This window comes from Cornus florida, unplaced genomic scaffold, assembly GCF_030987335.1.
Source record: "Cornus florida cultivar Cherokee Brave unplaced genomic scaffold, ASM3098733v1 CherokeeBrave_3.0.0_Hap2_Chr05, whole genome shotgun sequence".
NCBI lineage: Eukaryota > Viridiplantae > Streptophyta > Magnoliopsida > Cornales > Cornaceae > Cornus > Cornus florida.
The window spans coordinates 79,554,978-79,627,066 of NW_026775575.1; the positions used below are offsets into that span (position 1 = coordinate 79,554,978).

Sequence of the window (72,089 nt, forward strand, 5' to 3'; positions counted from 1 at the left end):
AGTTGTAAATTCTTGTTTGTTTATGTGCTTCATGTAATTAGTTATTTTAATTTCTGTATTTAATTAATTATCTTATTTATTTAAATTAATTAGATTGGGCTTAAGGAAAGTTGGACCAAAAGATGTGGTCTTGGGCTTGTATGAAACCTTATTGGGTTAATTAATGAAGGTCCGTGGTTATTTAATTATTTAAATGATCACTTTTGTATCAATTATATTTATATATATATATATATATATATATATATATATATATATATATATAATTAATTAATAATTGTTATGGAAAGATATATATATAGATATATATTTATTGATATTTATAAGTATATATGATTTAATTAACTAATGAGTTAATTATGGAAGGAATATATATTTATATATATATATGTTTATAGATATAAATTATTTAAAGATTATTATTTTAATTCATAATACTAGTTGGAATAGGATTTGGAATTTAAGGTGTATAAAAATACACATAAGGCTTTAGGGTTAAAGGTTTTACACGTTAGAAAAATAAAACAGACAGAGAGAGAGGAAGAAGAAGGGCTGACAAGGAGGAGGTCGGATCTGAAAAGGAGGACGTCGGAATTGGAAGAGATAATTAAAGCTTAAAGCGTCAGTTTCGTTTCGAAACCTTCAGGCGAGTTTTCTCTAACTTTCCTCTTAGAACTCATAAGGATTTCACCTTGAGTATCAAGGCTTTAATTAAATTTATTTGTTTAAAAATTATGGTTAGATCGGAATAATTAAAAAGTATAAACTATTATATTTGATTTTTAGATTATTGGATTTTAATTGATATATATAGGTGTTATGTATATTTTAAAATCAATCTATAGGTGGATTTGTGACCCAAGAGAGTTAATTATAGTTTCTTTATTTTCTAGAATTGTTCTGTAATTTTCTGGAATTTTTCTGATATTTTTAGGAATTTATTAGGATTTATTTTCCTATTATTTGTTAGGAAAATAATTATATATATATATATATATATATATATATATATATATATATATATATACTAGGTAACTGGCGCATGTGGAGCGGCGGCACAATAAAGAATTGATCCAGTGCGGCGCGGTGTAGGATAATAGGGTGTATACGCCAATTAGGGCCATTTGATTAATTAAACTTATGTGAATTGATATGGTGCATCGCGGCGCATAAAACTTTGGTGCGCATGTGTATCTGGACCATAGAAGTGGTCTGGTCAACTATGGGATTATTTGGTGTATTGCAGACCATGAGAAGATGGTACACTCGCTGATCTGGACCTTAGATCTATTATAGTTAATAGAAAATAATCTAGTGTGAGCGTGTTCATTTGCGCACTCATTTATGACCATTGGATGCGGCATAAAGGAAGTGATGGATTCAGTGTGGTGAGCTCACGGTAGCTGAAAGGGCTTAGCCAATACCAGCACACAAGGAGGCTTGAATCCAGCGCGTGCAAGTGCATAGTAAGCATGTGGGCGCGCGTGGGAAACTATGTTGGCCTAATTCGACACTTAGTCATTTTAAATCGAAATTGGGTCATTCTTGAGCTCAAATTCAAGGATTTTTCGTCTTCTTTCCAATGGTACCAATTTCATTATCAGATTCCCATCCTACTAGGAGATATTTATGTTTTAGTGAGAAAGTGTCGGAAAACTATTTAAACCAATATGGAGTATTTAAAGGAAACTATTTCTGACATATTTAGTTGCACTAATTTGTGTAAATATAATAAATTAATAATTTGTTATGGAAGGAAGTGTATATATATATATATATATATATATATATATGTATGTATGTATATTGATTTTAAATAATCAAGGATTATTAAAGAAGGTGTTAAACACATATATACATTAAATAATATATGTGTAGGTATATATATATATAAATCATTTAAGATGATTAATATTATCATTCTTATTTGGCATATCTTAATAGGCTGGTTGTTAAATTAATGATATGCGTATAATATGCATGTGATGGCTATGTATGATTTAGCGTATTGTTAATTTTAAAGTTAATTCATGGTTAAAGTGTGGGCATGGATGAATTGTCAAGTGATTAAATATATTACCTAAATATTTGTATGAATAGAATACATATATGGAAAGCATGGATGAATTGCTAATTAAATGTATGAATAAATATACCTGTGGAGGCATGGTTGAATTGCCAATGTATAAATATACATACACGGAGGCATGGTTGAATTGCCAATGTATAAATAAATATACTTATGGATGCATGGTTGAATTGCCAATATATAAATAAAAATATTTACAATGGCATGGTTGATTTGCCAAAGCATAATTACGTTGTTATGTGTTAGATGATTAAAATATCATCTATGGTTGTTGTATGTATAGATTGGATTAGGGTTAGATAGTCTTAAATGAGAATAGTTTAGTACTTACTGGTTATTGTATTATTTTACATTAATAAAATAATATTGGGGAAGACGTGGATGATTTGTCAAAACTTGGATTTTGGATATGTGATTTAAACAATTAAAATCATTATCGGGTTGGGATTAAATAGAGTATTTCTTTTATTATAATTTGTTGTTTAAATGATTAAACAACTGACTAGGATGGGATTAAGGTCAAAGGAGTTTTTATAAAATGAAATGGTAGATTGGTCTAGGTATGAATATTATTTTAATAATTATTTAATGGGTATGGAAATTTAATAAACCTATTAATGGATGTGATTAGTATAGTATATATAATTATATATAGACATGTATATCGTGCTTTATTAAAGTTAAAAACTTTATTAGGTTTGGTTTTGATCAGAGATGATCTGCTTATTGGTTTTCAGAGGCCTGGTAGAGTGAACTTGCTCGTAGGGTTTAACCCACCATTTATTTTTCAGGTTATTAGAGGTTCCAGTCTCGAGGTTGAGGATCCGCAGCTGGGAGACTGTCATTCGTCTATTCATCTTGTGCACTTTTAAATAGTATTGGATTATTGGATAATGTTTCAAGGGGTCTTTGAGTTATGGGATTTCCGAATTGTAATTGTTGGAGAATCATTAAGTAATATTTATTTATTAGTTTTCTTCAGCGGTTTATTTATTCTTTATTATTCATCTTTGTATTCTGTGCTTGTTAAATACTTAAATTGTTTTGATATCCCTTGATTTTGTGCGCGGACTTGATCAATCCGTGTTCCAAAATTAGGGGGTATTACACTCATCATCATACCTCTCAAATGTATGAGCCTTGTATGACATGTTCAAGTGTTTTGCACACTATTTTTTATTGTCCCCACGGACATGCTTATAATGAACACTATGAACAAGTCAATGCTACATTTGCTCATCCCTATTCCAATGCTTATGTTCCAAGGTGGAATGAACATCCAAATTCTTTTCAAGCTCAGAATTTTCAAATCAAGTACATTCCACCTCACAAGAGAAATGAAAGTTTTCAAGGGTTCACTCCTTCATATCATCAAAGAATGAATAATTCTTCACATCCTCAAATGTATGAATTCCAAACGGAGCATCATCCTCCTCATGCACTTCATAATAATTCTACATTTGAAGATAAGGTTTTAATGGCTTTGGATAGCCTAGAGAAGAACACAAATTTGTTGCATTCACACTCTCAATCTATATCAAAGCTAGAGTCCCAAATCGGGATCATAGATAATGCATTGAATGCAAGGGAAGTGGGTAAGTTACCTAGTCAACCCGAGAGGAACCCAAAAGCTTAATTTTGTGTGGAGGCAAACTCTACATCGGAGAATGCCTCACAAGTTCAAACACAAGCAATCACTACTTTGAGAAGTGGTAAGCAAGTTGACAATAAGGTTGAGTTGCCAAAGGAGGATAGTGAATCGGTGCAACCAAATGTTGTCACTCATCAAAATTCCAATTCCATACCTATCTCTTTGGATGAGAATGTTCCAAATTGGAATACTCAATCTTCATCATCTTCTCAAGTGCCAAAATGTCATGAGCCAAAAGCTCCTTTCCCTTATGCTTTGAGAGAAACCTCACCTCAAGAGAGGCAAGATGGGAAAATACTTGACATGATGGATGTTTTCAAGCAAGTGAACATAAATCTTCCCCTCTTAGATGCAATTAGGCAAATGCCGCCTTATGCCAAATTCTTGAAGGATCTTTGCACACAAAAGAGGAGGAACAAAGGACAAGGTCCTAAGAAAGTGTTCATCACGGAGCAAGTGAGCTCCATTCTTCAACAAAATACTCCACTCAAATGCAAAGACCCCGGTGCTCCAACCATTTCATGTGTAATTGGAAATCACGAGATCCGTAGAGCTCTTCTTGACTTAGGTTCAAGTGTTAACTTGATTCCTTATTCTGTGTATGTCCAATTAGGGTTAAATGAGTTAAAGCCAACCTCGGTGGTGCTTCAAATGGACGATAGATCCGTCAAAACACCTAGGGGTATGGTTGAGGACATCCTTGTCAAAGTAGATAAATTCTACTTTCCGGTTGATTTTGTAGTGTTAGACACCGAACCGGTTGCTAATCCCACTACCCAAATCCCAATCATCTTGGGAAGACCATTCCTTGCCACCACCAATGCCACTATCAATTGTAGGTCCGAAATCATGGATTTTTCTTTTGGCAACATGTTGGTCAAACTCAATGTTTTCAATGCAAGTCGACATCCCATAGATGAAGATGAGTGTTATGTTATTGATGTGTTAGATGAGGTTGTTGAGGAATCAATTCCCACAATAATCATGAAACAACCGCTTGAGAATGATCTCTCATCTCTTTTATCTGATGGTCCTCTTGCCTCATGTCTTCTTGAAATGTATGAGAGTTGTGGGTTTGATAATGAAAATTCAATCAATTAAGTAAACAATATAATGGAATCCGTAGCAAGTTTGAATTGTCCACCATGGAAAACTCCAATTGAGCCTCTTCCTTCACTTTCTAGTACTCCTCCAGTTCCATCTTTGGTATCTCCACCAACTCTTGAGCTAAAAACTTTGCCTTCTAATCTTAAGTATGCATTTCTAGGTCCTCACGACACTCTTCCAGTTATCATCTCTTCAAGCCTAGATGAGGACTAAGAAAATGCTCTTCTTAATGTACTTAAAGAAAACAAAGAAGCTATAGGGTGGAGTGTGGCGGACCTTAAGGGAATTGATCCTTCCATTTGTATGCATCATATACTCATGGAAGAGGATACAAAACCCTTTAGGGATGCCCAAAGGAGATTGAATCCTAACATGAAAGAGGTAGTTAAGAAAGAAGTAGTGAAGCTTTTGGATGCCGGAATCATCTACCCAATCTCCGATAGCAAATGGGTGAGTCCTACACAAGTAGTTCCCAAGAAGTCGGGAATTACCGTGGCTGAAAATGCTAAAGGTGAGGAAATCTCTAAGCGCACCGCCAACTCATGGCGTGTGTGCATTGATTACCGAAAATTGAATGCCGCCACTAGAAAGGATCATTTCCCTTTGCCCTTCATTGATCAAATCTTAGAGAGATTGGCGGGCAACAATACTATTGCTTCCTAGATGGATATTCCGGTTACAACCAAGTGGCCCTTGACCCATTAGACCAAGAGAAAACCACTTTTACATGTCCATTTGGCACATTTGCTTATAGACGAATGCCTTTTGGTTTGTGCAATGCTCCTGCTACATTCCAAAGGTGTATGATGTCTATCTTTTCGGATATGGTGGAAGAGTATCTTAAGGTCTTTATGGATGATTTTTCTGTTTTTGGGTCTTCCTTTGATGCTTGCCTCAAAAATTTGGACTTAGTGCTTAAAAGATGCCGTGAAACAAACCTTGTTCTTAGTTGGGAAAAGAGCCATTTCATGGTTCAAGAGGGAATTGTTTTGGGTCACGTCATATCTAGAAGAGGAATTGAGGTAGATAAGGCGAAAGTTGAACTCATCTCTGAACTACCCCCACCTTCAACGGTGAGGGAAGTTCGCTCTTTTCTAGGTCATGCCGGCTTCTATCGCCGCTTCATCAAGGACTTTAGCAAAATTGCTAGACCTTTGTGCAATCTTCTTGCCAAGGATACTCCTTTCGTCTTTGATCAAGCATGCCTAGACGCCTTTCATAAATTGCGCACTTCATTGTCATCTGCTCCTATCATGCAACCTCCTAATTGGTCTTTGCCCTTTGAAATTATGTGTGATGCTTCTGACTATGCCATGGGGGCAGTTTTGGGCCAACGAGTAGGTAAGCTCCTTTGTGCCATATACTATGCAAGCAAAACCTTCTCAGGAGCTCAATTGAATTACTCCACTACCGAGAAGGAATTATTTGCTGTAGTATATGCTCTTGATAAGTTCCGCTCTTATTTGCTAGGATCTAAGGTTGTTGTTTACTCTGATCATGCTGCATTGAGACATCTTTTAACAAAGAGGGAAACAAAACCTAGATTGATTAGATGGATTTTACTCCTCCAGGAATTCGATTTTGAAATCAAGGACAAAAAGGGCACCGAAAATGTGGTTGCTGATCATCTTTCTAGATTACAAATAGAGCATTTCTCTAGTCCTCCAATTCATGATTCCTTCCCGGATGAACAACTTTTTCAAGTTTCAAATGGAATAATGCCTTGGTTTGCTGATATTGTGAATTATTTGGCAATAGGCAAGCTTCCAACCTCTTGCTCAAAGAACGACAAAAATCGTTTCTTTGCCAAAATCTGGAATTACTATTGGGAAGACCCTGTTTTATACCGCTATTGTCCAGATCAAATTGTGAGAAGATGCATTCCGGAGAGTGAAATCCTAAGTGTCCTAGTGTTTTGCCACACACTTGCATGTGGTGGGCATTTTAGTGCAAAGAAGACCGCCCTAAAGGTTCTTCAAAGTGGGCTCTTTTGGCCCACTATTCATAGAGATGCCTACAACTTTTGTAAGTCGTGTGAGAGGTGTCAAAAGATGGGAACAATGTCTAAAAAAGATATGATGTCATTAACCAATATATTGGTTGTTGAAATTTTTGATATTTGGGGCATTGATTTCATGGGTCCATTTCCCATGTCATATGGTTATCAATACATTCTTCTTGCCGTTGATTATGTTTCTAAGTGGGTTGAGGCTTGTGCTACCAAAACGAATGATCACTCCGTGGTCATTCAATTCATTAAATCCAATATCTTTACTCGTTTTGGTATGCCAAGGGCTATGATAAGTGATGGAGGAAAGCATTTTTGTAATCAATTCTTAAGGCTTATTTCTTAAGTACTCCGTCACTCACAAAGTAGCCACTCCCTACCATCCTCAAACAAGTGGACAAGTTGAAGTGTCTAACCAGGAAATTAACCATATCCTTGAGAAAACGGTTAACACCACCCGGAAAGATTGGTCAAGAAAGCTAAATGATGCTTTGTGGGCTTACCGGATGGCATATAAGACTCCCATTGGCATGTCCCCTTATAGAATTGTTTATGGGAAGCCTTGCCATCTTCCGGTTGAGCTAGAACACAAAGCCTTTTGGGCAGTTAAAAAGCTCAATTTTTACCTAGCCAAAGCCGGAAAGAATAGGCTACTTCAATTGAGTGAATTGGAAGAGCTAAGGCACAATGCTTATGATAATGCCAAGCTCTACAAAGAAAGAACTAAAGCCTTCCATGATAAGCATATTGTGAAGAAGTCCTTAGAACCCGGTCAAAAAGCTTGGCTTTTCAACTCTAGGTTAAAACTCTTTCCCGGCAAATTGAGAACCAAGTGGGAAGGTCCCTATGAAATTATCTCGGTTGCACCGCATGGAGCGGTAGAGATACAAGACTTGAAGAAGGGGAACATCTTCAAGGTGAATGGGCAAAGATTGAAACCATACATAGAGGGTCAAGTCTTTCAAAGACATTTGGAGGCTACAAATCTTATTGACCCGGTGTATGAACATATTGATGAAGATTTTGATAAGAACTTAAAAACATCTTTTGAGTTAAATCCAACAAGTTCTTCCAAGAACCATTTGTTGGGTGGAACTCAAAACATTTCTCAACCCAAAAAGGAGGGGATGCATCACAAAATCTTTGATCCGGGCTGAAAGAGCCCAAGGTCTTGCTAGAGACGTTAAAGACTAGCACCGAAACTCGTAGGATGTCAAAACCCTATTCCTCCCTCATTTCAATCTTGCATTTTGATTCTTGCGAAGTTTAGATACTGTTTTTGTGGTTCATATACATTGGAAGGAACTGAGTAAGGGATTGCATGAGCATTCAAGTCATTTTGAGCATTTAGGCATAATTTCGATCGATCCAAGTTTTGGTTCGATCGATCGAACATTGGTTCGATCGATCCAACTATGCACTCGATCGATCCAGCTCTGATTTTGCACCCAACACTTAGAAAAAAATTTGACCTGCATCCAAATTCCAAAATGCATGCTCTCGGGATCTCCAAATTTTCAAAAGTTCGATCGATCGTAAACCATTTCAATCGATCGAACTACCTTTCGATCGATCCAACATGTGGTTCGATCGATCATGAGTCCCAACACTTAGAAAAAATTTCAGGCCTCATCCATTTTTCAAAAATGTATGCTCTCGGGACTTTTCAAAATTTTTCATGTTCGATCGATCGAATTCCAAGTTCAATCGATCCAAGGTTCCAACACGTGTCAACTCTTGAGCCCTTAAACTTGTACATTCTTTATCCTCTTCGAACGATCGAAATCTTTCTTCGATCGATCGAAATATTGCATCTCATTAATTTAATTTCCTTTGATTTTTCAAAATTCGAAATTCAAATTCAAAATAAAAAAAAAAAATTTAGAGTGGAGACCTAGGTTCGATCGATCGAACTTAATGTTTGATCGATTGAACTCTGCATATCGTGTTTTTAAAATAAAACCGAGTTGGATCGATACACTTGGATCGATCCAACCTCGAAACAAACCCTAACCCTAAGTCTCCCTTTCTCTCAATCTTAAGCTCAATCCGGCCAACCTCCATCCCAATCATCTTCCCCATCTCTGATCGACGGTCGAAATCAATTATAAATCAACCCTCTTCGCAATAGCACAAATCATTGTAAAATAGGGCTATTGGTCGGGTAAGTCGAACCACTGGGACTGCGCTAGTCTATGGCAACCTAAGAGTCTAGATTACTTTTAGAATGATGAGGGGGTATATAGAGTTTTGTTGGTTTGTCACTTAGTCACTAGAACTGAAATGTGCTTAAAGAAATAAATGCAAGGAATTTAAAAGGAAGAAGTCTAGAAAAGGAGGTCTAGGGAAGTGAATTCACCACCAATCCTATAAACATACTAAATTTCTATTAACTTGGGAAACAATTTCACTACATGGCAATGATGTGTAGCAATACTAGATTGCTACATTATCCTCAAGAAAATCATAGGATCAATATTTAAGTATAATCCCTCAAAGAGCCACATGCTAGAACTACCTAGATTAGGGTGTAGCCATAACATGCTCACTAAGCTAGGGACTATCAAACCCCTCAATCACTATGGTAATAGCACATGAAGTCAAGATACAAGATTAATCCATCAAAAGGAAGTCTTAAGCTATGGATTAACAAATTTCTCATACAACATGCCTTTAAACCCATTTCACAATTTCATTTCCATTCTCACTATGAAGATGCAAGTTATATAATCATGAGAGGATAAAATCTAAGACAAGATAATGAACTCAACATGATCATTTATAGGCATTGAAATCCATTACAACAAGTGTAAGTGCTCTAAATCATGAAACTACCATGTACATGAATCATTCCCCAAATTAGATGAAATTAAAGCATGCTTACAAAAGAGTGCTTCATCACCTCCCTAGATGGAGGTTTAGTTATCCATGGATACAAAAATGGAAGAAGGAAGCTTGGAAGAATAAGCCATTTTCGTGCTCCCTTCCTTTGGCTTCAAGAACACACCCTCCTTGCTCTCTTCTCTCTCTCTATCTTCTAAAAAAATGAAGCTTAATCTCAATGTGTGGCCTCCTTCCCTTTATTAGATATCTTATCCACTCCAAGAGGCCACCAACCAACATCTCCAACCACTTCATTAAAGAGGAAAACAAAAGGAAGAAACCAAGGTGCAAGTGGGCTGAAATGAGCCATTTCCGAAGGGCATTCTGCCCAAAATTCGAGCACTCGAAGCAAGGCCTCGAGCACTCGAATTTAGTGTAAAAAGCTCCATGCTTCACTTACTCCGCCCAGACCTACTTTGATGAAATGGCCATAACTTTGCACTCCGAACTCCGAATGACAAACCGTTTGAAGATTTGGAGAGTTAATTCAGAGCTTTAAATACTTCATGTTTTGGTGGAGATCCAATTCTCAAGGATGGTTGGTCAAAAATGAAGATCAAGGCAGAATTTCATTGCTGCCAGGCAGTTCTGCGTACCTCTGGTAACAAGGTTATAACTCTCTGCTCCAAGCTCCGAATGACAAACCGTTTGAAGATTTAGAAAGCTAATTCAGAGCTCTAAATCTTTCATGTTATGATAAAAGTCCAGTTCTTGAGTTTGCTAGGTCGAAAATGGCGACAAAAGTCAGGTTCCACTGCTGCCAAGCTTCAGCATTGTGCCTTTGCATTCAAAATTTCAACAAAACATCATTCTTGCTTCTTTTTGGCCAATGAACCTGAAAATATGCAAAAACGTGCATATGAAGGTAATCTACGTAATTAAACAAACAATGGACTTAAATAATGCAATTAAGGGCGCTTGAATATGCAATATTCGGCGCTTATCACACCCCCAAACTTACATTTTGCTAGTCCCTTAGCAAAACCAAAATGAATACTTCAATGAAAATACAACCATGGGCATGCTACTACAAAAATATCATCCATGGTGAAATGAAGTGCAAACATAGCTCAAATACAATTTGAAACAACAAAGAACTGGAGATGGGGTTATTGGGAAGACTACCTTGCATATATGAAGCATTGATACTAAACACATTTCAACCTGTATGTATCAACATCATAGACTATAGAAATAACTCAATTGTCATCTCTTAAATGGAAATCAACTCTAACTTCAGTGAAAGTGGATTGGATTCTCAACATGCGGCTTTTACTTTTTTTTCCAATTCCAAAGCACAAGTTTTCAAATCATTGAATTCCCCTTTAAATGAGGTCCCTAAGGCATGATTTTATTTACAAGACAACTTTTGTTGCTTGTTGACAATTTATTGTAACTCATAAGCGAAACATAGAATGGTTGTGCAATGCTGAAGTCCCTTAAGCTTTCTAACCAACCTATGTAGCAAGCGTTAGGCCAACAACTTCCAAACCAGATGGCTTTAGGGTGTTAAGTGTAGAGACACTCCATAGGACTTAATAGCTTAAGTTGGAAAGGCTACGAACTCTAGCGAACCATGTTTATTACAATTTTTTTGAATGACCGTGCAATGTTTAAGTCCTTTAAGCTTTCTAACCAACGCTTGTAGCAAGCGTTAGGCCAACAACTCCCAAACCAGACGGCTTTAGGGTGCTAAGTGTAGAGACACTCCTAGGGCTTAATAGCTCGAGTTGGAAAGGCTATGAACGTCAACTGGTCATTTTTTTCTTTCTTTCTCAGTTTTTTTTTTTTTTTTTTTTTTTTAGACAACTTAAATCATGCCAAAGATATTCATCTATCAAGTTCATCAAATCAAATTAACTAGGCCAAGGTCAAGGTCAATCAAGTTGCATGCCTCACAGTTAAGTTTCCAACGTGCATCTGTGCATTGTGAAGCTTAAAAGAGTGTCAAATCCAGCGAGAATCTAATTGAGACATTAATATAGACTGATTTGAATCCACATGATCATTTCAACTCAAATTTTTCTTTATTTTCAAAAATGTCAATTGCTTCTATACACAAGGTATTAAACATATGCTTCATCCCCGACAAGTTCAAATCATACTATCATTGCTTAGCAAAAATGTGAAACCAAAAATGTCCTATTGCACCCCCAAACTTGAATGTCACATTGTCCTCAATGTGTGAAGACAAGTGAAACAAAATAAGAGCAAAGAAGGTAAAAGAACAATATTACCAAGTAGAGTGACGAATGCAAAAATATCCATCGATGTAAATGCGCAAACGCGTCCCCCAAACTTGGACAGGAAGACCTGTCAAAACATAACTACTATACACAAGTAAAAGCATAGGCTTTTAAAAAAAATCAAAACAGAAATAAAAACAGTCACATGAATTATATGGCAAGATAAAAATCTAAACAAAACCCAAAAATTTATGTATTTATTTATTTATTTAGTATTATTATTATTATGTGTATATATATATATAGGAATATTATTATTATTATTATTATTATATATATAGATAGTATTTTTTTTTTTTTTTTTTGTAAATAGTATGCATGAGAGGTTGGTTTGGGGTGGGATGTTGGTTGAAGGAGAAGGGTGAGGGTTGGTTTGGTGAGATGCCGAGAGGGATGAGGTTGGTTGTGTGGGGTTGAGGTGCATGGTGTTGTGAGTTGTGATGGCCAAGAGTGGAGGGATAGTGGTTGGGTTGGGTAGAGAGAGAGTTGCCGGGAGGTGGTGGGCATGGTGGTCGTAGGTTGCTTGGTTTGTTGCAGGAGGTTGGTTTGCATGATGGGAGGCTGATGTGCCGAGAGTAGGAGGCATGGATTGCCGAGGGGTTGGTTGAGATGGTGGAGTGTGGATTGGTTGTGGTGTGAAGTAGTTGATGGAAATGGGTTTGCTGAGAGGAGTTGTATGGGTTGTAGGTTGAGTTGAGCAAGGAGGAATGTGAGTTAGAGAGGGGTTGATGCATGCTAGGGTTGGTCTGTAGATGCCGAGAGGGTGGCATGGGAGAGTGAGGTTGGGTTGATGTGGTGTGTGAGGAGTGGGTTGGAGAGGTGGTTGGAGGTTGGGATTGGGTTGCATGCATGAGGAGGGTTAAAGTGTGTATGAGTGTGGCTCGGGTTTATGAGGTTGTGGGTGCATGGTACAGTTGAGAGTTGGGTTGAGAGAGTGCTTGGTGTGCATGTTAATGTTGGAGAAGGTTTAGAAGTTGGTTGTAAGTTGGTTGATTATTGGAAGTGCCGAGAGGGTTGGTTAGGTGGTGCCAAGAGGATGTGAGTGAGTGAATGCAGGTCGTGGGGTTATGTTGAGTGGAGTGCTGAGAGGTGGGAGGTGATTGGAGTTAGTTTGCATGGTGCATGGGAGGTTGATGTGCCAAGAGAGAGAGGAGGTGGACCTTGGTTCGAGCACTCGAAGTGGGTCTTCGAGTGCTCGAAAATCCGGCAGTGGGCTCGGCTGTTGTGGTTGGGGTTGCTTGAGAGTGCTCGAGCACTCGGCAGGTGGCTGCATGGGAAGGGTTGTGGTGGAAACCGAAAGGTGGTAGTGTTGCATGGTGTTGGATGGTGGGTTTGTGGAGGCATGCATGGTTGAGGAAGTGGGTTGTTATTGCGTTGCAAGAGGTGGTGATGTTTGGTTTGTAGAAGCCAAGAAAGAGAGAAGGTTGGAAGGTTGGTTGGGTGTGTTGGGTTGAGGAGAAAGATAGGAGTTGAGGTTTGAGTTGATGCATGCATGGTTGCATGGTTCTATGTGTGCGAGGTGGTGAGGTGGTGCAAGCATGGGTGAGTTGAGAAGTGGGTTACAGAGAGTTGGGATGGTGTTGGGGTGTAGAAGGATGCATGGTTGCTGGAGATGATGAGATTGGTTAGGATTTCGAGCACTCGAAATGTGGCTTCGAGTGCTCCAAAAACAAGCAGAAGCCTCGGAAATTTGCTGTGGAAGTTTCGAGCATGCTGAATTTTTGGGTTGGAGGCTCGAGCACTCGAAATGGGAATTCAGGTGCTCGAGATGAGGACAGTAGCCACGGGATGTTGGGTTGAAATTGGATGGCAGCAGCGAGCACTTGAAGCTTGGTAATAGAGTGCGCGAAATGAAGATAGTGAGCAACATTAGGCAACATGGAAATTAAATTTGCAATGTGAGCAACATTATGCAAACTAGATGGAATTCTCAAAAATGAAATTTTCAAGCTTAAAACATTGCAACCTTAAGCAAACTGGATGGAATTTGCAAAAATGAAATTTTCAAGCTTCAAAACATTGCAACCTTATACAAACTGGATGGAATTTGCAAAAATGAAATTTTTATGCATAGAGAATTTTTGAAAATATGCATGTCAGTCCTAAATTCAAGCCATGCATGGAAAATTTGAAACTTTGCACATTATTCCAATACAATGCATGGATGATTTTGAGAAAAAGTTGGAAAACTTTTCAACTTCTTTCGAATGCATGGATCAAATTGGAAAAATTTTCAAAATGTAACACCTTTCCAATGCATGGATGATTTTGAGAAAATTTTCAAGCCTTGGAACATCTCTTCAATGCATGGATGGGATTTGGTCTCTTCAAATGCATGGATGAATGTAGGAGAAAATTTTTAAACCTTGTAAATTCATTCCATTCCAAAGCATGAAAAATTTTGGGGAACCATGATCCAACAATGCATTGAAAATGAGAGGTTGTACACATGAGTTGCACGCCAAAGATCCTATGAAATTGCTAGAAAGCGATGGAAATTTCCGGGAATGAAAATCAGAGCTGAGAAGGTCTAAGAGGCCAGTCTAAAATTGCGGAACACAACTGAAGACCATTTCAGAAAAATCAAATTTTTAGCTTTTCTAAACCATTTCCCAGAAAATTTCAAGGCACGAGCAATTTGAGAAGGTAGGGAAGCTTGGAACATCGAAAGAATTTCTTCCCTTGCTTTGCTAAATTTAATGTCGATAGCTAGACGAACCAGGATCGGGATCCATTGGAGAGATGGATCCTTAACGCTCCGTATGCAACTTGCCTTCTTCATATGGTCTCAAACTTGGATCAATGAATGGTGAGGGATATTGATCTTTCCGAAGAGAAACAAGTTGGGCCTTAGAGGAATTGAGCATCGCTTTTAATCTCATTTCTTTTATTTTCAGATTTAAGCAAAGGTGTTGCTTGTTCGAGATTATAGAGGCTCGTTGAATGTCACTGTCTTGACTAACAATGGGACGATCATGACCTTTCATATTTGCAATCTCCAAGTCATATACCTCATTGTACTCAAATGGTTTGTTCATAGGTTGAGTATCATGGACAATGATTCTAGATTGGGCCGGAATGATTGGAAGAATTTCCAGCAACTTGCCAACATTCTCCTTACCCTTGTCCGGTGGTTCACCTTCAAAATGTTGAGGTAACTCCGGTGAAGAAATGGAAGGAGATGGACAATCCCAAGATAGAGATGGATTTGGTGCTTCCCATAAAGGAGACAAAAATGGTGATGGAATATCAAGTAAGGAGTTGACTTCCCGAATTGATTTGTCCACACCAAAATCCTCAAAATCAAAAGGGACCAAGCAAACATGTAGGGGATCCTCCGTTGAAGGAGGTGGGATTAGATTTTGAATGTGTTCATCAGCAATAGTGATTGCAAAACACTCATTGTCATCTGAAGGAAGTTGCACAGCATTGAAGATATTGAGCTTAACATTCATATTCCCAAAAGAGATATCCATCAATCTGGATCTACAGTTAATGGAAGCATTAGCTGTAGCTAGAAAAGGACGTCCGAGAATTATAATAATGTGTTTTCTTAGATCATGGACTGGTTCCGTATAAAGAACCACGAAGTCTACCGGGAAGTAGAATTTGTCCACTTTTATGATCACATCTTCAATAATTCCCCATGGTTGCTTAATAGATCGATCAGCAAATTGCAACACTATCAGAGTTGGCTTTAGATCTCCCAACCCAAGTTGTAAGTAAACCGAGTATGGGATCAAATTCACACTAGTTCCTAAGTCAAAGAGGGCCCTCTCGATTTTGTTGTCACCAATGACACAAGAGATTGTGGGGGCACCCGGATCCTTATACTTCGGAGGAGTGCTGTGCTGAATGAGGCACTAACATTTTCGGTTAACCTCACTTTCTTTGGTAAATGACTTCTGGAAGTGCGCTTTTGAGTGCACAAATCCTTAAGGAATTTTGCATAGGGAGGAATTTGCTTGATAGCATCCAAGAGAGGAAGATTGATCTTTACTTGCTTGAAAACTTCCCACATGTCTTGAATTTTGCAATTCTTATTCCCAAAATGTGTCGACTCTTGGAGACGTTGAGGAAACGGAGCTTTTGGCTTATAAGAAGTTTCCACATTTGGGGTGACATGAGTGGGCTTTCCGTGAATGGTATTTGGACAAGAAGAGCTTGAATTTGGACTTGAGGAGCTTGAATTTGGATTTTTCAAAGGAGGGTTTTTCTCACTTGTGTCTCCATCAACCTTGTTGTCAACCACTCTACCACTCCGAATGGTGGTGATAGCTTGAACTTGTTCATGAGTCGGCCCACTCAGAGGAGGGGTTTCATCAATCACATGCATTCCTCTAGGATTTTCAAATGGTTGAGCGGGAAGCTTATCCTTGTCTTTTTGAAGAAGTTGGTTCACTTGGTTAGCTATTTGTCCCATTTAATTTTCGAGCCTAGCTATGGATTGAGTATGGGAGTGAACCATTTGGAGAGTAGCTTGCAAGGATGTCAAGAGATGCTTGTTAGAATCCATGATTTGCTTGTTTAATGATTCCATCATTTGCACATTTAATGATTTCATCATTTGCTTGTTTGCAGCCACTATCTCATCAATTGGATTCACAGGAGGTTGATTGGAAACATTTGGATTGTAAGGAGGACGATAGCTTGAAGAGGCTTGAAATGGTCTACCTTGATATTGAGAAGAGGGCTGATTTTGCTGCCCTTGGTTTTGGAATTGGGAATTTTGTAGGGCTTGTTGCCGCCACGAGAAATTTGGATGATCTCGCCAACCCGGATTGTAGGTGTTGGAATATGGATTGTTCCCGGGCCGTGAGAACATGGCATTAGCTTTCTCTTGGTTGGGATTGGGAAATTGTTCCGGTGTGGGGCAATCTTCCGAGAGATGAAATGGACTATTACATGAGGCACAAACCGAACTTGCCGAATTTTGAGACAATGAAGGAAGAAGATGTGGTGCCATCAATTGGTAGAATTTATGAGCTATGGCATCCACTTGAGATGATTCCTCCCTTATAGATTTTGGTTGAGAAAGGTTGGTGTTCTTTGCATTGGTTGAGGCCGGAGCCCTACGAGAATTATGTTGAAGTGAATTTTCGCTTAAATTCTCAAGTAGGGTCCAAGCCTCATCCGCATTCTTGGACATGAACATCCCACCACAAGAAGAATCAACCATGAATCTATGGGTTTCGGTCAAGCCGGCATAGAAAGCTTGCACTAATTGCCATTTTGGGATCAAATGATGAGGACATTTCCGAAGAAGATCTTGTAGCCTTTCCCAAGTCTCATGGAGTTGTTCTCCATCAATTTGAGAAAAGCTTAGAATGGAACGCTTCATTTGGTTGGTTTTACTCACCGGATAATACTTCTTAAGGAATTCTTGTTGCAATTGAGCCCTAGAAGTAATGGAATTGGGAGCGAGGGAGTTCAACCAATATTTTGCCCTATCTTTTAGGGAGAATGGGAAAAGATGGAGATGGAGTGCATTGTCCGAAAAACCTCTCAATCGGATGGTCGAACAGATTTCAAGGAACTCATCAAGATGCTTATATGGATCTTCATTATCAAAGCCATGAAATGATGGAAGCATTTGGATGGTGCTTGATTTGATCTCATATTGAGCTGCATTGATGTTTGGCATTACTATGCAAGAAGGAGAAGCATAGGTGGTAGGGATGAAATGATCTCTAAGAGTCATTGGCTCGATATTAGGAATTTCAGCCCTTTCATTCCCCGAATTTCCTATATTATCTCCCATTGTATTAAATTCAGTTTCAAGATCCCTTGTAAGAGTAGATTCCCTAAGGTTTCTTCTAAGAGTTCTTTCAAGAGAATTGATATCAATGGGCGAATCGATTATGAGTAGAGAGAGTGACCTACGACCGAACATCAACAGCACAGCATATAATCAACAAAGCAATTCATTATCCACAACTCCACATACGATGTTCCCTTTCTCCTCAATTATTAAGACAGAAAATAAATGGCCACGACAAGGACCGATGCTTATACACAGAATTAAAACAATAATATAGCCTCAACAAGGGCTTGCAAATAAATTAACTACTTCTAAACTTAACACATGCACTATATCTTACAATGTGAAACTAAAAGGTCAAGAAACTTACCTGGGGTCCTCTAGACTTACGCTTTGCTAGCGTTCCCATGGCGAGATTCGAGTCCCTAGAATCTTACAACACGAAAATGGTCAAAAATACACAAGGAGTATTCACAAGACACAATATTCACAATCAAACTAAAATTAACCCTAGAACTTTGGTCGCTAAACTGTTTGCAGTCCCCGGCAACGGCGCCAAAAACTGATCGACGGTCGAAATCAATTATAAATCAACCCTCTTTGCAATAGCACGAATCATTGTAAAATAGGCTATTGGTCGGGTAAGTCGACCACTGGGACTGCGCTAGTCTATGGCAACCTAAGAGTCTAGATTACTTCTAGAATAATGAGGGGGTATATAGAGTTTTGTTGGTTTGTCACTTAGTCACTAGAAATGAAATGTGCTTAAAGAAATAAATGCAAGGAATTTAAAAGGAAGAAGTCTAGAAAAGGAGGTCTAGGGAAGTGAATTCACCACCAATCCTATAAACATACTAAATTTCTATTAACTTGGGAAACAATTTCACTACATGGCAATGATATGTAGCAATACTAGATTGCTACATTATCCTCAAGAAAATCATAGGATCAAGATTTAAGTATAATCCCTCAAAGAGCCACATGCTAGAACTACCTAGATTAGGGTGTAGCCATAACATGCTCACTAAGCTAGGGACCATCAAACCCCTCAATCACTATGGTAATAGCACATGAAGTCAAGATACAAGATTAATCCATCAAAAGGAAGTCTTAAGCTATGGATTAACAAATTTCTCATACAACATGCCTTTAAACCCATTTCACAATTTCATTTCCATTCTCACTATGAAGATGCAAGTTATATAATCATGAGAGGATAAAATCTAAGACAAGATAATGAACTCAACATGATCATTTATAGGCATTGAAATCCATTACAACAAGTGTAAGTGCTCTAAATCATGAAACTACCATGTACATGAATCATTCCCCAAATTAGATGAAATTAAAGCATGCTTACAGGAGAGAGCTTCATCACCTCCCTAGATGGAGGTTTAGTTATCCATGGATACAAAAATGGAAGAAGGAAGCTTGGAAGAATAAGCCATTTTCGAGCTCCCTTCCTTTGGCTTCAAGAACACACCCTCCTTGCTCTCTTCTCTCTCTCTATCTTCTAAAAAAATGAAGCTTAATCTCAATGTGTGGCCTCCTTCCCTTTATTAGATATCTTATCCACTCCAAGAGGCCACCAACCAACATCTCCAACCACTTCATTAAAGAGGAAAACAAAATGAAGAAACCAAGGTACAAGTGGGCTGAAATGAGCCATTTCCGAAGGGCATTCTACCCAAAATTCGAGCACTCGAAGCAAGGCCTCGAGCACTCGAATTTAGTGTAAAAAGCTCCATGCTTCACTTACTCCGCCCAGACCTACTTTGATGAAATGGCCATAACTTTGCGCTCCAAACTCCGAATGATGAACTGTTTGAAGATTTGGAGAGCTAATTTAGAGCTTTAAATACTTCATGTTTTGGTGGAGATCCAATTCTCAAGGATGGTTGGTCAAAAATGAAGATCAAGGCAGAATTTCATTGCTGCCAGGCAGTTCTATGCACCTCTGGTAACAAGGCTATAACTCTCTGCTCCGAGCTCCGAATGACAAACCGTTTAAAGATTTAGAAAGCTAATTCAGAGTTCTAAATCTTTTGTGTTATGATAGAAGTCCAGTTCTTGATTTTGCTAGGTCGAAAATGGTGACAAAAGTCAGGTTCCACTGCTGCCCAGCTTCAGCATTGTGCCTTTGCATTCAAAATTTCAACAAAACATCATTCTTGCTTCTTTTTGGTCAATGAACCTGAAAATATGCAAAAACGTGCATATGAAGGTAATCTACATAATTAAACAAACAATGGACTTAAATAATGCAATTAAGGGTGCTTGAATATGCAATATTCGGCGCTTATCAATCTCCGGCGAGCCAATTCCGCCAAGGATAAGCTCCATTTTCATTACGGCTTTGCCCCTTCTCTCTCATCTCATCTCTCTCGATTTAGAGGTAAACCGAATGCAATTTTCTTGATTCCAAGCTTAAATTGATGCATGTTATTGATTGTTTATGTTAAATCCTGTTCAATATGTATGAATCATTCATTGTTGAAGCTTCAATTTCATGATTACATGCTATATATACACGCATGCATTCGGCCGAACCAAAATTGGGGGTTTTTTATTTGATTTAAAGTTGGGGAGTGTTTGGGTGTTGTTGATTGTATGAATGGTGTGTAGATGGGCCCACAAACACGTTTGTGTGGGTCCCGTACTCTAGATCTCATAGATCTGCGACTTTTCAAATTCGGCATTCGCACAGTTCGATCGATCGAACTTGTGCTTCGATCGATTGAAGTAGTGAACTTCATTTCACTACCTTCGATCGATCCAATCTTGTGTCATCTTCATGCTATCTTTATATGCACAATGCCTGTGATATTCCACATTGGATGCATTTCATACCTACATTGCTTAGCATGATTCACATTTCATCACTGTCATAGATTCATGTCATCCGTATTTTGTCTATCTTATTTGACATGAATATTTCTATATTATGCTTCAAATTATTTATTCTGGTACTGATTTCCATTGCAAGTTTTTCTGTTTGCAGACCATAGATACAAATGCTACTTCTTCTGCTTCTGCCATTTCTGAGCCTCATAATCCGATGCCTCGCTTTGAAGAGCGATTTCAGATTCTTGAGGATATGCTAGTTGCCCTTAGAGCTAACTTTGCTACCCTTCGTCTGACTCTAGTGGCTGCCCTCAGGAATGAAATTGCTTGCCTGCGCGGAGAGATATTGACTGCTATTAAGGGCCTCACCAGCGAAATCCGCACAGTCCACCCTACGCATCCCGCTCCCTCTATCTGATATCTTTCTATGCTCTATATCTCTTATATGCCTCTGCCACATTTGTGATACTTTTATTTTTGCAGCCAGACCTGTCGGCTTTGACTCTGGATGTATTGCACTTTATTATCATTTCTTATCTATTATGGATGTTTTATGATTTTATCTTGATCTATCACTGTTTGATCCATCAGGTGCATCCCAATCGCTTCAGTGAGAGAGTACCACCCGATTTTTCAGGACCACCTTACACCTCTCTCTATTCTCTATCTTTCATCCCATTTACACTTGCATGTCCACTGTGCACTGATTATCCTATCTTGTTATCTAATGAGTTTATCCGAGTGCAAACTTTTCAGGACCACAGTTTATCCCAAGTTTGGGGGGGCCATGCCACCCACTTTGGATACTTTAATCCCGATCATTCATGTCTAAAGCACTGGTATACTCTTTCCTTTGTTCTCTTCACACATTGAGGACAATGTGCAGTTTAAGTTTGGGGGTATTGGTGTATGTTTCAGTGTTGCTTTAAAATTCAAATTTTGAGCATATCTTGTGTATTTGAGGGATATTTCTATACTTGGTCCATTTCTAGCTATGATTTTGATCTTTTGAGGACTATATTGCTTAAAATTTAAAAATTGCTTGACTTGAGAGTCCAATACTCCTTGTATGCCTTTTGAATGCCATTTAGGAGTAAATTTTTCAAAAAAAAAAAAAAAAATTTAATATCATGTTTGCACTTGTGGTCCACATCATCTTGATTCTGTGATTGTTTTGAGATTCATTCTAGGATTCTACACTAGCACCGGCGCACGCTAGCATTCAATTGTGGGGTACATGCTTTGTTGATTATTGAATTGGTTATATCCCAATTGGGCTAGTAGTGCATTGAAAGCTTTCATTCTTGATAAAGGTGGATAACAACCCCTTTTCATTGAGTAGCCGGGATTCTTGCCTCATTAAGCAGTGAACTTCTCGCGCCGAAAGGTGGAGGGCCCAAACTCTAGGTTAATAATTGATTAAAAAAAAAAATAGTTGCAAAAGCAATAAAAGTGAGGACTTCTCCCAAAAGGCGAGAAGTGGGAAATGATTAGATGGTTGTTGTCTTGATTTGTAGCCTAGTTGATTTGAGTTTGTAAGTTCGTTGGGGTGTTTTAACACCTAATGCCCTAAAGCCATCTGGTTTGGGAGTCATTGACCTAAAGCTCGCTACATGAATCTTTTAGAAAGCTTAAGAGATCAACACATTGCACAATATTTCCATCTTTGATCCTCAATAAAAAATAAAAAATAAAGAAAAAAGAAGAAGAAAATGAGTGAAAAGAATAAGCGCACCTAGAACAATAAAGCTTTAATAAAAGGTCCACTCTCTTATCTTGATGATCGGTACTAGATTTGTGTGCTAGTTTGAGGGTAAGGATGTGATTACTTCTCTAGTTGGCTAAGATAGCAACACACTTGATGCCGGACCTCTCACATGGATTCTAGACTTGTTTCGATTTTCATGATCATTTTCTTGATATGTGGAGGACCATACTTGCTTGCTTGATATTGAAATTTTGGGAGATTGCTTAGAAATGGTTGAAAAATTGCATACTTGAGGTAGTTTTCTCCCAATACTTGTTTGCAATATTGGTGCCTCTTTTGAAAGAATGAGCTTAATGTTTATGGGTACCATTTTTGGAAACCCTCACGAGACTTTACTCGTCCACTAGGGGTAACCTAGGGGTTTAAAAGGCTTGTTACATATGCTAAATGCAATCGTGTTCCCTACGAAAATGGTGTTATCATTTTACTTGCTTTCCAGTTTATACTTGTATAGTTGTTTATTGCATTCCTTTACTTCTTAGTTCATTGATGAGCACTGAAAAGTGCGTATTTAAACCCGTTAAGCTTAAGTATTCTAGTACCTTTATCTATCTTACTTTGCCGTTTTAGACTTATTACGTGTTATTTATATTTTCAGGCACTAATCCCAAAATTTAGCTAACTCAGCCAAATAAGAGCTTAATTGAAGCAATCCTGAGATAAACCAAAGAAGGGAGCAAAGTGGAGAAAGCAAGGAGCAAAAAGGAATCAAAGTTGTGCAGCTGAAAAGTTCGATCGATCCAACTTAGAGTTCGATCGATCGAACATCTGTGATCGATCACAGTACTTCTCGATAGATCTAACCTTGGCCTTTGCTAAAATTCCAAGTTCGATCGATCCAACATCACCTTCGATCGATCGAACCCTATTTTGTCCTATTCAAATGATTGATCTTATCCACAGCTGTACGCCTACCAACCACTTTTGTCCTTTTCCCCATAAATATCTTCGAAATGTCTCAGCCTTGTCCTTATCCGGAGGAGTCAGACCACTTCGATCGATCCAAGATACAGTTCGATCGATCGAACCCATCTTCGATCGATCCAAGTTAAGGTTCGATCGATCGAACTTCCTCCAGCGAGAAAAAGTTAAAGTCCAGCTCATTTATTCCGTCCTTCACCCAATCATTGGAGAATATGCCTTGCACGACCACAGCTCATCATAGGGTGTATTTGACCTACCTATATAAGGAATATGATACACTTTTTGGAGAGGAGTCTAGAGTCTCTTGTCACACATTGAAAATCATCTTGGAGGCTCTTCTTGGAGAGGAGGAAGGAGGGAAGCTAGAGCACCATTGGAGGAGATCTTCACCAACAAGGAGCAGCCATGGAGTTAGCCCTTGAGGGTTGGATCATCACTACCATGAGTGTCTAGACATCCTCTTGGGGCTAGAGTTAGCCCCAAGCATGCTTTCTATACTCTAATCTTGTGTATTATTGAGGGATTAGTGTTGTATGATACATCTTGATATTCATGTATATATAAATCTTGATTATTTCATGGTTTGTATGGTTTAATGCTTCCAATTGACTATTATATTCTACCCATATGTCTATGTATGCTAGAGTAGGATATTCATGTGCTTATCTCTAGATTTAGTGTTTTTGATGCATGTCTATGTGTATTGATGCTATAGATCTAGAGATTATCAAGATGATATGCTTAATGAATGCTATTTTGGTTCATTTGATGGTTTATGCCTATTCTTGATGGCTTGTGCCTCTCCCCTAGTCTAGATAGCTTTATTTTCATACTAGTAGTGTAGATTTAGTGTAGTGGTAGTATAATGTTAGATGGGAGGACAATCTACTCTTGATATTTGATATTCCATGCTTGTGAGTCCAAATGGCATATTCCTCTAATATTGTGTTGTATGTGGATTGTGAGCTTAATGAAGGATTAATGACTAGTTATGATATGTTGTATCTTTCACATGTGTTTAGACAATTTATTCCTCTCCCAATAGATAAATTGTGGCCTCTCACATGATGTTTAGATAATGCATGTTTAACTAAGTCATCCTTACGGATTGCTTGGACTATGATGAAAGGTTCAATGACTTGATTTGATATTTTGTTCTCTTCACATGATGTCTAGACAATATATTCCTCTACCAATAGATGTATTGTGGCCTCACACATGTTGATTGAGACAATTTGCACTTGTTGAGTCACCCTTACCAATTGAATGTCTTTTATACACACAACATTGTTGCAACACATTCATTTCCCTCATTAGTCACTTGATTATGGTTTGGAATAGTATTGTTTGGTGGTGATCTCTACACCCCAAGACCTTTCCTTCTTACTTACTCTTTATCTTATTGCATTTTAATTAATTCTTTTCTAGAAGTAATCAACCAACCCAATTCTCTTTTGCAATCATTTGGTACGCTAGAGTCGAAGTTGAAATTCCAACACGTATAATCCCTTGGGACGATCCCTACTCACTCTTACTACGTTAGTAGTAGTGTTGGTAGTGGTTTTTATAAATTTAAATTTGACATAAAAGGTTTTTCTTGAACCACACATTCACTACATTCAGTTTGGCGTATTGGAACGGCCGTCATCATTCATTGCTAGGGACTAGCAATATTTAAGTTTGGGGGTGTGATGAGCACTGAAAAGTGCGCATTTAAACCCGTTAAGCTTAAGCATTCTAGTACCTTTATCTATCTTACTTTGTCGTTTTAGACTTATTACGTGTTATTTATATTTTCAGGCACTAATCCCAAAATTTAGCTAACTCAGCCAAATAAGAGCTTAATTGAAGCAATCCTGAGATAAACCAAAGGAGGGAGCAAAGTGGAGAAAAAAAGGAGCAAAAAGGAATCAAGTTGTGCAGCTGAAAAGTTCGATCGATCCAACTTAGAATTCGATCGATCGAACACCTATGATCGATCACAGTACTTCTCGATAGATCCAACCTTGGCCTTTGCTGAAATTCCAAGTTCGATCGATCGAACCCTATTTTGTCATATTCAAATGATTGATCTTATCCACAGCTGTACGCCTACCAGCCACTTTTGTCTTTTTCCCCATAAATATCTTGAAAATATCCCAGCCTTGTCTTATCCGGAGGAGTCAGACCACTTCGATCAATCCAAGATGCAGTTCGATCGATCGAACCCATTTTCGATCGATCCAAGTTAAGGTTCGATCGATCGAACTTCCTCCAGCGAGAAAAAGTTAAAGTCCAGCTCATTTATTCCGTCCTTCATCCAATCATTGGAGAATATGCCTTGCACGACCACAGCTCATCATGGGGTGTATTTGACCTACCTATATAAGGAATATGATACACTTTTTGAGGGAGTCTCTTGTCACACATTGAAAATTGATCTTAGAGGCTCTTCTTGGAGAGGAAGAAGGGAGGAAGCTAGAGCACCATTGGAGGAGATCTTCACCAACAAGGAGCAGCCATGGAGTTAGCCCTTGAGGGTTGGATCATCACTACCATGAGTGGCTAGACATCCTCTTGGGGCTAAAGTTAGCCCCAAGCATGCTTTCTATACTCTAATCTTGTGTATTATTGAGGGATTAGTGTTGTATGATACATCTTGATATTCATGTATATATAAATCTTGATTATTTCATGGTTTGTATGGTTTAATGCTTCCAATTGACTATTCTATTCTATCCATATGTCTATGTATGCTAGAGTGGGATATTCATGTGCTTATCCCTAGATTTAGTGTTTTTGATGCATGTCTATGTGTATTGATGCTATAGATCTAGAGTTTATCAAGATGATATGCTTAATGAATGCTATTTTGGTTCATTTGATGGTTTATGCCTATTCTTGATGGTTTGTGCCTCTCCCCTAGTCTAGATATCTTTATTTTCATGCTAGTAGTGTAGATTTAGTGTAGTGGTAGTGTAATGTTAGATGGGAGGACAATCTACTCTTGATGTTGATGTTCCATGCTTGTGAGTCCAAATGGCATATTCCTCTAATATTGTGTTGTATGTGGATTGTGAGCTTAATGAAGGATTAATGACTTGTTTTGATCTATTGTGCTATTCCCATGTTGTCTAGACAATATATGCTCTATTGTTTAGATATATTGTGCTCTTCACATGATGTTTAGACAATACTTGCTTGATTTGTCATCCTTACCAATTGAATCAACCTAATGCACACACACCCTTATCATATTGCAACACATCCATTACCCTCAATTGATCACTTGTTAGTAGTATAGAAAAGTATTCTTGGTGGTGATCTCTACACCCCAAGACCTCTCTCTCTCTTGTTTACTTCATATTATTTTATTTAGTTGAATTCAATTTAGCTTAATCAACCAACCAATCAATTATGTGATCACTCGACCTACTAACCCTAATTACCATAGTTTCACAATTCGATACATCATCAAATCCCTTGGGACTATCCCTACTCGACCTATCTATATTTTATATAGAGAAAGGTAGTAGTGGCTTTCTATAAATGTAAAACTTGGCCACCTCCTAAATTCACAACTCTTCAAGCTTGACTTGGTATCGCGACCCTTGTAAAGGACCGGTCACCCTTTACGAAAAAGTAAGCAATTAGCATGCTTTTCTACAAAAGTAAAAATACACATATCATGAAAATTAAATATCATGGATGCATGCAAAGCCGGAACCAAATCTGAATGCAAAAAGTGAGGTTACGCGAAGGAAAATGAAACCGGGAAAAAGACGAAAAAAAAAAAAAAAATGCCGAAAAAAGAAAGTGTGAAAATGATGCAGTCCTCTCAAGGACGTTGTCAATTCAAAAGAAAGAGTTTCGAAAAGTATTTCTGAGTACTCAAACAATACAATGACAAAAACCCAAACTCGGAAAGGAAAAATCAAACGAAAAAGAAAATCCGTAAAATTTGAGAAAATGGAAAGGAAGGAAAATGACCGGGTCATTACATGCATGGACTGGTCTTGAAGGTCAATAGCGTGCACCTTATTGCGATATAACATTCGATGATAATTATTTATTTTTTGCATTATTCGAGTGTGATTCGGTTGAAGTTTGGGGCTTCCATGCTTCCTTACCTCTGAAAATAACCACTATTAATCCTTCTTTTCCTATAAAAGAAGTGGAAGAACCTTGGCAAAAAGATCTTTATACTACACGGTACTACTTGGTAGAAACATCAGGTGATCTTTTGCTTGTTGAGAGTTATATTGGAGAGTATGTTTATGATGGTGTACCAGTTTTTAAGGAAGACCTTCTCAATGGTGAAACAAACCACCCTTTGGTTTATACAAAACATTGCAATTCAGAGTTTATAAGTAGGAATTTGGTCAAAAGAAGTGGGTAAAGGTAAATTCTTTAAGCAATTGCATGTTATTTTTGGGTGAGAATCACTCGATGTCACTCTCTGCTCATGATTTTCCAGAATATAAGGCAAATTCAATTTACTTCACCGACGATTATTGGGATCAATTGGATTAGGATTACTTGTACGGGAGCCATGATATGGGTATATTCAACTTGGATGATAGAAGTTTTGAACTGTTCTATCGATGTAATATGCAGAAAATTCAACCACCGCCCTTTTGGGTTGTTCCTAACCCATTGTAACTACATGATACAGGGCAGACGCCAAGCAAAGTTTTTTCTTCAGATTTTGTTTTATTTCTTTGGTATGCTGACTTTTATGCATTCAGAATTGTTGTATACATTTTAAAAGTATACTAAGTTTGTTCTTTGCTACTGCAGCCATAGTGGCAAGTAATCTTGGGTTCCCTACAAATATATATAATATTTATCTTAAGAGTTCTCATTTCTTTACTTGAGACCACAGGCTTACAATCCCTATCCGATTCAAAAATAGTTATTTTATCAATTTCCATGTGCCATCGCAGAAAGAGAACCTCTTACTCTTGGAATCTTTGTGTTCTCATCATGACAAAAATGCAAGTTCAACAAAACAAAACTCAAGGTACGGAGCCAGTTTTGAGTTACTCCTGAAGTCCTACCCAATTTTTGTTTTTTGTTTTTTTTTTTCGGAAGGTTAAGTCCTACACAACTTGCAAAGTACGTAATGCATCCTAAACATATTTTAATATCCACTAAGATACCAACCCTCACCAAATACAACCCCAAAGATTCCAGAAACCTGTTACCCATCAGTAAGTGTACTAGAGAGAGCATATTGCAAGCATGTAATAATCCATCATAACAAGCTGGGCTCTACAAACAACAACAAAAAATGAGAGGAGGGTTGAGGTGGTGCGGGAAAGAGAGGACCAAAAAGCGAAGTTGTACCCTTGAAGAAGAAAAAAAATAGCTGAACTCATTTTATCCGATCTCATTCGGATAGGATCCAATTTATTTTATTTTTCTAACCTGTTTAATAAAAGGTGACAAATTTTCTTTTCATTGGAGTACATAATCTGTAAGGATAGTGTAGATTCTCACTAGTGAGGACCTAAGTAATGTCTTATCCACTTTATCACAAGGCAATTAAGGCATATTCTAAGGCCGAGAAGAGGCACCATAACTTTTTATATTAGTTAAATATTTTTTTAATGAATTAAATTATGCTTCATGTATATTAATTACTAAATAAAACAAGTTTTTTTTTTTATATTAGTTACAACTATATTAATGAATTATTTATGCCTCCTATATTATAGTAATTACCAAATAAATACATCTGTTTTTCTATTAATTAATTTCACACTTTTGAAGTTAGATCTTCTCATTTTTATGTTCTCTTGCATGGCAATAGTAACCAATTTTTCACTTTTGAACTTAGGCTTTGTTTGGTATGCATGAATGAAATGAAGTTGGTAATGGAATGGAATGATTATTTTCATTTTCTTGTTTGGTCGTAAATATAAAATGATGTTAGAATGAATTGCTAATTACAATTCTAAGTGGCGATGGTGGAAGGCAATGCTGGCGGCGGTGGTGGTGGTGGCAGAAGGTGATGGTGGCAATGGAAGGCGATGGCAGAAGGTGGTGGTGGTGGAAGGCGGTGGAGGGTGGTGGTGGAAGGTGGTGGTGGTGGAAGGCGGTGGAGGGTGGTGGTGGAAGGCGGTGGTGGCGGTGGAGGAAGACAATGACGGTGATGGCGAAAGTGATGGGGGAAGGCGATGGTGGTGGCCATTGGAATGAATTTTCATTCCATCGGTTTAGATGTATAATGTATTTTTATTCCAAGGGAATGTACATTCTTTCAATTCTAAATGTCATGCTAAATAAGGGAAATGTTGGAATGGAATGCCCATTCCAATCCATTCTTACATAACAAACTAGGCTTTAGATCTTATTTTTATATTCTCTTGCATGGCAATAGTGGTTCAAAATTTTGTGCTTCGTAATTTAATGACTCTTTCACGTAGATTCCGTGCACAATTAAATCACTATCTATTAAGTTAATTAAAAAACGTAAATAGTGTTTTTGTATTTTCCTTGAGCTTATTGCAAGTTAAGTAGAGAAATAATTTTTAAATAAAAATTATTAAGATTGTATCAATATAATCAAAGTGAAAACGCTTAATTTAGCAATTTTGCTTTAAGCCTCAAACTGCATCATATATGTTTAAAACTTTATCTTATAATTTATGCCCGAGCTTGGTTTAAAGTGACTGCCTGATTGGTGAACAATATTGGAAGCAGATGAAAACAAGTCGTTAAAGTTGAAAGAAAATGAAGGAAAATAAATGTCGCATTCGTGTTCCAAAGTTCGAAGGAATGAATGATATTTTTGTATGTCTAGTGTAATAATTTTCCTTCACATTCAAATTCTGAGTATATGTTTTAGTGATTTCTTCAGCACTTGGACTATATTCCATAACAACCGATTAATACTTGTTTTGCGCAATTAATGATGGAGATAATAAATCAAACGCCACACATATAAGAAAATATCAATGAAAATTTCAACCATTCAATCATTCTAGCTTTCCGGGTCATGGTCCTCTTGTGTGGAAAAAAAGTGCAGAAAAGTTGTTTGAATTCCGGAAAAGGTTTTCCATTCACTTCTTTCATGATCATGCCCCTCACTCACCCACTGCTTGAAACAATCCACATTACACGGAACAACTTGAGACCGAAGGCAGTGCAAAATATCAATGGACCATAATTCCAATTGATTGTAAGAGAAGACAGGTGACTCTGAGTGCGGCACTAATGGTGCTCAAGTCAAACATATAGCAAGTCAACAGGAATTCGAAATACTAGCACTGCCTAGACAGGTGACTCTGCAGCAGCAGGCAAAGTGCAACACTATGAAATAACAATGTAATGGGGTTGTGAAGTTGTTGCACAAGCAAAGACTTAGAGCCGCGACTGTCAAACGACGAAAACTAGTTGTAGTAGAAGGTAAGAGAAGGAGAGGGCAACAAAAGATGACATGGGATGAGGTTATTAAAATTTTCAGAAAGTTAAAAATATAGCAGGTGAAATGGCATGAAATAGATAAGATTGGAAACAGAGAATTCATACGTGGCTGACTCCATACATATAGGATTAAGACAAATTATAATAAATTGTTGCATAAACAACATCGAGGGACAGGACGCAGCAAAATCATGAAACGGCACAGAAGAGTATCCGAGTTCTTCCAAAAAGCCATATTCTGAGTACATTTTCCTGACTATAGGGCAGAGTTCTAACATTATTGGACCCAACTCCAATTGATTGTAGGAGAGGTTGGTGAAAGCTAAAGGTTGCACTGATAAATTTCATATCAGAAAATGAAGCAAGCTGAATGAATCAAAGTCTAAGGGCTTCATTACTTATCCCCAAAAAAAAAAAAAAAAAAAAAAAATGTCTAAGGCCCAAGGGCTTCATGCTAAATGGGATTGGATAGGGAAATCCTCTTTCTGGTTATACATCCTGATGTCATGTGGTAAATCAGTTATTTATTTATTTATAAATATTTTTCCTTTCAGAGATTCATGAGATCTTTATACCCTGATTTGTTTGTATAAATCTATCTGCTTGCAAGGTGATCAACCCCCTGCAAGATGGGAGCTTGGCATGCAATGTAATTGTCATAAACCATTTTTTTAGTAATTTATTTGTAAGCATCATTTAATATAAACTACAAGATACTGAAAAAAAATAATAATAAATCGCGCAAAATTACACAGGGAATAAGAAGCAGAATGATATTACGAATCAATTAGGAGTCAAACATGATATTAGCGCACGTAAAACACACGAAGAACAAGAAGAAGATTCATCACAAACCAAAAGAAAATATATTTGGAGACATAACAAAACAAAGCAATGTATAACACAATAAATTCTAGACGCAACATCTTTATCAAACACAAGCCTCAAACTTACTTTAATCGGTCTCTCTTATGTACAAAAGGTAACTCACAGTGCTTCCATGCAGTTTAATTTAGAATGTATAGCGAAAGAGTACAAGCAAAGCCCCTCCTCAATCAATCCAATGACCAAATCCAGCAAGCTAGTATTCTGGTACGAGCAGGTCCTTCCGGCCAAAAAGGGAATCCCAGCAACTCTTGCGTTGTATGTATCTTGTTTCTTTCAACAATACAAAAGAACACGTGTATGTACCAAATGAAATACCGGAAAAGGAGCTAAACCCGAGTAATATGCTATCTTTACTTGGTCATCTTCCCTCGGACTTCACCAGCTGTGAGAACACCCTACTCATTGAAACACCCGAAAGATCATCCACACTTGACATTTCAGCAGGAGCAGCTGAAGCACTAGTATTGGTATGGTCGAAATCATTGACAGGTGGAGGGAGATCGCCAATGATATTATTAGTACTGTTTTCTTCTGGATCATTTTGAAGAACTACCTCTTGGAGTTGAAGTGCATACTCCAGATTCCACAAGACATCCCCCATAGAGGGTCTGTCGACGCCATAGTCAGCCAAGCATTTCTCTGCTGTTTCTCCAAACTTTCTAAGAGAATCTGGTCTTATTTTTCCCACAAGGTTAGGATCTATGATTTGCTCCAACTGCCCACTCTTCTGCCACTTCATTGCCCATTCAGCCAAGTTCACCTTCTCCCTTGGGAGTGATGGATCTATCACAGGCCTCGCACATAGAACTTCAAACAAAACCACACCAAAGGAATACACGTCTGATTTTTCTGTCAACTGCTGCCTTCTGAAATATTCAGGATCAAGATATCCAAAACTCCCTTTCACCGCTGTGCTTACATGGGTCTGATCAATCTCGGGTCCAGTCTTTGAAAGTCCAAAATCTGCAACTTTGGCCATGAGATTCTCATCAAGCAATATGTTTGCCGACTTTACATCACGATGAATAACTGCTTTTGCATAGCCAGTGTGAAGGTAGTGAAGTCCTCTGGCTGCCCCAATGCATATCTCAAGCCTCTCCTTCCAACTCAAGCTGGGAAGACCCGAGCCATAGAGATGACTCTTGAGGGTTCCATTCTCCATATATTCATAAATCAAGATCATTTCATTCTTCTCATCGCAGTACCCAATCAATGAAACCAGATGGCGATGTCGGAACTGAGATAGCATCTCAATTTCTGTTTGGAACTCTGCAAGGCCTTGCTGGGACAGGGGATTACCCCTCTTAACAGCCAATTTTGTACCATCATTTAAAATTCCCTTGTAAACCTTTCCAAAACCACCAACTCCAATAACCCAACTCTCATCAAAGTTATTTGTTGCCTCTTGAATGGCCACAAAAGGAAATCGATACCCAACATCAGGACCAGCACTGATAGTTGTTCCATTAGAATATTTACTTCCCATAGTGCGTGAAGTTCCTCCAATTATGGATAAAGGAGTCCATGTCTTTGAATGGCCAAGACGTGCAACTTTTCTTCTTCTCCACATGAAAAAGAGAACGCTAACCAACACCACAGCAACAAACACCCCGACACTCAGTCCCACTATCATGGCCACATTCTTCTTTGAGCTCGGTGTAGAGGAAGGCGTTACAGAGGCCATCCCGCTGAGGCTGCCCAAAGAGTTGTTCATCTTCATAATCTCCAGTCCATTTAGAATGGCTATAGGGTATACACTTAAAGTCACAGATGGGCCAACACTAATGCGAAGAGTACTTTTATCAGATAATGGCGTGACATAATCCATATAATACGCAGTAGCCAGCATGTTAATTGTTTTAGTACTCAAATCAAAATCTGGAGCTACATTCCAAGAATCAATATAGACATTGAAGTATAGCTGGTTAGGAGATGCACTCACTATATCACAGAAGTGAAATCGAACAAGATACTGAAACCCTGGATCCACAATGAACTGCCATGTAATATTGAAATTGTCATTAGGATTGTCTGCCTTCATCTCAGTGGCAGTACCATAGACAGTAGCAGGAGCAATATCAGGTGTTGCCCCACCTGAAGGATATCTAACAGCACTGATCTTTGACACACTTGTGACACCGTTCTTTTGTACCAAGAAATTTTGATCAGGAACCCAACTTCTCCATAACGTATCATTCTCAGATGACAAAGCTGGTCCACCCATATTCACCCTAGCCACAGTCTCCAACGCCTGGAACAAAAGGCCTTCGAATTTCCCGGATGGATTAACAGAAGCAGCATTATCGGTAATGAGCATATCGGGGACTGAAACAACTTCCAAGGCATTTAAGAAGGCAACAGAATTATTGGAAGGGATGAATGTGATTACGAGGGTAGTCGATGTCACATTTACAGAGAATTCCTTCACAGAAGTGGTACTAGGATTGAAATTATCAAGGAGTAAATAATTTTGGGCAGAAACAGAGAAGTTTGCCGAGCTCAAATTGTAATTCCCAAAAACAGATGGGAAGAAATAAAGGCGAATCCATTTTCGACCTCTCTGGCTGATTGAAAATGTGTACTTAGAGGTTCCGGTAAAAATTCTTGCTGTACGATACAGCTGTGAATCATCACCGGATGATGGGATAGAATTCGAAGAGGAATTGGCCAAAACACTTTGCTGGGTTGAAAGGAATTTCGAAGCCAAATCATCAGACACGAAAACGCGAACCCCTACCGTAGTGTTAGTAGGTGATCCACAGTCTATTAGATAATTGTCTGCAGGACTAAATCCTCTACAAAAGCATACAAATGAAAATATGGCTGAAACCCTAATGAAATTTTTAAATATTCCACAACTCATCATCATCATAAACTCTCAAAATCAAAGAGCTAAAAAAGATGGGTTCTTCGAGCTTAGATGGAACTGAAATCTAGGGTTTTGATACAGGAACTCCAACACAGAAACTTGCGGGTATCAAACAAAAACACAAATATTAATTAACCAATTAAAGAACACTAAACAAAGAAGGGGAAAAAGGCACCTTTTAAGATCATGGTGAACTCCAACATACAGAGAGAGGCCAAATTTGTAATTAGGCAACAAAAAAGGCAGATCAGATGTGCTTTTCTGGAACTTCCATCAAACAGTTTGAACGCAAAGAAAAGGAATAATCTTAACCGTATAAATCATGAAATATCCAGACCGGTTTGAACCGGAGAACAAAACCAGATAATGACAGATTCACAGAATTTTTTTTTTTTTTTTTTGACAATACACCAACGCATACACACATATGTATATATGATATGATACAAAAGAGAAAGCAAGGAAAACAAAGTCAAATGGTTCTGGGGTTTTGGAGTTTTGACGTTCTGGGCAAGTCCATATTTGATGAATCGTATCTGCTGCTGTGAAATTTAAAAGTAGAAGTAACTCGAGAACACAGAGCAGCTCCTCCTTACCGATAAGAGAGAGGAGAGAGAAAAGTAACAGTTATAATTACTCCTAAGTTCTGTAGAACAGAAACCAAAGAAAGAAAACTTTCTCAGCACATGTTGGACCACCACGCTACCACCGAATTGTTGCTTCAATTTAGAATGAAAAAAATAATTAAAATTTTGAATTACATTTAAAAGTCCATTTAGTGCTGAAAAACACACCGACGGCCGTTATGTTTTGTTAACACCCGTTATGCAGCACGGAACCAACCTTATTACATACTAATCCGTTTTAATATGGAGCACGAATGTAACTTTATTACATACAGATACAAGTGTCACAGTTGAATTTCCAACTCCGATCTTATCTATAATATTATTATTTCTTAATACTATTATAGTTAAATTTGAGCTAAAGTTAAACCCTCCATTTATCCCACTAAGTTAAGTTGCATCAGAGTCAAATTGTGCAGAAGTAAACCCTTCAATTTATCCCCACTAAGTTGAGTTGCATCAAAGTCATTTGCACAAAAGTAAAACTAGTGCATTACAATTTATCATATAAACATTATTAATTCTATATAATCTTGAGTTTAGCTTTTTGGTTGGTTAGTGTTGGGCAAAAGAATATACCATTTTTTATTTTCCGACACTAAGTTGTCTATTGTACAGAAGTAATTTTTTATTTGTGTTAATCATATTTTACTATGTATGCGCAAAACTAATCAAGTAATTTATCATATTATTTGAAATTATTTTATTAGTTGCTGATAGAGTGTTCATCTCCTTCCGAACAGGTATACTAGTGTTCGAATCCCCTTCTCTAAATTTGTGAGGAAAAAAATAGAAAACAATTAGCTTCTGTAAGTTGCTTTAATAAAATTGAGATCGATATATTAAGCTTGCTTAAATAAAACTTTTGTTTTCATGCTACAAATAATATCTCTGTGAAAGACAAGGACAGCTACATATTTGGTACGTAGTATATTCTTTTTGAAAGGTACATATTTGGCGCAACAGAAGGAATTGTATGAGGGCATGACATGAAAATTATATTTCAAAAATTATCACAAAATAATAATAATAATAATAATAATAATAATAATGTTTTAAAGAATTAAAATCAAGACACGAAAACTAATATATGATATTTATAAATAGAAAAACAACCTTAACCTTAACACATATACTTCGTTTGATCAAAAAAAATAAAAAAAAGAGAAAAAAAAATTTTGGAGGAAAAAAAAAAAAAAGAAAGAGATTCCTATAAATAACCTGCATTTCTCTTCATCTCAACAAATTGTAAATATATATATGTTGTTCATATTGTGTGTTCTTTGTCAATTGTCATAATTATTTGTCTGATGAAAAAATATATATGTATTTTTGGGGGTTTTATTTCTCAAACCTAGATTAGATTATTTTAATTTTGTGTATATTCTTTATTTTTTATATAGAAAAAAGAGTATAAACAATTGGGTAAAAGAGATGGATTTAGACAAATCCATTGAGATAAAGAAATTTCGATTATTTAAAATTATTCTCATTATCTCAGTGCTGTAAAATGCAACATTCCATCAAGTTATCGAATCAAATTCATGTATAAATTTTTTATTTATTTTTATTTTTAGTCACTTCGTTTTTCAACATAATTATAAATTAGGCGTGATAAGTCATAAAGAGAGAACCACACGTCAAAAATAATATATTTATATGATATTATGATCACACAAAGTGCAGGTGGGTATCATTAATCAACACAACACAGCTAGAAACTCCTGTAAAATTGGTAAGGCTCTTGTTCTAATTAATTTCTTGATTTAATTTGATATAAAGGAGGGACAATATTTGAACGTGAGAGAAATGAACATGAGCTAACATCATCATGGGTAGCTGATGAGGTTGGTATATGGACAAGTGCATTAATATCGTAGATAGGCACACTAGGTCAGGTCAAGTGACACCAAACACAAGAAAAGGTCCAAAAGTCCAGCAGGTAAGGACATTGACATTTTTGTATTCTTCTCTAACTAATCTCTCCACTTGTTGCAAATTAATTTTATATGTAAAGCTCAACCATAGTGGAATTAAAATATCCAATTAATAAAATTTTCAAAATGTGCACTTGTAAAATAATCTCATTATTTTTAGGCAATTCAAGTTGTTGTTGACTTTTATTAATGTTTTGAATCAAACTTGATTTCGAGTTTGGAGATCGAACTTGATTATTAGATTGAACATGTTAATTAAGTTTAAGGGTTTTTTATGAATTGTTATCAGGTCAAGTTTGAATGTATCGATTAAGTTGGATTGCAATTTGATGCTCAAGCCAAACTTAATTTTGAGACGATATATTGGCTTAATTTTCTTTTTTTATAAAGTAAAAATAAAAAAAATTATTACAAGATGTTATTATTGAAGAGGATATAAATCAAATTAGGAATGTGAAAAGGCTCATGCATGGATTCATGGTACAAGCATCCACACAGAACAAGTAACCCAGTCATTGGGCTCAAGCAAAACATATCATATAGCAAAATGACCCAATATAGACATAAAGCCTACATAACCATTAACAATGCTTAGAGCGAAAGTCCAACGAAAGAAACCCATGTGATAGAAAGCCCACCCCTAAGAACTAGAAGCTTCGCCTAGACCCATCTTTGCACCAGCGTGGTCCTTACGCCAAAGAAACAACATCAGCATGACGCAAGATGAATCCACCATCACTGGAAAACACCATAATGGGAGGACACCGGGAGATTGATTCGCTGTCCCCGATGACCAAGACGGCAACGAGGAAGAAATATCCAACAAAGGGATTTGAAAATTAAAGGCATGGCTATAAGAAATCCATTGAGTAGCCCGTGTTTCCGTGAAGGAATTATTCAGATGGCTACCAAAATTAAAAGCGCCATAGCCAAGAACAGAGGCCGGTAAACGCCAGAATGGAGGAAGCAAAAACAGCGCCAACGCAAGTAAGAGGAGCTTCGGCTTTCAGATGTGCCAAAAAAAACGGGGGTGAAAATCTAGGCAACACCAATGACCCCAAGACGGCAATGGCGAAGACAGCGGAAACGAATTTGCATCCACATAAACAACCACCACCCCAAAACACCGCCGATGACCGGAAAACTCCGTCACCAACCACAAGCCGTCCCACCCATGAAAAGAGGAAACGAAAAGCAAGCAAAGGACCCTAAACACAGGAAACTAATTACAAAAGTATAATACCCCTAATTTTAAAAGGATAGTCTCGGTATTTAATTAATTGTTTTATTTGATCGCATGAGCGAAAATTCAATGCATCATTCTTCATCGTCCCGATTGGGCCAAAATTTAAATGGAGGAGGGAAGAAAACCTCTAATCTTTCTCAAGTGGAGAGTTCCATGGGGATTGCTGCCGATGTCAAAAATCTTACTCAAAGGTTTGATAAATTCCTTTTGAGCCAAAACCTGGCAATTCAATCATCCAACTCTTTCCATTCTCAAAGTGTGATGTGCATGACTTGCTCTAGTTATACTCACAATACTTCCAATTGTCCTATTGGACAAAGTTTTCCGAGTGAGTATCAAGAACAAGTCAATGTTGTTTTCATTCATCTGGGAAGTAATCCAAATTCTAACTCCTACAATTCCGGATGGAATGATCCTAACTTTTCTTGAAGAAATCAAGGAGGAGGTATCATTCATCCTCTTCATAAAAATTTCCAAGAAAAGTATGTGCCTCCCTACCTCCGAATTGTAAACTCTCAAGCATACCTCTCTCCATCTTATCCTCCTCCAAATGTGAATCAGTACTCCAATTCTCAATCTTCAAATCATCAATCTTACTATCATCCACTTCATGAGCCTCCTAGAAATCCCATATTTGAAGACAAGGTTTTAGAAGCTTTGGGTGATCTTTGAAAGGAAAATCAAGTGTTTCATTCGCATTCTCAATCAATTGCAAAACTTGAAGTCCAAATAGGGCAAATAGTTCAATCAATGAAAGGAAAGGGCCTATGCAACCCAAGCTTAATCAAAAGGCATACTCCATTTCCACCTTGAGGAGTGGAAAAAAAATTAATAACGAAATTGAAAAACCTAATGAAGTTAATGTTTCGGTGCAACCAAATGTTAGCCCATTTACCATTCCCAATTCCATCCCTACTTCACTAGGGACATTCAGTCACATTAAGGAGCCAATTCCATCATCATCATTTTCCTCCCATGTAGAGAAGCCTTATGAGTCAAAAGCTCAATTTCCTCAAGCTTTAAACTCTATTCCATTTTCGAGGCAAGAAGGAAAAATCTATGACATAATGGAAGTTTTTAAACAAGTTAAGATAAACCTTCCTCTTCTTGATGCTATTCAACAAATTCCACCATATACCAAGTTCTTGAAGGACTTATGTACTCAAAAGAGGAAGAACAATGGACCAAGCCCAAAGAAAGTGCTTCTCATGAAGCAAGTGAGTTCTATCATTAAGTTTAATACCCCACCTAAGTTCAAAGACCCCGGCACCTTAACCATCTCTTGTACCATAGGGAACCATGAGGTGCATAAGGCTCTTCTTGACTTAGGGGCTAGTGTTAACGTTATTCCTTACTCCGTATATCTTCAATTAGGTTTGGGAAACCTTAAGCCAACCTCAGTAGTTATTCAACTCGCCGATAGGTCTACAAAACAACCAAGGGGAATTGTTGAGGGCATCCTTATCAAAGTTGACAAATTCTATTTCTCGGTTGATTTTGTTGTGCTTGACACTGAGCCGGTTCCTAATCCTACCACTTATATTCCAATAATCTTAGGAAGACTATTCCTTGCCACTGCTAATGCGACAATCAATTATAGGTCCAACATTATGGACATATCTTTTGGCAATATGATGGTTAAGCTTAATGTGTTCAACACAAGCTAACATCCTATCAATGAAGACGAGTGTTTCATGGTGGAATGTCTTGGATGAAATTATTGAAGAAGCCATTCATTCCATTCTTTCTGAAAATCCTCTTGAGGCATGCCTCTCTCACTTCAATATGGACGCATTTGACATTGAAAACTCCATATATGAAGTGAATTCTCTAATGGACTCCGTGGTCATCGTAGACTTCCCGCCATGGAAAAACTCAAAAGAACCTCTTCCTCCAATCGCAAGTACTCTTTCTTATCAAGAAGAGGAAAAAATGGCAAGTTTGCCAATGGCCAATCCAATTTATGAGGACATTCCTTGTAATATTGAGCATAAAGTCAGTGAGGCAACCTTCGTGAAAGAAGAGAAGGTGATCAATGTGAAAGTTGACAAAAAAGGATGAAGAGACTGAGTTTCTTAGTAATCCAACCGAGTCGTTGAAAAACATTATCTTGCCAAGTGCAAGGCTGCTCATTATGGACTTTATTTTCGAGACCATAGATGAAAGAAACCAAATTGCATCTTCCATCATTTCTTTCCAAATCATTCTTTTGGAAGATGCATATGCTATTGTGAGAGAAAATCCATTGGAGAAAATAGATAAACGGATCAATGAGAATGTCCCATATCTGGTTTTTTATTCTTTCGACTAGTGAGTGGCCCCACCGTCTTACTAGAGACGTTAAACACTAGTTTTTCGTAGAGTTCCTGACTCTACTCCTCCCTCATTTCTCTTTATTTTATTTCTTGCGTCGTTGTCTAATTAAAATTTTATTTTATTTTCTTCTTTTATTTTATTTTATTTATTGTACAATTCTGCTTTTATAAATTCAAAATAAATAAAAAAATAAAAAATAAAAAATAAAACATTTTTAAGTAGCATTCCGTCTTGCTACTGACGTTAAACTTAACCCATTTAATTTTTGTAGGTTGTATATACTGTTTCTTTTTCTTTGATTATTTAAAAAAAAAAAAATTCAAAAATATGTTTCACCATTATGCCCTTCTGCATAGTTATGCATGTTTTCATCTTTTACAAAGGGCTTGATCTCATATCTCTTTACATCTTGTTCTATATTGTTTTGGAATATATGTTTTGCTTATCCCATTTGATATTTGATGTGAGTTGCTAGTTTGGCTTTTTCAGTAGGTTTCTGCATCCAAATTTGGGGGAGACTTCTTTCATAATGGATTATTGTCGGTCGTCATAGACTTTTGCCATCACGGTATACTCTTTCAATTTCTTTCATTGTTCTCATTGCACATTGGGGACAATGTGCAGTTTAAGTTTGAGGGTAAGGTAGACTTGTTACGTTCTATTTTGAGTTGAGCTTTAAATGCATGATGAGATTTGAGAAGTGTTTGGCAATGATTTCGAATTTTTAAAGCATAGTGCCTTTGAAATACAAATTGTTAAAGTCTAATACTTCTTGTATGCTCTAGGATGCCATTTAAGGGTGAATTTTTAATATTTTATATCATGTTTGCTCTTGTGGTACACATCATCTTGTTGGTTGAAAATGCTTTGAAAGTTGATTCTAGAATTCTACACTTGCACTTGCGCACACTAGCATTTAATTTGTGGGGTACATGCTTAGTTGATTATTGTCTTGGTTTATCCCAATTGAGCTAGTATGCTTTGAAAGCTTTCATTCTATAAAATGACCTTGCAAAGAAAAAAAAATAAAAGCACTCACCAAAGGTGAGGAACAAAAAAAAAAAAAAAAAAAAAACTGCATTCTTTCAACATGTCAACTGATTAAAAAGGAAGATAAGAAAAGAATGTAAAATGTATGATTAGTTTGAGTTCGTAGCCTAGCCATTCCGAGTCATTATACCCTTATGAGTGTCTTTACACTTAACGCCCTAAGACCATCTGGTTTGGGAGTCATTGGCTCAACGCTTGTTACATGGGGTGATTAGAGAGTTTAAGGAACTTGGACATTGCACATGGTCATACATATATATAAAAAAAATGAAATCAATAATAAAAAAAATGTTTAATTGAATAACAGGGTTCATTCAATGTCTTGAGGATTGGTACTATATCTGTATGCTAGTTTGAGGGTAAAGCTATGCCATTACATTGATTTGCTAGGATAGTTACACATTTTGATGCCAGTTCACTCAAAAAAAATGATAGAATTGATTCAATTGCGTGATTAATTGTTTGATGTGTGGAGGACCATTTTTGCTTACATGATGTTGAACTGTTGAGAATAGCTTAGAAATGGCAGAAATTTGCATACTTGAAGTAGTCTACTTTCAACACTTGTTTGATATTTGTCGTTGCTTCTCAAGTAGGAAAGAGCTTTTAATGTTTGTGTGTACCATTTCTGAAAACCCTCACGAGACTGCACTCGTCCACTAAGGGTAATCTAGGGGTTTAAAAGGCTTGTTGCATATGCTAAATGCAATAGTGATTCCTATGAAAGTGGTGTTATCTTTATTTGTTTTATTAGTTCATTGTTGTACATATGTTGTTTCATTTTCATACTATAGTTCATTGCTAGGAACTAGCAATATCTAAATTTTGGGGCGTGATAAGTGTTTAAATGTTGCACATTTCAGCACCTAAATTAGGGTATTTCAGTCCTTACATCTATCTTACTTTCATGTTTTAGTCATAATTTATGTTTATGTGTATTTCAGGCAATAAATTTCAAACGGGTTTAAATCGGTCCATTACCGCAATTTTTAGAGTCAAGCAAAGACAATCGAAAAAAGCTTAGAAAATGGCAAAAAGAGGCTGTATAGTGTGCTTATCCTTCAAAAGCGGTCAATTCTACATTTTTCCGGGCCTTTGATGATGTTCCCAACGATCAAGAAGCAAACTGATTAGCCCAGGGCTAAAATGGAGTTAAATGGGGCTTAAAAGAGATTTCTAGCACTAGAGGATTGATCTCCCAGAGTGGGAGATCTATCATCCACTGTTGGCAGAAAGGTGCAAAAAAATACCCCCTGGGGGGGGGGATCGATCCCCCACTGTTCACAGAACTAAAAATGCCCTTAGGGGATCGATCCCCAAGCTCCTGGCAGCATTGTGGGATTTATTGTTTACTTGGCTATGAGATTTTTTTTTTTTTGAGCTTATTTTGTGAACTATTGGCCTCCAATAAGGTTTGTACTTAAGGGAAAGAAGGATCCATTAGTTGGAGAGTTAGTTTTTATTATTTTATTTTTCTGTAATCGATATCACGTTCTCTCAGGGAAAAAGAAGAATAGCTAGGGTTTCAAGAAAATTGACAGACTCTCTATCTACAATTGAAAGAAGAAGAAGAAGGAGACAAAAGATGGGGATTAGCCCTGTTGACACCATGATCATCTCCTCCATGAGCTAGTTCTTCACTTAGGGATTGGATGAGCCCTAAGTTCATCTAATCTAAACCTTTATATTTCTTTTCTTGGAGAATTAATATGTTGTAATTAAATGTATGGCCTTGTGATTTCTTTATATATACATGCTTGATTTGACAAATTAGGGCTTGTATTGATAAATTCTTCCATTGAAATCTCTAGTTGATTGTATGTTTATGTATGATTAATTAGGGATTTTATTCTTCATTAGATGATTGAAAATTAATCATTCCATTGATTCTATATGTAAATTACATGTCTATGTGCGATTGATTTAGAATTATACTCTACGCTAGATACTTCTTGTAGTTGTGTTTAGTGATGGCTATGGCATAGTACTTATGTGATACAATTGTCAATTAATTTGATTGATAAAGGCTTAATCTTGATGAGTTGTTTTACAAACTAGCTTACTTGTTATTAGTTAATTGTAGTTAAGTAAGCAATTTGTTCTTGATTATGTTAATCCATGCTTCTAATTACAATTAGTATTATTCTCTTGATTGATGTGTGCTCTTATTGGATACATTTGTAAATGTATATGGTAGGATATGACGTACTCTTGAATGGGTTCTACACTTTAATTTAATTGTCATTAAATAGACAACTCATTCTTGATGTTGATAATCTATGCTTACAATTGTGATTTGTGATGATAATGTGGCTACATCTATAATTATACTAATGATTTCCCCATTAATTGAAAGCAAATGGTTAATTACATGAGCTTAATGGTGAACCTAACCCTAAGATTCTTTTCCTATCTCTTTAATTCTTAGTTTAATTTACATTGTCATTTCTATTTCCATGCTTTCAATTGAACTCTAGTTTAATCAATTCACCAAAAATCTTTTCTCTTGCTCTCTCTTGTGCAATCTCATTAGCACTAAAATCAAGTTTAATCTCAACACGTGTTCAATCCCCTAGGAACGATCCCTTCTCACTTCATACTTGACGGTATAAGTGTTAAACAACTTTTATATAAATTTAAAATATGATGCCCGTTTGATACCATTTCCAAAACCAAAGTGTTGTATCAAAAGAGCAATCAAAATGTACACTTCTTTTTTTCCTCTCTCTCTCTCCCACTTAGAGATTTATTTATTTAAAGTTAAGGTAAACAAAGCCTCATTATTCACAATATGTCCCTACCATGACTCCAACTTTCAACCTCTTTAAGTACATGTGAATAATGGGTATTTCTATTTACTTTAACTTTCTATTCATAAGATAATTTAATCACATTTATTTTAAAAATTCACTACTGTAATGGGTGAAATTCCACCTATTTTTAATTAGGAAATTTTACCAACTAAAGTGATAAAAAAAATCATTATTTAAAGCGGTATGACTCATTATTTCAACATAGTTGGCAATGAGTTGAGGTGTTAGGTCAACGAGACAACCTATGGTAATATATGAACATATTTTTATTGTATAAAAAATGTCTAAACTCAGTAATAATACTATAAAATTTTATAAACAACAGATGGTTAGATTTTGGGCTAGCCGGCCCACTTGTATTAGTTATAGCAGTCCATCTGTAATCAGTCCAGGTCTGCATCCATCCAAAGTCGACCCACGATGCTTGATTGCAGAAAACAACAACTCATATCATTAGGTATGGTGCTCCCTGTAGGCTCTTTTCATTCTGTAAATTTGGAGAGTCGCGAAGTTGGTTCTTCATATTTATGGCCAACCCAGTTAGTCCCAATTAGTCGGTATGGTGTTAACTGGGCTGACCACTTTTATTAATATTTATTCTTATATAGAAGTAAATATTTTTAGCATTTTCTCTTTTCTCTTTCATCATTTTCCGATTTTAAAACTCTATTATTCTCTCACAACCTATTATCTATCCTTTTAGAGGCAAACATACAAAGATGAAACATAAAATGTAAACTTGTGAGGTCCATAAAGAGTGAGACTTTAAAACACAAACTTGTAAACCTGTCATGTGGTGTGCCCCACACAAAAAAAATTGACTGCGAGACGATCGCTACAAAATGCATAATACCTAATGCTCTCATATGGCACAAATACTTCATTATTTAAATTTATTCATCGAGGAAACTACGATTATAAACTTTAATGTTAAGTTAGCAATTTTTTTTTTCTTTTTCTATCGAGTCTTTAAGCGCGCCCAAAGTTGATGGAATTGGTACTTTGAAATTTTAAACTTCTTTTGTTTATGAAATAAAATCAACATAAAGATAAATATTTGAGAGAGATATTCTATTATTTTCAAATAGAGTTCTTGTTGGACTATTCATCAAGTACAATGCATGAATTTTGTGTCAAGATAAAAGTTCTAATAATATTATTTAGGGTAAAGTACAACCACACTTCTTGAGATTTGGTAAAAGGTCACTCAGATGAAACTTACCTATTTTTTGGACAAAGACACATCCTGAAGGTTAAAAAATAAACAAAGACTCCCTTCTATATGAGAAATTGACCAAATTACCCTTTGACCATTTAAGAGATTTTTTTAACTTTATAATTTAATAAATTGGACCAATCTACCCTTATGAATAATTTATGCATAAAAAAAAGTAACCAAAAAAAAAAACTTTATATTGTTCACTATTTTTTTTTTCTTTTTTTGTTATTTACTTTATAAATGTCTCAACTTCTTAAAAATGTAGACGTCTAAAATGATTTTTTGATCCAATACATATATTTCAAATAAATTATATTTTGTTATTACTTCTTTTTTTTTTTCTTTTTCTTTTTTTTTTTTAAATTAAAATGCTTAATTCTTTTATCTAAAAAAAATTAAACCAATCTCTTTTCCTTAAAAATAAAAAATATGGTACCAGTATAACTTGATGCATCTTAAATTATATATCAAATATTATGCATTTCCCAACATAAAAAGGAAAAAAAAATAATAATAAAACAAAGGGGAAAAAAAAAAAAACAAAGCCATGCATAAAGTTATACTGACACCTATTTTCTTTTGTGTTGGGAAATGCATAATATTTGATATATAATTTAAGATGCATAAAGTTATACTGCTACTATATTTTTTTATTTTTAATGAAAAGAGATTGGTTTAATTTTTTTAGATAAAAGAATTAAGCATCTTAATTTAAAAATAAAAAAGAAAAAGAAAAGAAGTAATAACAAAATATAATTTATTTGAAATATATGTATTGAATCAAAAAATCATTTTAGACATCTACATTTTTAAGAAGTTGGGACATTTATAAAGTAAATAAAAAAAAAGTGAACAATATAAAGTTTTTTTTTTTTTTTTTTTTTTACTTTTTTTTATGCATAAATTATTCATGAGGGTAGATTGGTTCAATTTATTAAATTGAAAAGTTAAAAAAATCTCCTAAATGGTCAAAGGGTAATTTGGTCAATTTTTCATGTAAATGAGTGTCTTTGTCCATTTTTGAACCTTCAGGGGGTGTCTTTGTCCAAAAAACAAATAAGTTCCCTCTGAGTGTCTTTTTACCAAACTTCAGAGGGTGTGACTGTACTTTACCCTGTTATTTAAATGGCGACAAAAAACACCTTGACCTATGTGGACTCCATTATATATAATGGACCTCACAGAGGCTATTGTGTTTAGCACACCTTAAATTAAATTAGTACCATATTTAAGAATTTTTGCATCTCATATTTGCATCTTTTAATACAATTTGGAGATTTTTCTTGCTTGAACAACAATTAAATAAATTTATAGCTCACATTAATTTAGTTTTATTTATTTTTTTGCCATTTTTAAAATTTTTACCACTAGTACTTTTTATATACACAAATAATTCCTATAAATATTTCCTAACACCAATAAGTCATACTTTTGAATTTTTTTTTTTCATTTTAATTTCTAAACCACTCAATTTTTCACTTACACCCTTACCAAATGATAGTAAAATCTTACAATTATGGTTTTTATTCTAAATCATATGTAATACTTTTTGAAGTTTTAAATTTATTCTTACCAAATGCAAGAGTCCTTAAAAAATCAGCCAATTCTGCACAATTAATGGTGTGCATGGTCGATAAAGTTTCACAACCATTATAACTTGTTTTTGTTACTGCTACATTACTATGATATGTTGAATTTTATGCCATAAAAAAAAAATAATAAAAAATTTATAAAATAGTTATGAGGTGTGATACCCCCTAATTTCGAAACACGAGTTGATCAAATCCACGAACAAAATCAGGGAAATATCAAAACAATTAAAGTATTTAAACAAGCACATAGTACAAAAATAAATAAAAAGAATAAATAACTCGCTGAAAGGAATCTATTAAATAAAAGTTTAATTAATAATTGTCCAAAATTTACAACTCGGAAATCCTGTAACTCAATGACTCCTTAACCAAAATCCACTATCTATTAATCTATTAATACTTACGAAGTAATAATATCCTATTTTGAAATAAAATAGAGATAATAGATAAGTCCTTCAGCTGCGGATCCTCAACTTTGAGACTTGAACTTCTAATAACCTGAAAAATAAATCGTGGGTTAAACCCTACGAGCAAATTCACTCTACCAGGTCTCTGAAAACCAATAAATATTTTCATTTATATATTGCCAACTCAACCATGCTTCCTTAAGTATATTTATTTATACATTGATAATTCAACCATGCCTCCACGGGTATATTTATTCATACATTTAATTATCAACTCATCCATGCTTTCCATATATGTATTATATTCATACAAATATTTAGGCAATATATTTAATCATTTGACAATTCATCCTTGCCTACACTTTAACCATGAATTAACTTTAAACTTAATAATACGCTAAATCATACATAGTCATCTCATGCATATTATACGCATATCATTAATTTAATAACCAGTCCATCCAGATATATTAAGTAAGAATAATAACGCTAATGATCTTAATTTACATATATATAATCCTTCCTTAATAATTATTAATTATTTAAAATCACATATACATATATATCAATAATTATATATATATATATGTACAATTATCCATACAACTCATAAATTAAATAAACTATATATATATATATATATATATATATATCATCCATCCATAACTAATTATTAATCTACTATATTACACAAATTAATGCTACTAAATATGTCAGAGATAGTTTCCCCTAAATACTTCATATCGGTTTAAATAGTTTTCCGACACTGTCTTACTAAAACAAATATCTTCTAGTAGGTTGGGAATCTGATAATGAAATTGATATCATTGGAAAGAGGACGAAAAATCCTTAAATTTGAACTCAAGAATGACCCAATTTCGATTTAAGATGACTAAATTATGACCGTTTTAATTTTATGTCACAAACAGGCAAAATAATTGGCTGAGCTCAAACACTACTGTGAGCGCACCCACACTGGATTAGCTCACTTGAGCTCACACAAATACACCCACACCAGATTAGCTCACTTGAGCTCACATGTATGCACCCGTACCAGATTATCTCCCTTTCATCAATCAAATCTAACCGCTGGATTCCGCATGTGCAATAACATATCATGTACCGCAATGCATTGAATCAATCCATTTATATTTAAGTAATCTAATGGTCTAGATCAGTGTGCGCACCATTATTCTATGTACCGCGCCACACTGAATTGCTAACAGTATTTCCAATAAATATATAAAAATAAATTCTAATAAATTATCAAAAATACCAGAAAAATATCAGAAAATTCCAAAAAAATTAAGAAAAATTCTAGAAATTTTAGAAACACTAATTAACCCCTCTTGGGTCCAAATCCAGCCTATCTGTTGATGTAAACAAAATATACAACACATATATACAACAATAAAAATCTAAAAATCAAAAAAAATAAAATAATAATTCATATTTTAAATATTCCGTTCTAACCATCATTTAATCAATAAATTTAACCTTAGATTTTGATACTCAATGTGAAATCTTTACGAGTTATAAGAAAAAAGTTAGAGAATAACTCGTCTGAAGGTTTCGAAACGAAACCGACGCTTCAAGCCTTGATTGTTTTTTCCAATTCTGGCATCCTCTTTCTCAGATTTGGCATCCTCTTTGTCAGCCCTCTCTTCTTCTTTCTCCACCTCTCTTATTTTTCTAACCTCTCTTCTTCTTTCTCCACCTCTCTTATTTTTCTAACGTGACAAATTTTTATCGATAAAACCTTTAAATGTATATTTATGCACATTAATACCTAATCTTATTCCAATAATGACTATTAAATAAAAGGAAACTAATAATCATTAACTAATATATATATCTAGACACACATATCCTATATAATATATTTATGCATATTACATTCCATAATTAATTATTAATTAATTAAATCAAATATACCTATATATATATCCATAAATATATATATATATATCTACATATATAGTCTTCCATAATACTTGTTAATTAATTATATTTATATATAATTAAATATATATTTATAATTATACAAAAAATGATAATTTAAATAATCATAAAACCACGGGCTTTATTAATTAACCCAATAAGGCTTCATTCAAGCCCAAAACCATATCATTTGATCCAACTTTCCTTAAACCCAATCTAATTAATTTAAATAAATAAAATAAATAAATAAACACTTAAATTAAAAAAAACTAAATACACTAAGCACATAAACAAAACAATAAATTACAACCAAGTCAAATCATACCAATAAAATCAACACGCCAACAATTCAATCAATAATTAAGCACACATACAACAATCATCATATCAATAATTCACGAAATATAAATAAAATAAAATAATTAATCTAAGCACTCAATAAAACAAATCAATTAAAAATTAAAATAGATGCAATTAATTCAAATTGAATCAAATAAATTATTTAAAAATAAAATAAAAGTAATTAATTCTAATTAATAAATCATTTAAAATATCGGGGTATTACATGAGGCCAATTACTTTATATGATTTAAAGTGTTGAATTTTTTTTATAAAAAATACACCCTATTGATGTAACAAAAATGAAAATGTTAAGATGAATGGCAGGGTAACTATTATGATACCAAAATAACCATAAATATATAAAAAGTTGGAATTTAAATTTTAAGCTCGAGGTTGCCAAAAGTCCAATTCAAGTCCGGTCCAAATTAAGAATATTACCGCCCGTTAAAAATCGGATTGGGTTCGGTTAATATTCGGGTCAGCCCGCCCAGTTTACACCCTATTTGAAATCCTTGCATAATATTGGCCCCCTCTCTGTCTCTGATTCTCTCTCTCTCTCTCTCTTCTCTTTCTCTCTCCGACTCTCATCACAAACAGATCAGTAGCTCTTCTATCCTTTACCGGATCCACCTCATCCTGCTCTCCGGTAAGCACATCCCATCTCTGTCTATCCATAGACACCTATATCTATATATCGCCTTCTCTTTCGTCTCTCCAGAGAGATAACACAATCAATAAAGTTAGATTCTAGGGTTTTGAAAGGTTGGAGGGTTAGTGTCTAGGGTCTGGGGCGCATAGGAGGACCTTGCCTTAGTTTCGATATCGCATCTCGATATATAGATTAGGTGAATTTTATTAGTTGTGGCATTTCTCAGTGAAACTTTTCGAAGAACTACACTTCTTTTTTTGGTAGCTTTACTGTTCTATGCATAATGCTGAAACATTTAAATTTTATTAGGTTCTATTTTATATATCTCACATTGTGTTAGTACATTCAAAGTAACCGCCCAAAAGTTGTTGATGATACTGATTTTTTGTTAATTTAATTTAATTTTTTTTCCATTTTCTGAATGTTGGTGTCTCTGCTATACAAGGAGTGAGAAATTGTTTTATGGTTCTCAGACTGAGTTTTCGGGAATGGACTTCGTAGTTGCATTTATATACAATTTAAATGATTTGGTGGTTGACAACATTCTTTGGTTGTGCAAATGTGGGGCAAAAACTGACTAGTTAAATTTTAGTATTGCCCAATGTAGATGCATATAGCATTTGAGGTATGTGTAGTGCATTAATAATGCGTGTGCTGAAATATATTTAATACCAATATTGTGGCATGGCGAGCAGATTTGATCTAATTAGCAATTTCTTGGATTGTTGTGGTCTGTATCAGGTGGCACTTCAATGATGGTCTCTAAATTTAGTTATGTTATATATACAAGTTTCTGTAATTATCATATCTTATAATGATAAATTGGTTACAGTTTTTGTTCCTCTACAAAGATGTTTCAATTTTACTTTAGGTTTTCAAGGCAATAGTAATCCTATCAGTCTAAATCTAAATTTGGTCCACTAGCTGTGTCTAGCCCTCAAATGCTAATGCTCTGGTTATAGCGGTTATGATTCATGTTTTAATTTTTACTTCCTTGTATGCTCTTCAGTTGCCATATAACACCTATGTCCTGCCTTCGTGAAACATTCTCTGGTTTAAATAGTTGCTGCAAATTTTTTAAGGATTTTCCGTTCAGCTTGTCCAAGGACAGCTGAAGTTGAAATCAAGGCTACGAAAAGAGTCTTTATTTGTAAAATGTGAGATGGCATATGTGGGTGTGTGATGCATGCTTCTGACATGTAACTTATAAAGAAGTAAATATGAATATGATTAGGGTTTATCACCTTATCAGTTGTGTCCTGAGATGAATGCTATGTCACTTTGTTGTAAACTTAAGGTTTTTATTGTATTAAGAATTCTCGGATAAGGATATAAAACTTCCGCCTCTATAGAGGGTTTCTTTTTTCTCCTCCCCTGAAAGCATGAGGCATGAACCTCTTGTAACGAAACATGGATGATATAGACACGGGAGAAGGAGGCAACATGACACAGAGATGTTGACATTGTAAATCTTAATAACTAGGATATGGAGACGATGAGAACAAAAAAAGAAAAGAAAAGGAAGATATATATATGTATGTATATTTTTATATAATTTTAGCTCATGAGAAATGAATATATTTGAGTGGAATGTGAAATTTGTAACTTGCAAATCATATAATTATAATCACTAGTGTTGCATAGAAAAGACATGACAAGAACGCCGCATAAATCTGTTTATGTGTTTTTGAGTATGAATGTAGAAATGTACATGTATATATGTACACATAATTCGATAACTCCTCTTGTACTCTCTTGCCCACTCCTCCAATAGAACCTTCCTACTTTTGTTTTTCAAACGTGTCAAATTTTATATAAATTTTAATTAAGTCTTCAATTTGAATTTTGTTACAATTATACTTTTTTTTCTATGCTAAAAATAAAGTCTTCTCCAATATTCAGGATTCATTAACCACATTTTAGCACACATTCAAGAAGTGTCAACCATTTCTTTGAACTCGAGAATTTTGTTTATAAAAGAAACATCCAAGATGTGTCAAACACGTGTCCGAGAAGTGATGGTGTCTGATATTGACACAGCTGCTTGTTCTTCTTAATGCTTCTTAAACCTCTTTCTATTAGGGTTTTAAATTTTAGCTTTGAACAAACTTGTTAGCTAGTAACGTAGTTCTACCTTGTGGAATTGCATTGAGTTTTGAACTAAGTAATTTGAAGATAGAAAGTATTTTTTTCTCTCTTTCCTGACAATGGGTTACGGTGTAGTAATTCATAGGAAAGTAGTTTTTGGAAGTTCATATGATTGCATGCAATTGGGATGTTTGACGCTATATCTGTACTCGTTTTTTTTTTCTTTTTTTCTTTTTTTCTTTCTTTCTTGAGGCTCACTCAAAGATAGGTCCTCTTTCTTTACGATTAAATATAATTTTAGGGCATGGTGATTCCTTGTGGACAAGGCTTAGCATTTCACTTAATCTTTCAATTGATTACAGGCTGGAAATATGCATATTGTTTTTCAAGCAATTCTGTTTCTCCCTGGCATGTGTCAACCATTCTGGATGGCATGATTTAATTTGGGGAAAAAAAGAAGAAGAAAGGATTCTATATATATACATATATGTATATATACACAAGAAGTGGTTCACACTCTTTTAGTGGAAAGTAACAAGTAATATATCTCTTGATGTATCGTATGCAAGAGAAGAGATGATGTATGTTATTTTAGGGGGAAGTATGATTAACACTGCAACTAAGGAAGGTATGCTCTGTCACTGACCGAGTCGAACCCAACTTGGCCTCCAACCCAAGTTACCCAAGCTTGAGCTGAAGTTGATGGGCTTAGGTTTTTCAAAGAATGTATGGATCAGCTGGACGCTATCGGGTTGGGTCAACTGTCCATTCCATCATTATCATTGAGGTGATTGTCTGTAACTTTTAACAAGGATAACTTAATCCATCTCTGGAATAAGCAATAGAAATAAAGAAAACAAAAGAAACAAGACCAAATACATAATGTTTAAGATAAGGAAAAAAGCTATAGAAATTTAAGCACAAAACCCCATATAGCTGCGACAGATGCACTTATAAAAAAATATAGCTGCCACAGATGTAGAGTTACAAACCACTATGCAAAATTGAATATTCTGAGCATCTTGTATGTGTGTGTGTGTGTGAGAGAGAGGGAGATATATAACCCAATCTATTTGTGTGAGAGAAGGTCAGTGGTTGGGGCATCAATTCAGTGCGACTGTGCGAGATCAGTGGGCATGGTGTTGCTTGTGATGGAGGGAGACTGGAGGTTTGCAGTGGGGCTTGCAATGGTGCTTATTTGTGTTGGGTAGGAGAGCAATGACCCAAATGAAACAACCAACTAGGGTTCCATACATTTAGTAAAACCATCATCTATCTAAGAAAAATAAATTTAATTGCAGTATATATGAGCTGCTGTATCAAGGTATAAGAATAGCTGACCAAACCCGTTTAAATTTTGGTTTGGGTTCGGATTGGTTCCATTTGAATCAAATTGAGTTGCATCCAAGTTTGAGGCATGTTATTTGAATTTGAAAATGTGTTGGAGATTTGAACATGTTGGATCTTGTAATATTGGCTGATAGAATGATGAATTCAAGCATGGACTAGGTTAGGTACTTATAGGGTATATGCAAAGTCTAAGTATCATTATTTGCGTCTTAAGTACTATTGAGTAGTTGTGGATGGATCCTGGCAGTTGGTTTTCTGCTTGACTTGTCGCTTGCATTCTACCGCTTTTCTGTGTTTAAATTTGTTGATTGTGGAAATTTTATTCCCTGATTGCTATCTTGCTCCTGTTTATTTCTGCATGTGAACTTGTGCATGGATTTGTTTCAGTGTTTATTTATATTATTAATTGGCTCCTTCAATAATGTTTTCTTCTTCTTCTTCTTCTTCAGATTACTTAGTTACACACACAGGAAAAGCTTCAAAATCCTGAAATCATCTGCCAATCCACCCTGAAGACAACAAAATTTGCTGTTTGGGAAGAAAAGCTTTCCTGCATGACCTTTTGACATTTTGCAATGTCAGGGTTACTTAATGTATTGTTTCTACTTTACATAACCCATTTAAATTTTTTATTTTTATTTTTTTTTATGTCCAATAATGTTCGATTCTTGGTCTTGTAGTTGTTGGATCATCTCGATGTTCTTTTTGTTGAATGACTTAGCACAAATTGGTGCATTGTTCAATAATCATTGGATTCGTTCTCTTTTTTCTTTACTTTTCTTTTTCTTCTCCCCCTCTTTTGTTTTCTAAATGTGAAGGAAATATGTGATGTATGTTTATGCATCTTCTTCCTCTAGCCTTTGAAGCTTTGAATTTTAATAATTTTTTAGCTTCCCATACAATCGGGCATTCTTTGTTGCTACAATGTCATGACCATAGTAGTATCTTTGATTTTGGAATTATGCAACCATTGAATTGATTTGGAATTCAAAATTAAATTGGGAATAACATGAATAATGGGAAGAGAAGAAGCTCATGGTCACTTGGCAATTGGGGTCTTCTATATAATCTGGGAAGTTTTCGTAATATTAGTAATTTTGTGTATAGTTTCAGTATTATTGAAAATTAAAGGCATTACCTTTTATGTATATTTGGCTGAATTGGTTATAATATCCAAATTTTATTGCTAAAGATATGAATAATGACATTTCTTTTACGAGTTAAATGCATACCATAATTTACGTCAGTTGTCTTTAGTGTTTTAATGTGTCAGTTGTCTTTTGTAAGTAACAATGTGTTAATAGAGGAACGGAACTCCAAGTACATTAGAGGAGCAAACTCTTTCCCATTAAATAGCTTGGGTAAGGTATCCCAATCCTTCACAATTTTATGGACCTGGTATCTTGTAAGAAATCTCAAATACAAGACAGCCAAGGGGTTATTAAACTCTTTCCTATTTTCGCTTGATGCTACTTTCCTTTCACATCATCAGATATATAGAGAACAACAAATTTTCCACATCATCGGCATCATCTGTATTCTTAAGACTTCTAGCCTAAATAATCATTCAGTAAAGGTTGAGACCAATCAAAATGCTGCAGGAGGTGCTTTTGCACATAAAAAATGATTAGGGATCACCAACTTCTATTGTAGGAGGTAACTACTTTTCAGAACTCCTAAATTGGTTGAGAAAGCAACATGAGATTTTAAATTCAAGTGGGAGGAAGTAGTCTAAAGCAATGCCTCGAGGTACCTATTTAGGTATATTATTGAGAGCAAAATTAATTTTTGTTAACCTTTGATTTATACCCATGCTTATTCAATCAAGCAAAAAAATGAGAGAGCTCTGCTAGTGGGTTCTTCAAATATTGTAGCTTCTAATTCCACGAGAGACGCATGAAGACGAAGTGCCATATACATCCCCTGTTAACACGTCACATTGCCTTATGATTGCTTATTTGATTACAGAAGTCTCTAATATGTGTGGTCATACATTTCATGAGGAACGTTTCTACTGAACACCTTGTTTGTGATTGCTATCTAGGAGGTTACAGCGATTATAAAGGGGACCAGATTATGCCATTAGAGATGCATATAAACATCATGACATTTGCTTGCTTATTTCCCTTTTGAAATTTGACTAATTATTGCATCATCTGTTTTCAACACTGGTCTGCATTTTTTTTATATGTTAATTGTTTGATCTAAGTTTGGTTTTTGTGATGGCTTCCTGCCACTCAAATACTTATAGCGTTGGTGATATGAGTTAACTGTCTTATGTGCAATTATGAGGTTTGTTTAATTTGGTTCTTGCAAAATTTATAATACTTGTGGCTGCAGTCATCTTTGAACGGATCATCTTCAAATCTTCCTGACAGCACTGGGCGATCTTTTGCTACATCTTTCTCTGCTCAATCTGGTGCCGCCTCCCCAGTTTTTAATCACAGTGGTGAGTTGATTTTACCAGAGTATTATTATCTATTTTCTTTGAAATATTATATAATACCAAAAGTTCCTTTTACAGGAACCATTCAAGGGCTGCATAACATTAATGGAGGCTTTAATGTTCCCAACATGCCGGGCACACTTGCATCTAGAAATTCAACAGTAAATAATGTTCATTCAAGTGGGCTTCAACAACCTACTGGAAGCCTTTCTAGCGGACGATTTGCATCAAACAACCTCCCTGTTGCTCTTTCTCAGGTGTCTGCATATGTTAAACACATTATATGAAATAATTGTTACTTTAAGTGTGACTACAGTATTGACTTTTAATTAGAAGGCGTATCAAAAATATATGTTTGTTTATTTTTCTTGTTCTGAACTGTCTCTATTTTGACCCCCTTTTTGGATTGCAGATGTCTCATGGTAGCTCACATGGTCACTCAGGGGTGACAAATAGAGGTGGTATGAGTGTTGTTGGAAACCCTGGATATAGTAGTAGCACAAATGGAGCTGGTGGTTCTATTCCTGGGATTCTCCCAACCTCTGCAGCAATTGGTAACCGGAGCACTGTTACAGGACTGGGAGTGTCTCCAATTATTGGTAATTCTGGTCCTCGGATTGCAAGCTCAGTGGGAAACATAGTTGGCGGGGGCAACATTGGGAGGACTATAAGTTCTGGTGGAGGATTAAATGTGCCTGGTCTTGCTTCTCGCCTAAATCTTATTTCCAATAGTGGTTCTGGAAATTTAGGTGTGCAAGGTCCAAATAGATTAATGAGTGGTGTCCTTCAACAAGGTATTTTATGCTTCACTGCTGACTATTTGTTGTTTAAAAGAATTTTGTTTTGTCACTACTACCTCATCTATGACAGTATGTACCATGTTACTTACAAATTCTTCCCTAGAAGAGTATTTTTTTCGTTCATTGGATTTCTTTTTGACATGATTTAGTATGGTAAGCTGAATTTCTTCTGGAACAACAATATATTCCAATGTGAGAGAATTTGTATACCTTAAACACCTTTCGAAGTGTTTCATCTCTCAAAGCAGAATTTGAGAAATGTATCCTGGATGCTGGTGCATGAAACACAATTTAAAAATTTTGGTCATCACTTGGCCTTACTGTATAATATTTGAGATATTGCCTTTTTCTTATTCCTATTTGGTGCTGAATGATCCAAAAGCTTATGCTTTGAGCATATTGGCGTGATAGTTGAATGCAGAGAAGTTTCTGTATGCAAGAATGAGTATTTCCATGAAGAGTCGTCATTCAATATATATTAGTTAAGCTGCGGGGTAGGATAAAAGGTCTTGGAAGATGATAAAGCCTAACACTTTACTGCCACTTGCTCTTCGATTATTTGATTGCTATCTAATGCCTCTGGTTTCCTTTCACTGTCTATAAGTTACTGTAATTCTGATATAATTGAAATGGCTGTATTTTCTAACAATAGAAGCTTGTAATTAACATCGGATATATCCAGCATCAGTCAAGTCGGGCAAGATTTTTATGCTGTGGGAATTGAGAGACCTGAGTGTTATTTCTATTGCCCTTGGCCTTTAAAGGTGATTCTAGATGATCCTTCTTGTGTGGTTTCCACCCTCCTATGAACTACAGTTTGGGGATACATGTTCCCTTCAGCTGCTACCTGTCCCCTTTATTCCTGTTATTGACATTCATGCCGAGGAAATTCGCGTTCCTCAACTAGTTACGCCTGTTCAATTGCATGGAATTCTTATTGTTTTCTTTGTAAAGCTGAAGATGAATTATGCATGATGTATTTATAGATAAGTCGATGCTTCTGCTGTGATATATGACATTTTCTGGATTCAGCTACTCCGCAGATGATTTCTATGCTTGGAAATTCGTATCCTACTGCTGGTGGTCCCCTATCTCAAAGCCATGTTCAAGCTGTGAATAATCTTAGCTCTTTAGGAATGTTGAATGATGTAAATTCCAGTGACGGTTCCCCTTTTGACATGAATGATTTCCCTCAGTTGACCAGCCGTCCCAATTCTGCTGGTGGGCATCAAGGACAATTTGGTAATTGAAGTTTCTGCTTTTGCTTTTGCTTTTGCTTTTGCTTTCAGACACTTCTCTTTGGGTGCTGACCCCTGCAATTAGACGATTATCTAAACCAAAAGATTTCAGGTTCACAGCGAAAACAAGGTCTTGGTGTTAGTCCTATTGTTCAACAAAATCAAGAGTTCAGCATCCAAAATGAAGATTTTCCGGCTCTACCAGGATTTAAAGGTGCTCTTTCTCACACACTCATATATTGACCTAGTTTATGTTATAATGCAAATTGCGCAATCTAAGTGAAATATTGGATGCAACTTATTTCTGTAAGACAGTCTTATTATGATAATCTTTTGATGTCTGATGGTTGAAGTGGCTAATAGTCTGAAAGAACATTTCTTATTATATCCTTTATTTGCAGTGGCACATGAACTGGTTCTATTGTTAAGCATCGTTTTTCATTTTACGAAGATTTTGGGGTATTAGGAAACATATGTGTGATTATTGTGCTTGGTAGTTGGGTGTAGATATATGGTTTTTATTATTATTGCCTTTTGTTCTCCTTTTCTCCTACGACGAGTAATAATACTTTAAATCATTATATGCAGAATTTTATAATTGCACAGAATACATCTTAAATCATTATATGCAGAATTTTATAATTGCACAGAATATATCTTAAAAGCTTACAAGAACTGTGTAACATCTGTACTCTGCAAGAATACAATTTTGAAATCTCTCAAGACCGAAAGCTGGCAGCTTGAAATGCTTCATTGAATGTGAACACAAGAAAGAAACTCATGAGACGTGTCTGCTGAACATCCAAGGAAAATTTGAGCCGTTTGAGTTTCCTGTTTTCACCACCTAAAAGAAGCATCCTTCTAAGATGTTGTGTACATCTTTTGTTCTTAATAATGTTTCATGTTTCTCATTTATTATCAATGAGAAAAATTGTGTTGTTTCTCCTTCCATGCATAGTTTTCCAAGTATCAACTCCAAAGCCAAGGATGGCATTTCACCTTAAAACAAACCTGAAGAAAATAGGAGAATTTGTTTTGCAGAATGAGGTGATTTATTGACTGATTTTTTTTTAAACCACATAAATAATTTTTTAAATTTCCCATAGTATGAGCAATTAGATCTGCCACAAATATTTGTTATTTAGACTATAGGTGTTAGGGTTACCCCATCTTCTCAATCCCTCTATGCTCTATCTTCCATTTTGCCCAGACACGCTGATTTCTCTTTTATCTTCTTAAAGAATAGCTTTCCGTGTTAAAGTAACTTCTCTGCTCTCAAGAATCTACCAGAAGATATAAGCAGGTGATGAGCCTTGGAATTCTAATCAGTGTTATCTTCTCCCTTTTGGAGGATAGTTTTGCTTTTATGCAGCCAGCTCCAACTACATCATTTAAGTACTGACATATGAACCACTGTATACTTGTGTAGCACCACTGGAAGATGCTAAGATACATTGTTCTTGAGGTTTCTTACTGTACATTTCTAGTCTACAACTAACAGGCATCTGAGATGCACTATAAATAGAAATGTAAACACTATTTTTTTTTTTTTCTCCTGAATGTGCTGTTTAAGTTGCTGTAGTTCTGAAGGTTTCAAATGTGTAGCCTTACCTGACTTTTAGGGAAGTTTTTCTTGACTTGTAGGATACTACTCGGTTACAATCCTTTAAAATTTCAGCTCCACCATGAAATGGGGCTTGCAAGGGGCCTCCAACATATATATTTTTTTACGGGCTGTTATTTGAAAGAAGTCTCGAGTATTTTTTTTTTTTTTTTTTTTCGCCCAGAAGTCTTGAGAGTTGAGACAGTAATTATGTGAGCTAATAAACAAGCTACATTTCTTGCTACTTTCAAAAATTAATAATATTTTTAATTTATAAAGTTCTGAGAAACTAACTTGATTACATGCAGAAAAATGATATTGCTTACTAATTTTCCATTTAAATGCCATGTCATTACATCACAGGTGGATGTTTATTAGTTGCTGGAGTTGCATGTCTCAGGGGGAGTATAAAGATATTAACTTTAGGTCTGCATGGCGTGCCAGCCCTCTGAGTATTAGTGTAATGAAAGGGAGTCAAATGACATTAATTATTATGGATAAGGAGTTTTTATTTAATTAGTGGATGTGTTTGCTTTGAGACATTGGGTGGACTCTTGGTTTGGAGAATTTGAACTTCCTCCTTTTTATTGTTATTTTTTTTTTTCTCAAATTTTATTTCACTCAAACTAAATCTAAGACGCATAGATATGGACACAAGAAACGGATACGATACAACATGGACACGCTCTTAAAAATTAAGATACTAACGTGTCAAGAACACAATATTGAAATATAGTCTTATATAAAATATCTATTATAACTATAATTTTCCATGGCACAAGATAAAAGGCATAACAGGATAGACATATTTATGTGTGTATGTTTTATTTTTTATTTTATTTTTTGTGTATATGCATATTTATGCATAATTTGATGACTCCTCTCATACTTCCGTGCTCACTCTTTCAAAGAAATTTCCTTTTATTTTTAATATATGGTCAAACTTTATATAAATTTGATAAAAATGTATACTTTGATTTTTCTAACAGTATTACTTTTTTTCTATGTTAAAGGAAAGTATTATATGATGGCCACGGTTATTGATCACATGTTCAAGAAGTGTGGGCCACGTGTCTGAAATTAAGGATTTTATTTTTAAATTATGGACATCTCCAAAATGTGCTGTTGTAGAAGTGTCTGAGAATTGTTGTTGTTTGAGACTTGTCCGACCTGTACAGTTATTTCTTAGAAGTACCTGGTCCGGATTTAATGTCATTGTGACCTTAGTGGTATGAATTTGTTGGCATTGCCTCTTTATGCTATTTTTGTGAGCTTAGGGAAAGACAGGACTGAGGGATTACTAAGAATTTAATGTTTAACATGGTAAAGGAAATGGTGAGAGTTATTAGTTGATATCATAATTAATTTTAGAATTTTATCAAAGTTTCTGATACTGCCCAGACATGTGGTTCTGGGAATTGTTAGTTGATGAGTTGGTAGGAATTCATGTTACCAAAAAAGAGAGACTAAAGCAAGTGTTTTATTCAGCTCAACCTATAACAATCCGTAGTTGCTTGCTGCTTGTATTGGCTTTTATCATCTTAATAATGTTATTCTTTGACTTCTTGATTGATCTGCGTAGGAATTCATGACATTCCGTAGTTGCTTGCTGCTTGTATTGGCTTTTATCATCATAATAATGTTATTCTTTGACTTCTTGATTGATCTGCGTAGGAATTCATGTCACCAAAGAAGAGAGACTAAAGCAAGTGTTTTATTCAGCTCAACCTATAACAATCTGTAGTTGCTTGCTGCTTGTATAGGCTTTTATCATCATAATAATGTTATTCTTTGACTTCTTGATTGATCTGCTCATTTGTTCAAAGTAGCACAATTCAGATATATGTAGCTTTCAAATATCAGGTTTTGAAGTTCTACCTGATCGAACTTGTCCTTTTGTTTCTTAACCCATTCTTGCTCAATTATCCATGTCAAGGTTGATTGATGCAATTATCTCATGACATTAGGAGAAGATGGCTATGGGAAGTGTTTATTTGTATAGTTGCAACCAAAATTGTCTCGTCATATGGCTAGTTGCTCTGGATGTAAAAGCATTCATGTTGCTGTATCTTGGTTCAACTTCTGGGTATATGATAAGCATGTTTGTCGCAGTTTCTGACGTGCATGAATTCTATGTTTTATATCTTGTGGTATATACTGTGATGGAAAGTTTTTTGACAGGATCAATGCATCTTATGGCTTATATTATTCTTTGGGGACATCTTCGTTAACTGCTTTTGTAACCACATATTATTGACAATGCAATTAGATTTTTCGCAGGTGGGAATGCTGATTATGCCATGGATTTGCACCAGAAAGAACAACTTCATGACAGTGCTGTATCTATGATGCAGTCTCAGCAATTCCCTGTAAGTTTAACTTGTGAAAGATTTAATCATTCATGGATATTACAATCTGCAGTGTCATCAGATGCTTCATGCTCTTCAGTTTACCCTTAATCTTGGATGTTTCAATCTGCAGATGGGGAGGTCTTCTGGATTCAACTTTGGAGGAACATATTCATCTCACCGTCCCCAGCAGCAACAGCAACATGTGCAATCTGTCAGTGGTAGTGGCTTATCCTTTTCAAATGTCAACAATCAGGATTTGCTTCATTTACACGGCTCAGATATATTTCCGTCGTCGCATTCAACCTATCACTCGCAGGTGTGTTAATATGGTGCTTCAGATGGTTGATTGCAATATTACTTAGGGTTGCATGGATACCACAAAGAAATAAGATTTCCTTTTACTTGGCATTTAAGGGTAAAAAATTATGTCTCTTTTTTTGTCTTTTCTCGATGTCGGTTTTACCAAACTGAAAGACCACCCCTGCCCTTCACCCCAGCACAGGAAAGCTTCAGAACTCCTGTACTGGCAGTTCTCCAGTGCCTGCCCCACATGGTCACCAGAGCTTATTCATTGAATTAGAAAATGATTTTTAACTCCTTTTTTATTTTTATTTTTATTTTATTTTTTATTTTTTTTACGTAGATTTTTTACTATTAAACTAGCATCCTGAATAGCACAAATTTCCCGCTTTTTATAAGCAGAATAACCTTATTTTAAATACCATGGAAGCGTTGGAAGGTGGATTACACTGATTTGAGTTGCTACATTGAACCTCATGATTAAGATTTTTTCCGTAAATATTAAAATTCAATTTCTTTTTTCTTTGATGCGAATTGATTTGGTGTTCATCTTACGTGTCATTGTCATGTTGTCCATGGAAAATCATGAATTCTAGATCAGTATGGTTTAACATCTTGATTATCTTGTTTCATATTGTTACAGAATAGTGGACCGCCTGGCATAGGATTAAGACCTCTTAACTCTCAGAATACGGTTTCTGGTATGGGGTCATATGACCAGCTTATGCAGCAGTATCAGCAGCAACAAAATCAATCCCAGTTTCGCCTGCAGCAAATGTCTCCTGTAAATCAATCGTATAGGGATCAGGGCATGAAGTCCATGCAGGCTGCACAAGCTGCTCCTGACCGATTTGGTTTGCTTGGTTTGCTAAGCATAATAAGGATGAGCGATCCTGATTTGACATCCCTTGCACTTGGAATTGATCTCACGACGCTTGGGTTAAACTTAAACTCAACAGAAAATCTCCACAAGACTTTTGGTTCCCCATGGTCTGATGAGCCTGCCAAGGGTGACCCAGAGTTTACCGTGCCACAATGTTATTATGCTAAACAACCACCTGCTCTGAATGTGAGCTGCTCTGCATTCTTGTTTTTAGTTTCTATGTCGTTGGCCAATTGCTTTTCTTGCTTATATATTTGTTGAGGTGGCTGCAGCAAGCTTATTTCTCGAAGTTCCCTTTGGACACATTGTTTTATATTTTCTACAGGTACGTCTCTTGATTAGGTCACTGTAAATCTTTCTTTCTGAATCTGAATCTTATGATTGTAATTTTACTACAATATTTTGTTCTTGTTCTTGTGCAGCATGCCAAAAGATGAAGCCCAGTTATATGCTGCGAATGAACTGTATGTTCTCTTGACCATTTGTGTTTCGTGTTTTTGTATTTCCTTTTTATGCTGCATGTGTACTAGTTCAACTGTGTTTCTTTTTGGTATTTTATTTGTTCTTGAAGTGTTTTACCTCCTGCAGTTCATACTTACTGGTCGTGGGTTGCAATTTTGCTAATAGCAGTGTAACACCTATTGTTTGCAGGTATACCAGAGGTTGGTTCTATCACAGAGAGCTCCGAGTGTGGTTGATGAAGGTTCCCAACATGGAGCCACTCGTTAAGACGAACTCATATGAGAGAGGATCTTATATCTGTTACGATCCAAACACTTGGGAAACAATCCGCAAGGTTTGGATTTATTAACACCTGTTCAGTTCCTTCATTATCATATTTCCCACTTAAAGGTTTGTTGTAGTTGTTGAATTATAGCTGCTGAATGGAGTACACAACTTTTCTGCAGGATAATTTTGTTCTCCACTATGACATGTTGGAGAAAATTCCGGCTCTACCTCAACATTAGCAAAGATTCCCAGTTTACAATGTAAAGTTTCAGTTTATCTCCTTTTTTAGAAGATAAATAGTCTGCTTTAGTGTTCCTTCTTCAGCTATTGTAAGCAATTGTTGCATCAATTTTTTCCAGTTATATTAGCCATTCTAGTCTCCCATCTCTTTTATATGGAACAAAAAGTATAAAACATTACAAATAATTAATGGATTAGCCGCTGCATCTTTTTATGAAAAAGCTAGATTTTTGAGTTAATAGCTCTCAGGCAGTTACCCATGTCAAAAGAGTGAAGTCTGTAGCCATCTAATATAGAACAGGTCCTATATCTTTAGTTAAAGATAAAATGGTGTTAAATGATTGCTATTAGGGTGCATTTTGCATGATATGAAGAAAACGCTATGCAGCTTTCGAGATTTTTGTTCGTGGTGCATAATATTTTAGATTGAAATTTTGCTGGTTTTCTTCTTGCTAGAATTATTGATTATTGACTGAAAGCTTAAAATGTGCAGGGAAAGAAAGATCACTTTGATTGTTTGAGGAGTTAGTTTAGTTGTTTGCGATGACCAATTATCATTTTTGCACATCCCTTTCATATGGTCAGTTGTAAATTTTTGTAGAAGTCCTACCACGGAACTGTTAGTTGGAATTAATAGATAATATTCATACCGAATAATAGTTTTTTCGACTCAAAACAAGAAAACTGCCTTTTGTTCATGTTGCTGTTGTAAAGGCTGTGTTTCAAAACTGAAGTACATTGTCTAGGCCTCTACATTACATTAAGTAAAACAGCAGTAATAGGAATGGGAACATTATTATCTCTGTGCCAAAAACATTTAGCTGTCCCATACTACCTTAAGAGTGTAACGTTTATCCCAACAACATAGAAAGCCCAAACACATGAAGAAAAGCTAGAACCATGAAAGGATAGTGATGAGCAAGTTCAGCTCTTGACAACTCCATTGAAGTGAAAACCTCCATTGCATTGATGATGGGAGGAAATGTAGACCCTTCTGCGCGTTGTAGTGTCACATTGGCAGACCCTGCAACCGGGACTGGGTATAGCGACACAACTTGTATGGCGTCTTTGTCCATTTGGGGGACCTCAGTGAGAGCCATTTGGTGACCATTTATAGAAATCTCAATTCTCCTAACGAGTGATACTGGGGGCGATTGTTCTGGCTCCTTGAAGTAAAACACAAAGTAAGCTTGCGAGGTTTGTGGAGGAAGATCAAACCACATTGAGATTGAATTAAAACCATTTGGAGGAGAGATTCCATCTGCTACCGCCATATATGGAGGCCAATTTTCTGTACTTACAGAGGAGCCGTATGGAATTCTAACAGAAGTTACATTGTGGTAGTTGTACATTTGTTTCAGCTTCCAAATGCGGTTGAAATCTTCGTCGCCGCCAAACCTTGTTGATTTTCTGCAACACACGCATATGGTTAGACTTCTTTGATTCTTTTGATTTGATTTGATTTGATTTTTTGTTTTGGTATTTTTTTTAGTATGATTCATGGTTTGCCGTATCGGCTGCGACATATCGTTCGGTTCGTAACCCTTTTTCAAGGGTTCGATACGATTGCACACCTTCATGAACCGGCCAGTTCGGCCGGTTTACACCGATATTCGTCCGAGTCCGCGACCGCTACCGCAACTGCAACCAATACCACGATTGCGAACCATGGTATGATTCTAATCCTAGGTTAGTATTTCAACGAGTTAACAAATTACCCAACATCGCGCTCACCACCGAAGTGAATTCTGCTATGGAGATTCAGAATGGTGGTGTTCTCCATCAATTTGTAGAAATTACTGGGGAGAACTCTGGCTTGCAGAGAAGAAATGAACGGGTTATTGTTGTGAACTCGAACCAGGCATATTTTAACACTGTCCCTCCTTACCGGGTAAATCATTTCTACATAAATTGGATCTTCTGTTAAAGTGCTATTAATCGTCGTCCAATACTGACCATTGATGCGGAGATCAAAGGCTGGGGGATTTGACAGGCCATCATAGTTGCCATAGTAAAATCCAGCTCGAATTAGGTACCTTTCTCGGCCTAGCAATGGTAAATTGTAGCAACTTTCAATGCCATCAGGGAAAAATCTGAGGGTGGTCATTTCTCGAAGAGTTATGGTTGTGTTGATTTGCATGTTTTGTCCACTTTTAATGAACTTTTCATCAATTTCCCATGTGGAGTCGGAGTCTGTTGCCCCGCAGTCGATGTTTAGTAGCATCGTAAGGGATTCTGCATTAGAAACAAAAACCATAGTTGTATACGGAGTTATTCATAAGCAGCTTGACCTAGACTTTATCAAGAGTTCGGTTCAAAACGTTATATTTTCGTTTGAAGCAAACAAAGTCGGACCCAAATGAAAATGAGTCGAGTTCATCGGATTATAAGTAAGAACTTGAACTTGAACAAAAACTTCGAAAAGTTTCAAGGAGTTCTGGTCATTGTCACACATTCTTAGCACAAAAATATACCACCTTAGTGCACATATCAAGTATGCTAGTCAAGTTTAGGATTAAGGATAATTTTCATAATAATATATATATTTTTAAAAAAATTGCATGATTTGCATAAGTAATATCTGAAATTGCACAAAACGTATGATATTCTTTCCTAAATACAAGCATGTCACAATTCTCAATGAGAAGGAACATACCTTTGGAATGAGATTTTTGGAATAGAAAAGCCAATAAAACTAGTAACATCATAACCCATCTCTCCATTTTGAGAGATAGACAGAGATGAGAGGGATTCACTTTCTCTTCACATTAGCAGCATTCATGGATACTTCTTAAGTTATATAGTGCTTTCAAGTTCCAACTGTTTTTGTCAACAAGACAACCCCCTCCTCCCTTTATTTTATTATTTTTAAAAAAAGGTGATTAACCCAAAGGGATGATTTGGCTGATCATTAAATACCACATTCCCCAGTGGAATATGCCTACATGCCTAATGATCCAAAACCAGTCTCTACCATTTTACAAGAATTGTGAACAAATATGTACGTGTAAGGTTACTAGGGTCGAATTGTCCATGAATAGTTCGGACTTGGTTCAATTTAAACTCGACATCAAATTTCTACGGCTTGAAGGCGAATAACATATTGGACGGTCACCCTCTAAAATCAGCTTCGACAAACCATTAGCTGAAACAAATTGGAAAGCACATCGCAAACTCCTTCAACCAGGTTTGAATTTGGTACACCATATTGGACAGTTTGTTTACGGACATATATTTTTAAAAAATGTAATTACACGAATGATATACCTATGTGTAGTGTAGTGATGGATTGATGTAGATGGATGATTCTAAAATATTATAGAGTTTGTAAAAATTAAGGGTGTAAAATGAGTCAGGAATCATCAACCCGTTCTCATCAGTTTCCTTTTTAATAGTTATGGGTGAACCATATTTAATTTGAGGGTTAAGATGAGTTGGGTAATTTTTAACCACTTAATTTGAGGGTTAAGATGAGTTGAATATGGTTAACCATATTTCACCCATCACATAGTAAACACGCAGCACACATTTATTTTATTTTACACTAAACACATCTCTCTCTCTCTACAATCCTCTAGCTCACAATCCTCTCATTCTAAATTTGTTTCTTATCAATTCCCTCTCTCTAGATTTTTTTTTAAAAAAAATAAATAATTAAGAATTAAAAATTAATTTTTTTTAAAAAAATAAATATAAAAAATTTCAGAATAAATAAAAAAATTTAAAAAAATAAAAAAATTTCAATTCATAAAATTTTTAGTTTTAGATTTTGTCAAATACTATCTAAGTTACTAAAATAGTTATTTTCTTCTGTATGTCGTGCCAGCATTGATAATTTTTTATTTTTATTTTTTGTTTTTTATTTTTATAAAGGTAAAATATATATACACAAATATAATTAGTAGAACATATTTGTCATTCCAGATCATAAAGGGACAGAGGAAGTCATTTTAATCCCAAAGCCCATCAAAGAAAAACAGACACAGACACGAAATGGATGGGTATTATATTATCTGGATGCAGTTGTTGGGGCCAAACGTTTTTTCTGGATAAATAAATTTTTTTTTAAAAAAATAAATAAATATAAAAAATAAAAAATAAATAAAATTTTTTAAAAATTTTAAAAATAATTAATTTTTTTTAAAAAATAAAAAAATTTCAAAATAAAAAATAATAATTAATGGGTCTACGGGTCATAACGGGTTAACTTTGTCTATTTTAAACCCGTTCTAAACAGGTTGAGTATGAATCTTGACCCATGTTGACCAGCCCATTTTCAACCCAATAAAAATCCGGCCCAACTAACCCATTTGCCAACCCTAATAAAAATGAATAGATTAAAAAGATTTTAGAAGGGTATAGAATTTTGTGAAGTTTGCAAATAATTAAATATTTTAAAAAAAATGTAATTACACAAATAATAGGCCTATGTGTAGTGCATTGCATTGCAGATGGATAGATGTAAATGGATGATCCTAAACTATTACAGAGTTTGTAAAAATGGATAGATTAAAAAGATTTTAGAAGGCTATAGAATTTTGTGAAGTTTGTAAATAGTTAAATATTTAAGTGGAGAATATGATAGAATAAATTTTACCCGTTTATTAAAGAAGAGATGTCTATGTAAGAAGTTGAAGTCTCATTTGTATTCATCAAATGCTAAGAGTGGGTAGGGATGTGAGGTAAAGGTGTAAGTGCTACCAATTTGTTATTTTATAGTTGTGCAATCCCTAATGTTTAATATGTTATGTATTTTAGTTTTATTGAACATGATAGATTTAAAGGATAGAAGAATATAGGATTTTTTAAAATTTGTAAATGTAATTATATTTAAATAAAGAATTCCAACAATAATCACAGTAAATCTAAGGAGTTGATTTATTCCAATTTTTTCGTATAAAACTGTTATTATAGTAATTATTATTAATTATAAATTTTCCACAAAATCATTTTAAATATTTTTAATGCACAAGTTTTTTATTCATTCATTTGTGTCTAGCAATTCATGCAAATCGATTCTGAAAAAAATTGTTTCTTAAAATTTTAATCTTTTAATTAAATGGAATCATTTGTCATGCAAATTGATTCTATGATTAAAAAAAAAAAATTGTTTCTTAAAAGTTTAATCTTTTAATTAAACAAATCACTTATCTTCCAAATTTTAACTGATTTATCAACACGTCTTACTTCAAAACTGTAACGACCTGAACCCAAGGGTCCGAATCACTAACCCAGTCCTTTTCCGAACCCGAGGTCAATTAAGGACACTACCATCATTTCTTATGTCAATACATAATATACATGTTATCCTAGGTTTTATAATAAAAATAAAAATAAAAATAATATTATAGCTACAAAAGATATCAAAACAGTTTACTAACTCATCTAAACTTATGGAGGAGCGTCGTCCGCCACTTCCTTTCTGTGACCTGAAAAATGTTAAGATATTGGGGTGAGAATAAGCTCAGTAGGAGGTGCTTAAGACACACCTCTTATGACCCCGTGAATCCACGTATAGAATAAAAATCAAGAGAACGAGATTATATTATACTAGGGATATAATCCATAATCACAACATCAAATATAACCACAATTGTCATTCAAGTCACACTTATACCATGTATGCTAATAAAATGCAATGCCATGCCCATGTCACTCCTTATTTTACGAAACATTACCGTTTCAACTTCTAAACCGTTAGTACAATCTGACCCAAGGCACCTCCAAAGTGTCACGGAGAGAGGATTGACTAACTATTCACGACTACAAGGCACCTCCATGGCGTCGCATCCAGCCTAGTTAGCTCAATCTCTAGTCCCCTCTAGACTACATTAACACCACGGATCATTAGGCGTCTCCTAGGCGTCCGGTTTTCGCAAACACTTTTCGAAAACAATTTTTTCAAAACGATTTTATTTGCTTCAAAAACGCTTTTCCCTTTCTTTTTCTTTCTTCCATAAAAAATTTCAAAATGTGTAATTCATACTTTCATTCAATAATGATTTAACATAGTAAACATACAAGGCACAAATTTTATTCCACATAGGCATACTTATACACAAAACATTAACTAACACATAATCATATTTCTCATATACATCATTTAAGCATGCTTTCTCCTCAAATAACAATTAACACATAACCATACATCACTTATAAAACAATTAAGTCACCTTTGCAAGAATCCACAAAATTTAGGCATATTTTACAACAATTAATGAAAGATAATTCACTAAAATTTAAGAAAATGTGAATTATACCTCAAAGGATGAGAAAAGCCCCAAATTATACCCAAATTTTCGAACCCCAAATGTAGTCCAAAAGGAAATTAGCTCCGATCAAAATATATACAAAATAACAATGCATGAAATGCAATAAACCAGTGGCACAACCCCCGTGCACAACGACTCCAATAACGGGTCCCACATCCAAAAAATAGAAAAATGTCAAAATGACAACCAATACATTTTCAAGAGTTCTGAACTCGAGAAAATGCCCCAACAACTCTTGGGACTCATTCGGCACCCCACGGTGTCTGGCACGTAAAACGAGAAAAGACGAAATTACTTTAAAAAAATTCAGAAAATTCTATAAAATGGAAAATGGTAAAAATTGGAAACATTACATTCTACCATCCTTAAAAGATTTCGTCCTCGAAATCTACCTTCCTTAAAGAAGGAGACCCACAACCACACACCTTCCCGAGAAACACCTCACCTAACTGTAGAGCTAAGAACTCAATAACCTTATTGCCTTTGGCACCTGATGCCAATAGGCAATCACACACTGTTGTCAAAAAAATCCAATGCTCACCACCTATGAGGGTACTCATTACTCACAGCATCATACACAAAACCCGCTGAATTCTACACTTGACTTAGAACCAACACTGATCCTCTCTACACCGCTAAATAAGACTTTGGAGCCCAAAAGAAAAACGGTCACTAGATCCCTAAACATAACAACATCCTATCTCAACTTATCCTATAAAGGATATACAAGACCCCAAACGAGGAACCCCGTCCATCACACAATCAGGCTCAACTCTAATTTACACATCTCTGTCAGACCAAACATTCACTACCTAACACTTAACTACACCATTACATACCCGTACAACGACTACCAACCACACCAAGCGACAATCACTAAACTTTTCACCCTCAAGATGACTAAATAATGAATCTTCCAACGACTACATAATCATGAGTCACCAGAATAATGAAACAAATTATCCTGTACCCAGGTCACAAATCCTCAAAATAAAATCTTCAATAGTCAATGGTTGTAGCAGACCCCTTTCTCAGACACTTGATCCTACCTAACACACCTCGTCACCCGAGACAAATCATCCGAGTCCACACTGCCATACCGAAACAACGTGCAAAATCGTGCTCTCACTGTCACTAACAAGTCGAAACAATCATTGACCTCTGACCTGACATCGTGCTAAAGAGGAATTGATTCAGGAGAAA

The 72,089-nt window shown here is 35.7% G+C and overlaps 3 protein-coding genes and 1 non-coding gene across 4 annotated transcripts; 1 reads left to right on the forward strand and 3 right to left on the reverse strand.

The window, feature by feature from the left end:
• Positions 1-31,521: 31,521 nt before the first annotated feature.
• On the reverse strand, positions 31,522-35,074 carry LOC132307041 (receptor-like protein kinase HERK 1). The gene has a single exon (XM_059804694.1). It carries the CDS (start codon positions 34,449-34,451, stop codon positions 31,938-31,940), a length of 2,514 nt encoding a protein of 837 aa, XP_059660677.1. The 5' UTR covers positions 34,452-35,074; the 3' UTR covers positions 31,522-31,937.
• Positions 35,075-50,480: 15,406 nt separating this feature from the next.
• LOC132307042 (probable NOT transcription complex subunit VIP2) lies at positions 50,481-64,835 on the forward strand. Its single transcript, XM_059804695.1, has 14 exons — positions 50,481-50,583; positions 54,474-54,617; positions 56,365-56,473; positions 56,549-56,727; positions 56,883-57,264; positions 58,303-58,512; positions 58,621-58,722; positions 62,392-62,480; positions 62,593-62,778; positions 63,406-63,831; positions 63,918-63,970; positions 64,068-64,109; positions 64,297-64,441; positions 64,554-64,835. Exons 2-14 carry the CDS (start codon positions 54,600-54,602, stop codon positions 64,611-64,613), a joined length of 2,001 nt encoding a protein of 666 aa, XP_059660678.1. The 5' UTR covers positions 50,481-50,583; positions 54,474-54,599; the 3' UTR covers positions 64,614-64,835.
• Positions 56,393-56,473, reverse strand: LOC132310952 (small nucleolar RNA snoR35). Its single transcript, XR_009482780.1, has one exon. It is a non-coding gene; the product is annotated as a small nucleolar RNA snoR35 (small nucleolar RNA).
• Positions 64,836-65,465: 630 nt separating the features above from the next.
• LOC132309533 (receptor-like protein kinase At3g21340) lies at positions 65,466-66,871 on the reverse strand. Its single transcript, XM_059807831.1, has 2 exons — positions 66,333-66,871; positions 65,466-66,024 (listed from the first exon to the last, which is right to left on the reverse strand). The coding sequence occupies exons 1-2, from the start codon at positions 66,869-66,871 to the stop codon at positions 65,466-65,468; spliced, it is 1,098 nt and encodes a 365-aa protein (XP_059663814.1).
• Between the last annotated feature and the right edge of the window lie 5,218 nt (positions 66,872-72,089).

Bases quoted from the DNA above. Each gene is read 5' to 3' on its own strand.
- LOC132307041 (XM_059804694.1), bottom strand. From the start codon at position 34,451: ATGATGATGATGAGTTGTGGAATATTTAAAAATTTCATTAGGGTTTCA.
- LOC132309533 (XM_059807831.1), bottom strand. From the start codon at position 66,871: ATGGTTTTTGTTTCTAATGCAGAATCCCTTACGATGCTACTAAACATC. The intron at 66,025-66,332 runs GTAATTTGTTAA...CGTGTGTTGCAG, and splicing joins GGTGGTGAGCGCGATGTTGG to AAAATCAACAAGGTTTGGCG.
- LOC132307042 (XM_059804695.1), top strand. The intron at 56,728-56,882 runs GTGTCTGCATAT...TTTGGATTGCAG, and splicing joins TCCCTGTTGCTCTTTCTCAG to ATGTCTCATGGTAGCTCACA. The intron at 63,971-64,067 runs GTACGTCTCTTG...GTTCTTGTGCAG, and splicing joins TTGTTTTATATTTTCTACAG to CATGCCAAAAGATGAAGCCC.